Source organism: Bubalus kerabau, chromosome 15 (assembly GCF_029407905.1).
Source record: "Bubalus kerabau isolate K-KA32 ecotype Philippines breed swamp buffalo chromosome 15, PCC_UOA_SB_1v2, whole genome shotgun sequence".
In the NCBI taxonomy this organism is placed as follows: domain Eukaryota; kingdom Metazoa; phylum Chordata; class Mammalia; order Artiodactyla; family Bovidae; genus Bubalus; species Bubalus kerabau.
In genome coordinates this window covers 15,374,085-15,445,493 of record NC_073638.1, presented here as the reverse complement: position 1 = coordinate 15,445,493, position 71,409 = coordinate 15,374,085, and the positions used below count along the sequence as shown (strand labels likewise).

Sequence of the window (71,409 nt, the reverse complement as noted above, 5' to 3'; positions counted from 1 at the left end):
TGACCAAGCGCCCTGTTCATAGCTTTAGAGAACCACAGCTACAAGGAAGCTGAATGTGTGGTTTCTGCAAGTAGCTCAAGGGATACCACAGGGACGGAGGCAGAGGCCCTGGGCAGCCCGTCCCCTCGGCCCGAACTGCTCGGTCTGCCCTCTTGAACACAAATCCACATGCTGTTTCGTTGGAAAATCAGGATTGCTGTGGAGTCGGAGGGACTTTACAAGTCTCGCTGAAGTGAGCCCGCAGAGTGGCCACGTCCAAGCTGAGGGCTCCTCAAAAGCTTTACGGTCCGCTCCAGCCCGGCCCCTCCAGGCCTTCCCTTCCTCCTGCAGCCCTCAGCCCCTGCACTCCTCATGGTCCCCCAGGGCTTTACTTCGGGATCACCAGATAACCTCATGGCCTCACTTTCCACGCCCCTCCTCGCCGTTTCCGTGGCGCTCTTTAATACCTCGTTACCTGTGGTCTGGATCAGCCGTTCCCAAGCTTGAACAAGCATCAGAGTCACCTGAGGCCTTGCTCAAATACAGACTGCGGAGTCCACTCCTAGAGTTGCCGATTCCCAAGGTCTGAATCATAGAAGGGCATGAATCCTAAGGGACATCAGCTTAAGGATATCAAAATGGAAAAAGACTCCCTAGAGCTGATCATACTAAGTGAAGTAAGTCCGAGAGTAGAAGACAAATACCATATAATATCACTTGCATGTAGAATTTAAAATGTGGCACAAATGACTATACCTACGAAGCACTTGTAGACAGAGAAAAGATGTGGTTGCCAAGGGAGTAGGGGGTGGGGCTGGGGAGGGATGGAGTAGGAGCTTGGGATTAGCAGATGCAGACGATTATACATAGGATGGATAAACAACACGGCCCTACTATGTAGCACAGGGAACTATATTCAATATCCTGTGATAAACCATAATGGAAAAGAATATAAAAAAAGAATGTGTGTGTATATATATATATATATGTACAGCTGAAGCACTTTGCTGTACAAAAATTAATACAACCTTGTAAATCAACTGTCCTTCATTTTTTTTAATTCTAAAAAAAAAAAGATTACAGAGAGAAAGCATTTTTCTAAAAAGTGTATTCCTCGGGTAGATTTGCTAAAGCACTTCCATATGTATAAATAAAAACTCAGTTACTGAGGCAGACTAAGAAATCACTCCAACTTAGTGACAGAAAGCAACTGTGCTCACAGAATCTGAGGGTCAGGAATTTAAACAAGGCACAGCAGGAACGGCTGGTCGTTGCTCCTTGATGGCCTCAGCGGGATGACTCCAGGCTCAGGGCTTCAGTCATTTGAAGGTTTGTTCTCCTGCTTGTTGGGTGGTTGATGCCTGTTCACTTCTGGAAATGAGATCTCTGCTAGGTTGGTCTGGGCTTTTACTCACAGCCTGAGGGCTTGGTTCCGAGGAGAGAACCTGGGAGACAGGAGAGACCCACGTGGAAACCATATTGCTTTGCATGATTCAGTCGTGGAAGTCATATGTCCAAGTGTCTGCTGTGGAGCCAGCTACAAAGACCAGCCTGGGTTCCGGGTTCACTTAATACAACTGGCAATATCCTGGACACTCTGTGGGACTGGAAATATGACTTTGGTAATTTTTGGAAAACACAATCTGTCACAATGAACAGAAGAAGTAGACTCTACACAAAAACTCATCTATAAACATAATTTAATTCTCTCTCAGACATGCCCCAGCTGCTATAGACCATATATTCCAGTTTATTTAGACTGCACAGGAATCAAGTCTACAGATTATCTTGAAAAATCAAGATATTTTCAAGATATTATCTTGAAAAATTTCAGCAATATGAGCTGAAATTCTCATATGTCAACATTTGCCAGAAGAGTATCATCTGTTCCTTTTTATTTATTTATTTATTTATTTTTGGCTGTTCTGGGTCTCAGTTTGCAGCCGGTGGGATATTTGATCTTCTTTGCGGCACATGGGATCTTTGGCATGTGGGATCTAATTCCCTGAGCAGGGATGGAACCTGGGTCCCCTGCATTGGGAGCATGGTGTCTTGAAGCCCTCAGCTTCTCTTTTTTAAACCTACCATGTAGTCCCCACTTTCCCTGTTCACCATTGACCCTGTCACTTGGGTGTTTCCCATGCATTTTAGCTTATGTCATTATGTGCCCATTTCTCACAGATGTTGAGTTTATGATCCTCAGTGTAGAGGATGTGGCTGCCCCTAGCCGAACCACGTATGGAAACTACCAGAAGAAATCAGATCTAAAGCAGAGCTAAGATGCTATGAATATAGGTGAAATCATACCATTCAATACCTGCTTGACATGGTTACCATGTCTACTTGTGTTTGTCCTAAATTTGCCTCCCCAAGAGCTTGTAATAAAAACATTTGTTCTTAGCTCTCATTGTCTCCGATTTTAATAAAGATCTAAAGAAGGGTGTGGGCCTGGGATGGACAAATGGGTTTCAAGACCTCTGTGTCAGAGCTAAAGGAAACTCATTGGAAAAAAGTGAACGTGAAAATCACTTGGTCATGTCCAACTCTTTGCAACCCCGTGGACTGTAGCCTGCCAGGCTCCTCTGTTCTTGGGATTTTCCAGGCAAGAATATTGGAGTGGGTTGCCATGCCCTTCTCCAGGGGATCTTCCTGATCCAGGGATTGAACCTAGGTCTCCCACATTGTGGGCAGATTCTTTATCATCTGAGCCACCAGGGAAGTCCCAAAGGAAACTCATTAGAGTAACCTATCTTAAGTTGTTCTTACCCTGGGATCAGGGATTAGGGAGTCTGTGAACCCCTGAAATTATAATACATGATTATATGTGCATGTGGAAGAAGATCACATATTTAAATAGGTTTTTCACTGAGTTCCTAACCCTAAAAGGTGAAGAATCTCTGCAATGTCTGAAGACAGAAGATCAGGGCAGGGGCAAAGGACTTCACAGACACTTGAGGCTGAGAGTGAGGCTCAGGGAGAGAAAGCAGAGGGAAAATTGGCCCAGAAGTCAGAGCAAACTTGCCTGAAACTGCTCTCATCAAGGTCACCAATAACTTCTGTGTTGCTAAATCCAACGCTCAGTTCTCAGTACTCCCCTAACTTGACGTATCAGCCAGCTGGCCTGACTGATCATTCCTTTCACTTGAAATGCTTCCTTTAGTGATTTTCAGGACAAATTCTCCTAGATGGTTCCTGCCTCATTGGACTGCTCCTTCTTAAGCCTCCGCTGCTGAGTTCTCATCTTCTTCCTGACTTCTAACCTTTGGAAGTTTCTAGAGCTCTTCTTCTATTCTCTATAAACATTTACTTCCTTGGTGACAGTATTCAGTCCCACAGATTTAAATAACACCTACATTGTAAAGGTTCTCACATTTCTCTATATATATATACCTCTAAGCCCAACAGTGCTTCAGAATTCCACATTCAGATACAAACCTGTCTACCCTACAACTCCCCTTGGATGACTTAAAAGGGATCTCGGACTTTCCAAAACTGAACTTTCCTTTCCCCTGCCCTCCCGTTTCCCCATCAACTCCTCCCCTAGGCTCCCCATCTCAATGAAAGGGAGTTCCGGGCAAGAGTTGCCAGAAACCCAGAACCTTCTCTTGCCTCATGTGACACCACATGCTTCCCTGCATTTCTGCTGCTTTATTTTTTGTTTCTTTTGTTAACTTTTCATTTTATATTGAAGTATAGTTGATTTACAATGTTGTGCTCGTTTCAGGGGTACCACAGAGTGATTCACTTACACATACACACGGATCTATTCTTTTTCAAATTCTTCTCCCAATTACAGAATATTGAGCAGACTTCCCTGTGCTGTCTTTGTTGTTTATCCATTTTAAATCAGAAGACATACAGATGACAGAGTAGCATATGAAAAGATGTTCAACTAATTATTAGAGAACTGCGAATCACAACTACAGAGAGATATTGCCTCACTGGGGAGAAGGGAACCTTCTGTTGGTGGGAATGTAAATTGGTATAGTCATTACAGAGACTTTATGGAGGTTCCTTAGGAAACCAAAAATAGAGCTACCACATGACCTTGCAACCCCACTCCTGGGCATATACCTGGAGGGAAACAGAGTCCGAAAGGATTCATGCACCCAAGTGTTCGCTGCAGCACTGTTTACAAAAGCCAAGACACGGGGGCAATCTAAATGTCCATCTACAGAAGAATGTGGTCCATGTATATATATATATATATATATATATATATATATATATACACACATATAATAAATATATATGATGGAATATTACCCAACCATTAAAAAAGAATGAAGTAATGCCATTTGCAGCAACATGGATGGATCTAGAGATTGTCATGCTGAGTGAAGTAAGTCAGACAGAGAAAGAGAAGTATCATATGATATTGCTTATGTGGAGACTCTTAAAAAAAGGATACAAATGAACTTACTTACAAAACAGAAATAGACACACACACTTAGGGAGTTTGGGGGTTTTGTGTGTTTTTTGTTTTGGCCTCCCAATGCAGCTTGCTGCATCTTGGTTCCCCGATCCGGGATCAAACCTGTGCCCTCGGCAGTGGAAGCACAGAGTCCTAACCACTGGATTGCCAAGGAATTCTTTCTCCTACTTTAGAATCAGAATGGCCACTATCAATTTGGGAGCCTAAGTGAGATCACCTGGCCAGTCCCATGTCCTTCGTGGTTATTAAAGGTGGGGTGGAGAAACCAACCTGGAGTTTCCTATTGTTCCACAAAATGGACCCCAAATTGGGGCAGTTGAAATGTGACCAGCAACCAGCCCGTCTTATTGGAAATCTCAGCTGTGGCGGTCTCCCAGGGGAGGCCTGGAGGAACAGAAACGCAAGTGATGTGAGACCATGGGTTGCATTTGTCTTAGGAGAAGCCGAGTGGGGGACGTGCGTGAGATGGAGGTTGTGATGGTAGAATGTGAACCAATCAAAAGAGTAACATGGGGGACTTCCCTGGCAGTCCATTGGTTAAGACTCTGTGCTCCCAATGTGGGGGACGGGGGTTCATTCCCTGGTCAAGGAACTAAAATTCTGCATGCCACAAAGCACAGGCAAAATAATAACAATAATTTTTTTTAGAAAAGAGTAACACGGAATTCAGGCTGAACCGGAGACAGGTGACAATTCCCCTGCAGGGTGCAGTCACCATCCTCAACAGGGTGCTGGCGCCTGAGCCAACGACTCTGCTAAGGACCTGGAACAAAAGAAAGGAAAGGGCCTGGATGTGTCTTCCCAGAATCCCAGAAAGGCCCTGGGGTGAGCACTCATCATGGAACACTTAAAAGGAGCAGGTGACAGGCTTGAAGCTCTCATTGCTGTTATTTCTGCTCCGCTGTATAGCTCTGCCATTTATATTTCTAATACGATTTGAGAGGCAGCTGGTCCCTGTAAAGCAATATCTCCCTTCCCTGAAAACATCTATGGTCTCCCTAAGGATAGGCTACAGCAGACAGAAAGTACAAAGTTCATCATTTTCCTGCCCTTCAGCACATGTCCAGGCCCTGTGGGTCTAGGTCTTGGCATTTACAAACCAGGTGAAGGATCTACTTTTCCAGAATGTTTTTTCTGTGCCCAGGTAGAAGCAGTGTCCCTCTCTTTCTGCTCTTTATCCAGCTGTCTGCTAAAATTCTTTTTAGTAGAAAATTCTTTTCTATCCTTTATTCTAGTTACTTTTTGTGCCTCTAACTTCTCTTCACTTAGAGTTTGGTTTTGTGGAGGGCAAGATCTGTCTGGCTAATTTCTGATTCCCTGGTATTTGTCACCATGCCTGACACCCACAGATACTCAATAATTGCTGGGTAAAAGAAAAGAAAACTTAAGGCAGAGACTACCTTAAATGGTGCTCATGGTAGAAATAGCTCCCATTTCCAGTGCTTATTATGTGTTAAGCTTTAAGCTAACCACTTCATGTCTGATTCCAAAGTCAGACAGATAGATAGCAGCCTACATGGAATGATGTGAAGGGTTCCTGAAAGCCTTCTGCCAGTCTGTTTGAAATGCCTATGAGGAACTTTCAAATAGGACAAATTGAAAGACAAAACTGTTCATGAGACATAGGCCGTGTTAATGTTAATATATTAATTTTGATTGAGAATATATTTGTTTTTAATTAATGAGTGGTCTTAGTCCATTCGGACTGCTATAACAAAATACCACAGACTAAGTGGCTTATGGAGAAGGTAATGGCACCCCACTCCAGTACTCTTGCCTGGAAAATCCCATGGATGGAGGAGCCTGGTAGGCTGCAGTCCATGGGGTCGCTAAGAGTTGGGCACGACTGAGCGATTTCACTTTCACTTTTCACTTTCATGCATTGGAGAAGGAAATGGCAACCCACTCCAGTGTTCTTGCCTGGAGAATCCCAGGGACAGAGGAGCCTAGTGGGCTGCCGTTTACGGGGTCGCACAGAGTCAGACACGACTGAAGCGACTTAGCAGCAGCAGCAGCAGCAAGTGGCTTATAGATAAGAGAAATTTACTTCTCCCAGTTCTAGAGGCTAAACACCCCAAGATCAGGGTGCCAGCATGATCAGGTGAGGGCCCTCATCATGGTTGCAGACTTCTGGTTGTGTCCTCACATAACAAAAGGAAATCAACCCTGAATATTCATCGGAAGGACTGATGCGGAAGCTGAAGCTCCAGTACTTTGGCCACCTGATACGAAGAGCCATTGGAAAAGACCCTGATGGTGGGAAAGAGAAGGGGGCAACAGAGGATGACATGGTTGGGTAGCATCACCAATTCAATGGACATGAGTTTGAGCAAACTCCAGGAGACAGTGAAGGACAGGGAAGCCCCGTGTGCTGCAGTCCATGGGGTCACAAAGAGTTGGATATGACTTAGCAACTGAACAACAACCACCTCATGAACTAATGGCTTCCCAAAGGCCCCTCCTTCTAATATTGTCACTTTGCGGATTAGATTTCAGCATAAGAATTTGGGGGGACACATTTATATACTATTCACATTCATATGCAAATCATATTTTTGGTTGTTAATTAATATTGTTTGAGAACTTATTATTTCCAAAACTCTGTTTTAAGTGCTTCACAGGTAGCATTTTTCACAACCCCATGAGACAGGAATTATTCCTGTCATAATTCAGTAAATGAGGAAATTGAGGTAAAAAGTTTAGTCCTTTGTGCCAGTTCCCACAGCTAGTAGGTGATGGGTTCCCAAGCTATGGACCCAGGCAATCTGGCGCCAGAACATACACCCCTGACCACTCTCCTGTGAGAGTCATTTCCTGGAGAGGGCATCAAAGTCCTAAGAAAATGGGACATGATTTCTTAGATAGGAGTATGCAAAACAGCTGTGTATTGATGTGGAAAAGGAGCTGGAAGGTGTGAAACATGACCACAGCTCTAAGAAACTTCTGAGTTAGCACACTGAGCTCCTGGTGTGAGTCAGTTGGACACTGTGGGTGAGGCGGCCACTCAGTGGTGCAGCTCAGATCTCCTTTCAAGAGAACCCCCTTGGAACAGGGGAACAGCCTCCAGCTGCTACATAATTAGATCTCCCCAAGCATTCAGGCTGAGGCCATGCTCTCCCCAGGCTGTGGACAGCCAGTGACTAAGCACAATACCGCAGCCTGACATCCCTGGTCCGTGCCGATGCCCCTGGTGGAGAACATTTCAGTGGGGCTCCCTGTCGGCCTGGCTGAGACTCTCTGCTCTTACCCAGTGCTCCTGCCTTCCTGCTGTTGTTCCCCAGGTGTCAGACCAGCATCAGGGCTGACAGCCCACCCCTCTTACTCCTCCTCCTTTGCCCCTTTATCCTTCACACATTCTCCCCCCAATAAATCTCTTACCTGTCTGATTCTGTCTTGGCATTTACTTCTAAGAGGATCCAAGCTGACACAATGAGAGAAGTAAAAGAAGTTGGGGGAAAATGACTCTATTAGTCCGCTTGGGCGGCTATAACAAAATACTCTAAGTTATATGGCTTAAACAGCACAGATTTATTTCTCAAAGGCCTGGAAGCTGGGACGTCCAAGATCAAGATGCTGGCAGATTCAGTGAGAACCGTCGTCCTGGTTTGCAACAACAGCTGGCGAGAACCCTGTTCCTCACTTGCCACAGCGACCTTCTTGGTACACCCTCACATGGCCCTGAGATCATCTCTCTCATTCCTCTTCCTTTTTTTAAGAGTTGAGATTTTTACCTAGAAGATACAAAGTATATACAAAATTATGATGAATATATGCTGGAGAGGGTATGGAGAGAAGGAACCATCCTACGCTGTTGGTAGAAATGTAAATTGGTGCAGTCACTGTGGAGAACAGTACAGAGGCCCCTTAAGAAACAAAAAAATAAGAGTTACCATATGACCCTGCAATCCCACTCCTGGGCATATACCTGGAGAAAAATGCGTGGTCCGAAAGGATGCATGCACCCGCAATGTTCGCTTCAGCACTGTTTACAATAACCAAGACATGGAAGCAATCTAAATGTCCACTGATAGATGAATGGATAAAGAAGATGTGGTACATATATGCAATCTAATATTACTCAGCCATTAAAAAGAATGAAATAAGGCCATTTGCAGCAACATGGATGGACCTAGAGATTGTCACTCAGTGAAGACCGGCAAAGAAGGAGAAATAGCATATGCAATCCCTTACATATGGAACTTGAAAAGAAATGATACTAATGAACTTAATTAGAAAACTCACAGATCTAGAGAATGAACTTACGGTTGCCGTATGGAAAGAATAGGGGGAAGGGATAGTTATTGAGTTTGGTGTTGACATGTACAAACTACCATATTTAAAATGGATAACCCTATGGCTATTTCATGTTGATATATGACAGAAACCCACACAATATTGTAAAGCAATTATCCTCCAATTAAAAATAAATTTATAAAATCAGTTCTGCCAAATAAATAAATAAATGTTTAAAAAAATAAAAATAAAATAGATAACCAACAAGGTCCTACTGTACAGCATAGGGAACCCTGTTCAAAGTTATGTGGCAGCTGGATGGGAGGGGAATTTTGAGGAGAATGGATACATATATATGTAATGGTGAGTCCCTTTGCTATAAACCTGAAATTATTACAACATTGTTAATTATACTGTAATAGAAAATAAAAAGTTTTTAAAAAAGAATTGAGATTTTATTTAAGGGAGCCAAAGTATATACAAAATTATAAAGAATATTGTAATAATCATAACAACAATACAAATAATGTTTTGAAAAACTTTTTTCATGCTTACTTTTTTAAAAAACTTTTAAATTTAGATTGAAGGATAGACAATTAACAATGTTATGATAGTTTCAGATGGACAGCAAAGGGACTCAACCAAACATATGTGTATTCATTCTCACTCCTCTTCTTATAAGGGTGCGAATCCCATTCATGAAGGCTCTATCCTCATGATTTAATTACCTCCCAAAGGCCCCACCCCTAATACATCACATTGGGCATTAAGACATGTTGACAGTTATTTTGAAGGACCACGAATATTCAATCCATACCACCCTTCTCTTGTTTTGACTATAATCTACTTGTGTTTAAATGGATATACAAGAAACCATTAAGAAACAACCCAAGACATCCTATGATTTCTGAAATGTAAATATATATTTTGTTTGTTTGTTTTTATTTTTATTTTATTTTTTTAACTTTACAGTATTGTATTGGTTTTGCCATATATCAACATCAATCCGCCACAGGTATACACGTGTTCCCCATCCTGAACCCTCCTTCCTCCTCCCTCCCCATACCATCCCTCTGGGTCATCCCAGTGCACCAGCCCCAAGCATACAGTATCGTGCATCGAACCCGGACTGGCGACTCGTTTCATATATGATATTATACATATTTCAATGCCATTCTCCCAAATTATCCCACCCCCTCCCTCTCCCACAGAGTCCAAAAGACTGTTCTATACATCAGTGTCTTTTTTGCTGTCTCATATACAGGGTTATTGTTACCATCTTTCTAAATTCCATATATATGCGTTAGTATACTGTATTTGTGTTTTTCTTTATGGCTTACTTCACTCTGTATAATAGGCTCCAGTTTCATCTTTCATCCACCTCATTAGAACTGATTCAAATGTATTCTTTTTAATGGCTGCGTAATACTCCATTGTGTATATGTACCACAGCTTTCTTATCCATTCATCTGCTGATGGACATCTAGGTGAAATATAAATATATTTAGAATTTCCTCTTTTTCCTAGAAAAGCTGGATAGTGCTTACAAAAATACATATGACCCCCAAGGGGAAAAAAAGGGTAGAGGAACTCAGGCAAAGGAAAAATAGGGCTGGTGAGTGCCCAGCAGATGACAGGTGGAAGCAGGTGGAGCACAGATCGGCCTCGGAGCTCCCTAGTGACCCAGCAAAGAGCGGCTCCTGGCCTCTGCAGGACTCACGAAGACTGTCAGGTAAAACCAACCCATTTCTTTCAGAAGAGGCACTGCTTCTTCAGCTGCCAAGACCTACCTATGCTAAGAACTAGACAACCAAAGTCTCATTGCTACTCCCTGGTTCTAGGGGATGGCCCAGCATCACCTGGTGCCTTGCCTGGGCTCACCCAGCCAGGAAGGGGCAGAGACAATATTTAAGCCATTAATTCAAATAAGATCAGGCATACGGAAAGTTGTGGGTGTGCTGTGGGCTCAAATTTCAGGACTGGCTTAGTCATCACTAAAAATTTGGCTTGAGAAAAGCAAATTTGTGAGGGGCACCACTGTCCAAAACCACCCACCTGCACCAGGCATCGTAGTAACCACCTTCATGAGTCATCTTACAACAGGAGGTCCTGGTAAGAAACGCAGAGCTGACAAGCTACCGCCAACTGGAAGAATTCAGAAAGGTCAAAAGGAGACACCAGACACCGCATATCCTAGCAGCCTCCCAGGACCCTTCTCACTGGACTCCGTCTTGGCTGAGGGATGCATGCCACCAGGAAGGGCCCTGAGAGTGATTGGTTAGCGACGATCCTGAAACTGACACCATCACCGTAAAAGCGAGTCACGTGGCCACGCAGTCCTTCTGGGCTCCCTGACCCTGCTGCCCTCTGCCCAGGCTCCCCCTCCTAACAAAGTCTCCGGCTTTGTCAGTACGTGTGTGTCCTCAGATCATTCATTTCTAAGTGTTAGACAAGAGCCCACTCTCAGGCCCTGGAAGGGGTCCCCCTTCCTGCAACAAACAGTTTGATGGAGAACTCGAGGAAGGAAAGTGACAGCAATCTGGGGCCATTGAGTTATTTCTGTATCTCTCCAAGAATGCCATCGTCATATCCATTTCACTGCCTCTCAGGCCCCATCTCTCTGAACTGAAAGCCTTAGAACGGAGGGGTATTTTTCATGGAGCATTAGCTCCACATGAACTATTATTGTTATTAATCTCCCTTCAGGCTTCCGCAGTGGGGAACGGACAGTTCCTTCTTTTCGGTAAGGACTAAAGTAGATGAAAGAGGGAGTTTAAATGATGCTTTGGCTTTGCAGGACACAAGGCTTTTCTCTCTTTTTTCAGAACAAGACATCCCAGGAGAGGAAGCGAGCTTCCTATAAATAGCAGGCACAGGGTGTGGGGAGGGGGAGCAGCCCCAACATTCCTTTCTGAGCTCCTATTTAGGTGTCAAGGCCCATGGGCTGGATAGACCCCTGCCCTTATCCAAGCATTTGCTTGGCATGATGTGTTTGACACTAAAGCAAATCTGTACCCGATTTAAATCTCTGAGACAGAGTTTTGGGTGAAGTAGAAAAGAATAGCTTCATTGCTTTGCCAGGCAAAGGGGGTCACAGAGAGCTAAGGCCCTCCAAACTGTCCCCACCCCCGCCTTGGAGAAGTTTTATAGTAATGGTTCAAAGGAGGCTTGATCAGTTCAGGGACTTTCTTCTGATGGGTGGGTGGGGAGGTAAGTAGGAGTCCGCATTCATCAGTCTGTTTCCAACTGGTCTGGGGTCTCTTGTACTTGTGGGCAGCAAGCCCTTTTTAACAGATAAGTTCTCCCACCTGCTGGGGTTTCCATATTTGCTAAAAAAGCTGAAAGATACTATCCTGTGTATCCCTTGATGGGAAACCAGGACTTTGCCCCAAGGCGGCACCATTGTTTCCCTTGATTGTTTGTTTCTCCTTGGTCTTGCAGCCCCTCCCTTCCCTAATTAACAGCTGCTTGACTCTGCCAGTTGGAACTTGGAACCCTGGGGTGGTCAGAGAGGCTGAAAGAAGCCTGTTTCCTGTAATCAAAGAAATGGGGGACACAGAAAGTCTTTTGTGCCCAGGAGCCCGAGAAGGCTCTGCTTGGTATCAACACAGAAGGGATGATTGCACCAAATACTAAGGACACTAGCTCCCAACACTTATAAAGCACTTGGCATTTTATTGGATTCTCACCTCACCCTGAGAGCAAGCTTGTCATCGGCTCTGTGTGACAGCGGAGGAAACCTGGGCACAGTCCCCTCGGTCTATTCTCTTACTGAAGGTCACCCTGTTAGAATGTGCTGGGGCCAGAACTTGAACCCCAATACATAAAACTGTGTTCCTCACCGCTGGAGATTCGTCAGGGTTACCGTGAACAAATGAGTAAAGGTGATATTTGGGAACTTGAGACTAGGGAGTAATCGTGGTCTGGCAGTCAATCTAAGCAGTTAACAGTTGCATAGTGTGGGCAAAGCCTGTCACCTGCCATTTCAGAAAATATAGGATGTCTGGCCATCAGCCATTCGCCACTGCCGTGCCTGCCACCACCCCAAGGTGCGCCCTGAGGGATGGAATATAACAGGATACTGGCCCTAGCTAGTTATGATGCATATCAAAAGAATGATTTTTAAATGCCCAGACTCTTGCCCCTTCCCATACACAGAAGAGTCCTTGAGACGTCTGTCTTTTTGAGTATGTGTAATTAGCAGGAATCTTTTCTCGTTTTACTACCTGGGGTTTTGTTGTTGCTTTTTACTTTTGCAAAAGCTCCTATATATCCTTACCTCTTTGGAACAGTCCCTCAGAGTGATCTGAGAGGCTGACATCCCAGGCTACAGTCATCAGTAAGGCCACTGAACAAATTTTAATTTCTAACTTTTAGTCAGTACATTTTTTTTTTTTTTGGTCAGTAATAGCTCCTTCTCATCGACCCAGAATATGAAGAGGCTATAAAGTAGACAAACAGAAAGTCATGCAAGCCAGATTTTTGGTTTTGGTTTTTCATTTTCTTTTGTTTGATTGTATTTAAAGGGGAGAGGATAATGTGTAGTTACTTGCCCTGCAGGCAAGTAAAAGTCAAATATTGAGCATCCAGTAACTTTGAAGGGGTCAAGAAGTGAGAAGTAACACTAGGCTTCTGTGAGAGGCCCGAAGCTCCTAACCTAGGGTGGGAGGGAGTTATCCCTGGAGAGCTCTACTGCACCTAAAAAGAAAACGCTGTGGACAGAGGGTCAGGAACATGCCGATTGCCCCTGTGGGGTCTGGAAAGCTTCCTGATAGACGTAAGCTGGACCACAAGGGACGGCCATGACTTGGAAAGACAGTTTGGGAGGAGGGAGGTGGCCCTTGAGGGAAGAGGGACAGTGTGAGTGAGTGCTGGAAGCAGGGAGCCTGCTGGAGCCTTTGAGAAGCTACGAGCAGACCAACACAGGGGCCGAGTTAAACGGTGGTTATCATCGCCGTGAATGACAAAGTTGCTTTGGTGGCTCTAGTGGTAAAGAACCTGTCTGCCCCTCCCTGCAGGAGACACACGAGACACAGGTTCCATCCTTGGGTGGGGAAGATCCCCTGGAGGAGGGCCTGGCCACTTCTTGCCTGGAGAATCGCATCCCAAAGTAGTTTACAGGGTCGCAAAGAATCGGACATGATTGAAGCAACTTAGCACACACTAGATTCTTTTAGATTGTTTTACATTATAGGTTATTACAAGATATTGAGTAAGTGTTTCTAATAGAGTAGGATTTTCAGACTCGGAGTCTTCAGTGCTGAAAGGGGTAAAAGTTAAAGGTCGTTTCTCCTCTTTGCCAGCCTGCAGCACCTATATGGCCCCCCTCCTTATAACTCCACCCGCCACCCTCCAGCTCACCCCTTACCCCACTGGAGGGAGCATCGCTGCACCTTGACGGCTCTGGCACCATGCTGAAATCTGTGCCTTGGTCTGCAACCATCAAGGCTCCCTCCCCATCCACACAACAGCCATCTACATGAATGCATACAGGACTCCTGCCCTACGTCTTCCCTTCTCTTGACTGTGGGATTCTTTCAGCAGTTCCTGTTCCCCATTTTTCTACTTTTCTCTTGTTCTCCTCTGAACATGTTCATTTATTTCTCCCAAGGTGCAGCTTTGGACAACCCACCATGCCCACCTTCTCTGAGTGCCAGTAAGTACTCCTCTGGGTATTGGGAACACAGCAGTGAGGTAAGTAGACAATTTGTTGATGGAAAGGGAAGGGGGAGTTGGGGCGGGGCATGAGAAAACTGAGGTGTGTTGGTCATTTACCAGGTAGGGCAGGATGCAAAGAGATTTACACATGTTATGTCTTATTCTTCCCAAATGGAACCATTACTCCCATTTTGCAGATCAGCAAACTGAGACTCAGGGAAATGAAATTGCTCAATCAAAGTCAAGTAAGTAGTGGAGCTCTGATTGGAGCCTGCCTCTGTCTGACTGCAGACAGACAGACAGCTGTGTCAGAAGATCAGCCCTGGTCTTGAATACCTTTGAATCTCCAAATTTAGAACAGCGTCTTACATACAGTAGGTGCTCAGTTTTAAGCAGTTTTTAGACACACTCTGTAAAAGCATTGCCTCACTATTTATAGTAAGCAAAACATATTCTAGCTCTATTTCCTGCATATCTTTTTTTGTTTCTTCTCCACTTCAAAACCACAAACATCCCCCCTCCCACCTCCTCCTTCTCCCAGCCCTCCTTGAGGGATCTTCCAGCTTTCCTGCTGGGCCCTGGTGCTCTAGGGCTTCTGACAGCCTATTAAATAGTTTTATTCTGTCCTCACATGTTTTATGAGATTTTTTCCAATGACCCAGCTCAGGAGATAATGGGAGGACAGATGTGGTTCATCAGGGGCTGACAGATGGGCCTGCAGCCTTTGGTGATTTTCAAGTGGAAGAAAACTGAAACTCAAGAGAAGGAGTTTGATTTTTTTTTTCTCCCCTCTGATTTAAACGGCCTCAAACAACTCCACCTTCTGCAGCCTGACCAGTGTCCTGAGGGGCAGCATCAGTTCCAGCGGACTCTGGACTGGAGCCCCCTTGTAGCTAGTGATGGGACAGCCAGGATGAACCCAGTTCCTTCCTTCCTCACACCCAGTTCATCGCTCCTCTTCCTTGAGTCGTGGTCAACAAAAGGGCAGTAAAATGTATCAACTCTGAGTGTCACTTTCCTCTTGAGACTCTGGACCTTGGCTTTTCTGTCTACTTTTAAGGGCAAGTGCATTGTCTTTGGCAACTTTGTGAGAGTGTTCCCTCTAAACTGAAACTTCTCTTCCTCCAAAAAGAGAGAAGAAATCAAGGAAAGGAAGGAGGGAGAGAGAACTAATATTTAGTGAACATTTAGGCTTTTTACATGTATGTCATTTAAATGCCACAGAAATTAATGAAGAAATGGCAGAGCACTGCCCAAAGCCATGATGTTGGCGAAAGGCAGGGTAGGGTGCTGGGTTGGATATGTCTGTTGAATATGAGATTCTGATTGACTGCTCAGCAGATGACTGGAAACAAAGAACAGAAGCTTGGGAAATAGATGTAGATGGGGGGAAATAGAAATACATGAGCCAGAGTTGGAGTTGTGGGGATCAGCCGCATAAAGCCATACTGTGGCTTCCTAAAAGAGTGTAACCCAGTGGAGCAACTCTGTTCTACCTGTACCCAGCTCCACACCACCATGATCCACCAGCTGCAGAACTCGCAAAACTCAGGGGACTGTGCCTTTGCTATTCTGTGTGAGTTTTCCTCAGAATGTTAAGGGTGGAGGAGGTTGCTAAGGGCAATAGGCAGGAGAGGCTTAAATAGAGGTGACTACGAAATGAAAGGAAGGATGAGCGGTCAGCCCTCTGGGAGACCATACAAGAAGCACCCAAGTAGGGCATTCTCGGGAGAAGGCAATGGCACCCCACTCTAGTACTGTTGCCTGGAAAATCCCATGGATGGAGGAGCCTGGTAGGCTGCAGTCCATGGGGTCGCTAAAAGTCAGACACGACTGAGCGACTTCACTTTCACTTTCCACTTTCATGCACTGGAGAAGGAAATGGCAACCTACTCCAGTGTTCTTGCCTGGAGAATCCCATGGATGGAGAAGCCTGGTAGGCTGCAGTCCATGGGGTCGCACAGAGTCGGACACGACTGAAGCGACTTAGCAGCAGTAGCAGCAGCAGGGCATTCTCAAAAATGCAGCAGCCAGGGGACAATAAGGCAGCTTCAGTCAGGGTCTGATGCCCATACTCCCGTTATCCTGCCCTGTGTGGACTCATCATAACTTTGGAGCAACTGCCCGAATGTCTTCAGTAGAGCCCTGCTCAACTTCCCTGAATTTATTACAGCATTGTTCATAGAGGAAGCAGTTGATACAGTCATAACAGCATGCCCCCTCCTGGACCATGGAGAAGCAATTGGGATTGTTGTTTAGTCCCTCAGCTGTGACCGACTCTTGTGACCCCTTGGACTGTAGCCCGCCAGGCTCTTCTGTCCATGGGATTTCCCAGGCAAGAATACTGGAGTGGGTTGCCATTTCCTTCTTCAGGGGATCTTCCCGACCAAGGGATGGAACCTGAGTCTACTGCTTGGTAGGTGCATTCTTTACCACTGAGCCACCTGGGAAGGTTGTAGAAGCGTCACACACTAAGTTTGGAATTGGTTGGGGAAAAAAGATTGTGTGTGTGTGTGTGTGTGTGTGTGTGTGTGTGTCTGTGTTTATGAGAAAGTGTGTCTGGGGTGTGTGTGCTTGACTTTAAAAGCATTTTATTATAGCTACTTTGAGCACAGACTAGCTTATGAACATCCACACTGATACCTACACCAAATGTTACTGATCAGTGTTCTTTGCCTCCTTAATCAGTAGAAAGTAATCAGGGACCAGACAGGACATTCAGGCAAGGCTTTACTGGGGCGCCTGCTGCAGGAGGAGGGGAACAAAAACAAATGACAGGTTCCTTGTTAGCTTGCTCCCTGAGGAGGGCTGAGTTGGTTCCTTATTTAGAATGAAGGTAGGGATGTGGCCACGGGTCAGACTGGAGAGGTGGCTTAAGGGGTCTGCCCGCCACTTTAGGTGGTGTGTATGCAGGGGGCATGCACAGTACCCTGCTTTTGCTCCCTACTCTTCTGAAGTGGCAGCTGGACTTTTTGGTATCTTTATACCTTGTTGTCAGGTTCACCCCAACTGTGCATGCACACAATTAGTTTTTGTCCCTTACAGTTTGTTTGTATTTTGTTGCCCGAGGAGACATTTGTCCAGATTCAAGCATTGCAGCAGTTCAACAGAGGGTCCCAGGTCCTAGCCTGTCACAAAGACAGTATTCAATGTAGAAAAAATGATTGTTACATGTAACATATTATGCTGGAGACTTTAAATGCATAACATGAAGTTCCTCCTTTTTAGAGGAAAAAATCCAGTCTACCAAAGGGATAAGACAAAGGCACAAATGAACTTTTAAAAAAGACAGGATATATGTATTGATATATGTGTGTTATCTGAACCAATGACATCTATTTCTTAGCATAAAGAAGGCCGAGAGGAAAGGCAAAATATTGCTGACATCACTTCATTTTGACATCTAGTAATTTATTCAAGAGGTACCTTGGTTTAAAAAAAGTGACCAGACGCATTTCTTTCCTTTCCTTTATAAGTAACCCAAGGGAGATTCAATATATACTACATGTCTAAACCTGGAACTGAAATAAATTTAGTTCGTTCAGTTTGAGTTTCTTCAACCTGCCCAAGAGGCTGGAAATAGAAATTAAATTGAATTATGGCTATTTATATATTTGTATGCCTGAGACTATTGCCTGAGAGTTATACTTGTTAAATATAGGGCAAGGATTATCTATGAGTAGATAGTATAGAATAAATAGATAAATAGGTAATTAACTATGTAATATTTAATATTAATATGATATTGGTGAAAAAGATAGTTTAGGCCAAGACAGAAACAAGATAATGCAATGTTTCCCAAACTAAGACAAAAATCGATATCTACTGGAGAGCTTTGAAAAGTATGGCTGCCTGGGAGTTAGCCCCTAAGATTTTGATTTAACTGGATTGGGCATGGCCTTATCAGTGGTGTTCAAAGGTCCCAGGTAGTTCTAATGTGCAGCCAAGGATGAGAATCATGAGGATACAGAAGGAAAGTTCAGAGAATAAAAAGACACCTTGAAAATCTAGGACATGATTTCCAAAATTAAGCAAAAAAATAAAATTTTCAGTGAAATAATTGAAACAGAAATAGTAGAAAATGCCCTAGAAGGTATAACAAAAAGATAGAGACCAAATTATGAGAAAAAATGAAGGACAGAAGTGTTGGTTTACCAAGGAGTTGGAATTCTGGACAAGATGAACAGAGGAAGTGGAGAAAACAGATTTTTCAGAGGGATGAGAAATTTTACTAGAGCTGTAGGCTGTGAATCGCCAAAGGACTCACTGAGAATCAAACATAATAAGTGGTGATGGACACACAGCTAGATATATCACTGGGGGATTTTGGAACAGAAAAGAAAGACAGAATATCCCAAGAGACTGCAGAGATTCAAAACAAAACCCAAACTAGGACATATATAAAAGAACACAAAAATAATTGGCATCAGCATTTTCAAGAAGGCTGAAATTTAGAAGAAAATGGAACAAAGCATTTAAATTCTAAGACAAGTTTGTTTCAAACCACACTTCTCAATACTTTGGCTACCTGATGAGAAAAACCGACTCATTGGAAAAGACCCAGATGCTGGGAAAGATTGAAGGCAGGAGAAGGGAGCAACTGAGGATAAGATGGTTGGATGGCATCACCAACTCAATGGACATGAGTAAGCAAACTCTGGGAGATAGTGAAGGACAGCGAGGCCTGACCTGCTGCAGTCCATGGGGTTGCAAAGAATCGGATATAATTTAGTGACTGAACAACAACAGGAAAACTATCAATTGAGGGTTTGTGTGTGTGTGTGGCGGGGGGAGAGGGTGAGGTGGGTAGAATAAAGCTAGCTGTCTACATAAGGGACTCAGATATGTTACCCCTCACTCATCCTTTCCTAGGAAGTTATTTCAGAATGTACTCCATGAAAAAAAAAGGCGGCACAAATTAAGAAGGAAGTAGACGTGGGACACTGAAAATAGGGGACTCTATCTGGGAAAGAATGAAAAGCTGACCTATAACTACACTCATGGTGGGACTACTACTCCATCTGGAAGACTCTGGGAAAGAGAGAGAGAATTTGACCGCTTACCTTATATAATGAAATATTTTTTTAAATGAAGACAATAGAGAAGAAAAGAAAGTCACTATGAAACTCTTAAGAAAACAAAAATGCTAAGTAAGAAAATTCAATAATATTGGCATTTTAAGTTCTTTGAGCTATCAAATCTTTTGAAGTAATTAATTCAGCTTTTTACAAAATATTTCCTGCTTTCAATGTCATTCATAGAAAGTCCATCTCAACTCAAACACATTATTTTAGCCATATTTTTCACCCGTACATTTATTTAGTTTTTTCCTTTAAATCTTTAAACTGCATGAAATTTATCCTGGAGGACTGTGAAGCAGCTATTAGGGGAACAGCTCTGTGCTGGCCCCCAGGACAGCACACGTCTTCCCTCCATTAAGATGCCTGCTACTGCTAAGTCACTTCAGTCGTGTCCGACTCTGTGCGACCCCATAGACGGCAGCCCACCAGGCTCCACCATCCCTGGGATTCTCCAGGCAAGAACACTGGAGTGGGTTACCATTTCCTTCTCCAGTGCATGAAGTAAAAGTGAAAGTGAAGTCATGCAGTCGTGTCTGACTCTTAGTGACCCCATGGACTACAGCCTACCAGGCTCCTCCGTCTGTGGGATTTTCCAGGCAAGAGTACCGGAGTGGGTTGCCATTGCCTTCTCCACTGAAGGAATTGAGAACCTCTTAATTCAAAACCGTAGGAGAAGGAAATGGCAACCCACTCCAGTATTCTTGCCTGGAGAATCCCATGGACAAAGGAGCCTGGTGGGCTACAGTACATGAGGTTGCAAAGAGTCAGACATGAATGAGTGACTAACACAGACACACACACACACACACACACACACACACATTTTTATGATAGAACAAACAACAGGCATTCAAACTTATCGGCAGCCCATGCTATATGCTAGAAGAGGCGGGTAGAACCCTACTATATCTCTGCCAGGTACTCAACCTTAAATTGATTCCCATCAAACCCCCTTACTCATCACCCTGGTTACCGCTGTTTCATAGGTGAGAAATGTCAGAAGGGCTATTTCACACAAAAAGGAAGTCAAGCATAGCAGTTAAGAGGTGGTGGTGGTGGTTTAGTTGCTAAGTTGTGTCCAGCTCTTGCATCCCCATGGACTGTAGCCTGCCAGGCTCCTCTGTCCATGGGATTCTCCAGGCAAGAACACTGGAGTGGGTTTCCCTTTCCTTCTCCAAGCAGTTAAAAGGATGGGCTGCAAATAGACACTGCAAGGTTTGAATCTTGGCCTTATTCTCTTAAAAATTTATGACTTGGTTTGTTTTTAAATTTCTCTTATACACTTCAATTTCCTTGTTTATAAAACACAGAAAATAACGCCGCCTGCCTTACAGGGAGCAGTGTTGATTACATGCATGTAGCACATTTGGAAATGTTACCTAGTTCGCTTTAGTGGAACCCGAGGTGACAGAGCTGGGCTTCACATTCAGGCCCATCTTGCTTCCAAGTTCTGGCTCTTGGCGGGATTAGACGGTTTCCTCAGCCACACCTATGCAAGATGTGTTGCAAAGAGAATGTTAGGCATTTTTGCTAGGAAGGCTGATACTGGCTTTATAAATCTGAGAGCTGAAACTGTACCATTTATATGTGTCCTTGATCTATGACCAGTTACATAATGTTGTCTCACATTGGAAAATATTAGGAAAATGGAAAAAGAAATCATTGAAATTAGTTTTACTCTGATTCTTCCTGAATCTATTGGGCTCCAATAGGTTATCTGAAGTAACTGGATCTCAGAAGAAGGGTGTATGCACCTAAATTGGGCCCTTGGGTATGAGTTATAAGCCCTTTATATATTAAAAAGTTTTATTATGATTAATTGCTAATTCTTTTCCTCAAGACTTTACCCATTACCCCAAGAACTAGTTTTGGAAATCTAAATAATGCTTCTCACTTCTGTAAGCACATTTTCACGTAGTTTTAGGCACTCAAATGTGTCCCAGCATGTATTACTACTGATCCAATCACTCAGCCTGAATTTCCTTAGCTTTGAATAACCCAGTATTTCCTTCCTATGTAAATATTGCTATGAAGAAAATTGAAAAATGTGAAGGCACTTTAGAAATTGAAAGTTGGAGATAAAAACATTTCAGTATTATGAGAGGCTTTTAAAAAACACTAGTCAAGGGGCTTCCCTGATGGTTCAGTGGTTAAGACGCCATGTTCCCAATGCAGGGGGCCCAGGTTTGATCTCGTCAGGGAACTAGATCCCACAACTAGGACCCAGCACAGCCAAATTAAAACAAAAAAAACCCACTCGTCAAAGTATTCAAACATCAATGTAAATTGCTCAGTTGGGAAAAACTCAAAAACACAAGGCATAAACTTGGTCAAGACCTGGGCTGTAATTCCAGTTCTCCTCTGGACTCAGGTTAACCTGTGTCCAAGCTTCCACTGAGGATCCTAGAGAAGGGAGTTTAAATAAATGCCAGTGATAAAGAACAAGTTATTTTTGCTTTAAAGGTTTTACCTTTAACCCTACCAAGCTCAACATCATTTACAATAGAGGAATCCTATGAATGGGTCTCTATCTGTAAAAGATTCAATTCCCAGTCTTACATTTTCTATCAAAATGATAACCTTAAAAATCCTAGCCAAGGTTTAGGGAAACTTCATTTCCCAGCTGTGTAAACACTCCCACTTCCTGTATCCATATCCTCGTATTTCCAAAGGTTTTACTTCATATATTGCTTGACGTTAAACTCTCCCAGGCTTTGCATCTAGTGAGTGTCAGTGTGCCAACTCTCTCTCACTCAAGAGAAACATGGCAGCTGCGTACCCAGAGCACAGGTGAATGCCACATGCTTCCTGGGCACACTTAAGAAGCTCTTTCTTGTCTGGGGCTGAGAGAAAAGAAAGGGGCAATCCCAAAGTGAGAGGTACCCCATGCTCCCTCACACATGCACTCAGGGTGCTTTCTGCTTGACAACACTCCTCTGTACCAACACAGTGGTCCAAAATGGAATCCCTTTAATCTTTCATCACACTTTTCAAAAGATAGAGGAGATATCATGAATTAACTGACTTGAGATATGAGGAGAAAAAGTTTACAAAGAAATACAACACACAGAAGAAAATATGCAATGTTTTACTAGCTGCATACATTTCAACAAACAAGTTGGGGACACAGATTTGGCTATTTAGATTATTAAAAATATTTATTACAAGGTTTCTTTTCCTATATTTAAGAGAAAACACATGACTGGAAATATTGAGATGGAAACGGTTAAATCAATTCCCAAGTCCTTATTAAGTAATTAATCAATAAAGGAAAAGATACTTTAGAACTAAAAATTAGGGAAGCCTATACACAATTTAGATAAGGGTGGGAGAGAAAAATAAATCAAAATGAAGTCAGATCGTTTACATTTTATAGCCTTCAATTCAGCACATAAAACTGTACTATTTAATGTATTTCTCCATGAACTTTTTGTGAAATTCAGATCGAAGCGTATCATTGACAAATCTTTTGTCTTTCTTCTGATCATCTACACCTTTTGCACAGTTCTTGAAGACAACATCATCGTCCCACCTGAAAGAAGAAAAATAGAACAATCTTAAAATACCTGTATCAAGAGCTAAAAACATTATGTGAACTGCAACGCTTCCTCATGCTCAACATACACATCATTTGATGCTGCAATTATACCCAAAAGAATAAGTAATTTTTAAGAGGCAGTTGGCTTGCTTTTTTAACAGGAAGAGTAATCGCTATTTTAAAATACACACAATGTTCTTATTATTCTTCCAGTATAAGAAACTTTGAGTTAAAAAAGCAGAAGTTGCATAAATATTTAATGTTTTCAGGTCTAAAACAAAGAGGCAGCACCTGGTACTACCCTGATTAGTATGAATAGGTCTCAAGGATAACTGGGCAAGTCACTATAGTTAGATTATGTAGTTTTAAGGATTTTATATATACTCTGTAACCATTTAACAATGTAGGACAAAAGAAGAAACTATTAGGGTATAATAATTAAGGCTCATATGTTGGCCCACATCTACATTAACCACAAGGAAAAAGCAGCTGAAGAGCTTAGGGCAGAACTCTAGTTAAGACTCTCGTGGTTGGCTTTCATAATGTATAAACTTTAAAAAAAAACAACAAACGAACAGGCAGCCTGGGATGGGCTTAAAAACATGTTTTAGAGAAAATAAAGACTATTATTTCAAAATATCATCTAGCATATACAACACAAACTCATATATACAATATATGAGTTCTCATAAATACATATCAAATGAAAGGCTATACAATGTGAGTGAGTGTGGATGTATGCAAGTCAGAGGAAACCGCACGTGGAAAATCAGCAAAGAACACGGGCATCTTTGAAAAGTGTTTCAAGTCATCACTGGTGCAGCGCAGAGAAATGGGGAAAGCTGAGCAGAGCTAGGTCAAGCGTGATCTGCGTATTAAGGGATGTCTCAACCTCCAAACATTTCTATCTGTACCAAACAAGGTAGAACTACCATATAGTTTAATACAACCAAAAAACTACACATACAACTTGTATTTTATATACAATCTGTACTGTATACATATATATAAAATCTCCAACTTATTTACTGTACAATACCTTCTTTTAACTTTGAAGTTGGCCTGAGGCTGGGATGGGCCAGTGAGATTAAGAAGAGGATTTCCACTCAGAATGTTTTCCATACGAATCCTTTCTTCTTCAGCCTTTTGTTCTTGTTCCTGTCAACAATATGGGAAGATTCATAAGCAAAAGATTCATTTACTTATATTAACTCTGGCGTCAATCTTATTATCATAACTCATATTTTAAAAAACTGTTAGGATTTTTAGAGGGAGATGGGATAAGCATCAAGATAGCATTGTTTTTGTTTTTAAAGATATACCAAAAAAGTCCTACTGATATAATTTGGTACTTTCATTATAAATATTTCATGTTTGTTATCATTCATTAGTCTCTGACTTTGAAATTCTTGAGTTGCATATTTATTTAAACATATTTTCTTTCTTGAATTACATACAAAATTACACAATTCCTTAGAGAGTATATCAGTAAACATTCTAATTATTTAAGAACATGTTTAAACATCAAAAAGACACATTAGGCAAAGCAATTTATCTCAATTTCTAAAGAAGGGTTAATATCGCAGATAATAAATAATCTTTTGACTCAATAACAATGTAAACTAGCATCTCTAGGACTGGTGACAAGTTATTATTAACCAAGAACAGTTTCCTATTATTTCCTTTAGAGTTATTGGTTGACTCCCACACGTAGCACTGGGGAAAAAAGGGGCCAACTCTTTCCATACTCAAGTACCAGGTGCACTGTTTCATGACCACAGGTATATAGGATGGACAGCCTGTGGTTTACTCAAATCCAACCATCTTGTTTTGTAAATAAATTTTACTGGAACAGTCTCATTCATTTATGTTTCCTATGGCTGCTTATCCTCCAATCAGCTGAGTTGAAAAGTTGCGACAGAAGCTATGTGGTCTGCAAGCCTAATACAGTTATTATCTAGTCTCTTGCCTGAAAAATCCCATGGATGGAGGAGCCTGGTAGGCTGCATTCCATGGGGTCGTGAAGAGTCGGACATGACTGAGTGACTTCACTTTCACTTTCACGCACTGAAGAAGGAAATGGCACCCCACTCCAGTACTCTTGCCTGGAAAATCCCATGGACCGAGGAGCCTGGAAGGCTGCAGTCCATGGGGTCGCTAAGAGTCGGACACGACTGAGCGACTTCACTGTCACTTTTCACTTTCATGTATTGGAAAAGGAAATGGCAACCCACTCCAGTGTTCTTGCCTGGAGAATCCCAGGGACGGGGGAGCCTGGTGGGCTGCCATCTATGGGGTCGCACAGAGTCGGACACTGAAGCGACTTAGCAGTAGCAGCAGCAGTCCTTCATAGAAAGTTTCCCAGCCCCTAACATAGGCTGACTGGTTTGAAAATGTTTTGAAACACCTCAGCTACTAGAGGTGCCACTATAAGCAAGACAGGGAAATAGGTACAAAACTGTCATCTGACTCCAAAAAACACCAACACATGTTTGTACAAAGAAATCAGATGCATCTTGCAAAATTGCCAAGAATTTGTTTGAAATGTTTATGCTCCAAATGCATTTAATTGTCTCTTTCTATATCCACAGCTGTTACGAAGGCCAAAAGAATCTGGAATAGAATAAGTGCCCTCTTGTGGTGTGCAGATGTAGGTATGGTCTGATAGTTCTATTGGAGTTTTGCTATCCTATACCAAATTTTGACACGAATTGTATCTTTAATGTTTTTATTCTTAATCTGAATTCTAGCTGTCTTCAAAGCCTATCCCCAATTCTACCTCTTTTCTCAATTCTTCCCTGGCCCTTCTGATCCATATGAATTCTACCTCCCTAGGTTCCAAGCATTAACCTACATCAGTCTTTTTCCTTTTTTTAAACAGAGCAATTCTTGGTTCAAATAAAATCTTACACAGAAGCCCACTTAATAAAAAAAAAAAATTGCTCTATTCTGGTTGAAAGTGGAGGCAGATAGATCTACTTGAGGGTCTCACAGTGTGCCAAATTCAACATGTTCCAAATATAACTCATCATTTCTTTTCTCTCCACCGAAACATGCCCATCCTTCTGTGTTCCATGAATTAGTGCATGGCACTCACACAGACCCAGGAACTGTCATAGCTAACTGGTCACTCTTCTTTGGTCAATTTAATCTCCCTGACAGTTAATGTCTCTCAAATTCAACTCCTAACATGCAAGAGTCTCCTAACAGGATATGAGGATTGTTGAAACAGCCTCTAATCAGTTCTTTCTTGCATCCTCCACACTTTGGCCAGAGTAATCTTTCTAAAATGCAGCCCCAACCTCACCATCTCCTGCTGAAATCGACTAATTCTGCATATCCTTTGGAACAGAGTTCAAACTCCTTTAGCACTGCTCTAGAAATGGTCAGTGCACTCACTCACTCTTGCCTCCTAAGTTTTATCTCTTATTGTTACTACTATGGGTAATACTACTATTGTTACTACTATGGGTAATTATGTAATAAAGGTACATACCATGGATCCTATTTAATTTATCTGTCTTTGAGTTAGACATTCTTTCCTTCCAAATGGAGAGACTGGGGACTCAGAAAAGCTAGGTTACATAAAATTTATTGACAGATAGCCTCAGCAAGTACCTGGAAAGAAGGCTGGGGCAGAAGACAAGGACAGAGGTAAAGATGGCATCATTATATCTGTGGGTTCTTCCTAGGTAATAACTACATCTAATCATCTTTGATTCTTCTGACACTTAATAGACATTGACTAAATGTCTGTTGAACAAATAAATGAGTGAAGAATAATTTAATGATTAGGCCTAAAGCACGTCTGAACCATTTCAAAAGAATTTTTAATGTAACTAGGAGGCTTAGGATATCACTGAATTTACCAGATTTATAGACCTACAGGTGCTGTAATATCTAGACCTGGCAAGGATGATTTCTGATATAATTGCTACTACTTAAATTAAAAAACATTTCTACTATAGTTTATGGGCGAAGATGTAAAAAACATTTAATATGTTGGTTTTACCTTCCTGGCCTGCTCTTCAGCTCTTTCTTTTTTGATTTTTTCCAGCTCTGCAAGAAGAGCTGCAGTATCGTCATCATCACTCTCCTCTTCAAAATCTTCATCTTCATCTTCCTCCTAGAAAAGAATGGTGATGGCCCGGGAGGTTAGACATAAGGCATAAGTCATATGTTTTCCATAAAAATGGCACTTATCGAATCTTTGGAGCAGGAATTTTCCCTGGGAAAGGTAAATGTAGCTAAATACAATTAGAATCAGCAACCAAACAAAAAGTAAAATAAAACCTCAGAAGTAGCTTATGACTACTTACTAAAATGTATTTTAAAATGTATTTTAGACATTATAGCAGCAAATAGTATCTTTCAAATTTACATGAACAAGGATTTATTTATGAAAATATTTGTAAAACTAGAAAAAGAACATTTTATACTGATACACACTAACTACATACTTTGAGGGTCAAAATAGTTTTATATTGCTCAAAACAACAAGGAAATAAGGATAATTGAAAGTACAAAAAAGGGTGTTAAATTCTCAGAGTAAAATAATTTCAAATGAATAATCATTAAATCTCACTTAAAACTGAGTTCCTTATATGAATTACTATGTTAATTTTTAATTTAGTCTATCAATTCTAGAATTACTAACATATATGCTTAATTAGATGCTACCCTTGAAGACTTTTCCCTGTACATAGAAAACTGCAAACTTAGTGGGACCTAAATTTGAATGTTAATGAAAGTGCCAATCCTTAAAAGCCTTCCACTTAGATCACATGTCTCCCTAAACACAGAGGGAGCATCACTGAACATGTGGAAGGGGCATCACTGGTTGAGAATATGGAAAGGTCCCTATGTTCACTGGAGGGGATGCTACTGATGAAGAGCCCAGTCTAAAGAGGTAGAGCTAGCCAATTTCATGGTTTAATACCAGGAATTATTTTTTAGGGAAGCACACCTTTCTGGCTCTCCAGAGATCAAACTTGAAATCTGATTAACAAGATAATGCTTTCTTTGTTTTAAAATAGACTATAAGGTTTAGCACTGAAGTCAGAGCTGTAACTGAATAACAGTACGTAAATACAAATTGCTTCTTAAAGCTAAAAGAATAAAAAAGTATTTCAGAAAAATGGTAAGTAAATTACTTTACATGGAGATAAGAGGAAGAAGTAAACATACATCTGTTAGTGGATCATCTGCATCAAGGTTGGCAGCAGGAATCTGGTCCAATCGAGGCTTCTTTGACACTGAAGAGGAGGTTGTATGTTCTGGGAGAACACAAACATTAGTTAACTCACTGAATCAAATCCTGCATTTCCTGTAACATTTTAGGGACTTGCAGGCACAAAGAGCTTTTAGGTCTTAAACATGACAGTAAGGATTATAACAACAGTGGCAGGCAAATAAGTCCTTGACAAATATTTGCTGAATGAGTTAACAAATGTATTGATTTTAGTATGGGAACTGTAGCCTAAGGAAATTTAAGATACAGTTTACACATGCTAGGAATAAAAATGGAAGAATTTCAAAGACAGAAACCATGGGGCCTTAAGAACTCTGGCTGCTGTAAATAGTCAAAAACTCCTTAATCTGAATTGAAATAACAGTTGCTAAATATCCCCTAGCTCTTTCTAAAACAGAAACATAAAAAGATGACATTGGTATCAATTTCATTATCATCTCTAATCCAATCCAATCCAATCTAATCTTTAAAGAAACTGCTATAGCTCTCACCCCACATTTAAAAGCAAACAAACAAACAAAAATAATAATCCATTCCTATCACCACATGAAAAGAAAAACTACTGTCAACATAATGTTACGAAAGACATGTCTAAGATAATATTGGTACCTCGGGTTGGCCGATCTCTGTTTTTTTCTCTTGCAGCAGCTCTCTCTCTCTCCTCCAACTCTCTCCTGAAGTCACGGTTTCGAACCTCTTCAGGGGCATCCTGAGTGGTCTGTCTAAAGTAGTAACAAGACAAGGCAAAGTCACTTCTAAAAAACACACGGCTGTAGTAATGGAACACAATTCAAGAAACACAACTTCATCCTGAGTCCCTGAAGCAGAAAACTCCACTAGGGGAATCAACAAAATCATTATCCGAAGGTTACTAAGAGGCATCCCGTGATGTCAAAAACCTCAAACTAAATCAACAACCTTTAAGAACCTCAAACTAAATCAACATACTTTCCCATAGTAAGGCAGCGGGTTGATCAAAACACCTTTACTTTTTGTTAGTATGCTAACTCAGGGCTTGTTACAGCAACACTTTTAATCTCATACTGATCAGTATTGATAGTGCTTGTTCCTCCTGAGAGAATGTATTATTAGTCATTGTTCAATCGACATACAGAAATTCCTGGTTAACTGGAATTTCTACTTAAGGAATATCTGGTAGCATCTTAAAATCATGGAGCATAATTTTGGGTGTCAGAAACACTACTACATTCTACTCCTATGAAAATAGATAACTTGAGTGAGAATAACCCAAACACGCTATCTCATGACTATATCATTTAACAGATTTGGTCTTGCTTGTGAAAGAAAAAATCAAAGGCTTCATTACCTATATTTTATCTTTGTATGAGAGGGTAGGTCTCTGCTTGAATACTGCTTTGAGAGCTGGCTCAAATCACCCTCACCTTTTCCTCTTCCACCTCTTGCAGGTTCAAAAGTTGGCCGAGCTGCTGTTGTCATCTTTTATGCTTTGAAGAAAAACAGCGCCAAGTTATTTTCAATATGACAAACTCTCATTTTGAAAAGCATTAATCTATATCCATCCTTGTGAAATAATTTCCCTAGCTCATTCCCTCAAACATCTGTGACCCCTGGCAATCCACCAAGTTTAAGTTTCTGTCATCTGTGAAATGGGGATATTCCTCAAAAGGTTATTAAATCAGGAGACTTGACACATCAAAACCCTTGTAAAATACAGTACAGCCATGTCTGAGTTTTAAACATCTCCACTCAACCTCATGCCACCAGACTCCTTACTCTCATTTCAACTAAACCTCACACAGCAAAACAGGCTAACAACTACAAAAGCAAAGACATCTTAAAAAAAAAAAAAATCACCAACAAAGTTACTGAGTGTTCTAGGAAAAAAGTGTGTTAAACTTCAATGACAGTTACATAGGCAAATATCTCCAACAATCTTTTGTTGATCAAATTTCCTCCAGCAGCAGCCAACATAATATAAATCAGATCTTTTCCAAGTTACAATTTAAGAAATGCTGGAAACACAAGAGCCCACCCTCAAATGACTCTAATAACCAAAAATTAGGGACCCGTTTGTGGTTACTGAAACATCCTCAAGCGTCAGAAAAGCAAGTGTCAGGGGGAAACTGGGGGAAATGATATACTTCTCTAGATTTTCCGGGAAAAAAAAAAAGGGAGAGGGATGTATCCAGAGACAGAAACAGCGTTGCAGGCCGCTGGGGAGCACCGCCGCCTCCCCCCAAAGACAGTCATCCCTGGGGCGGGGAGTTCACCTCCGGGCTGTCACAGGGAACTCGCTGACTCTTCACCCCTATCCCAGGGGGCGAGGGGTGGCCCTCCGCAAAGATGCCTTGGCGCTGCGCTCTCGGCGGCCGGCCGGAGACCAGAGACACGCTCGCTAGGCGCGGAGCCCCACCACTAGAGCGCAGCTCCGCCGCCTCCTCCGCCTTTACGGGCTCTCTGACTCCGCCCCCAGCTGCCCCTTCCGGCCCCACTGACAGCCGGCTCTCCCCACCGGCAGCTCCTGGGCCTCCACGGCCTAAACCGGGTTAGCTGACTCCGCTCCCAGCTGCCCTTTCCGGCACCGCCCATAGGCCGCTTTCCCTGTCCGGCCCCTCTGGGGCCCGCTCGGTCTGCACTGGATTCTCTGCCTCCGCCCCCAACTGCCCCTTTCCGGTCCCACCCACACTCGACTTTCCTCGTCTGGAACTCTGGCGCCTCCAGGGCCCGCACCGGGCTCTCTGCCTCCGCCGCCAACTGCCCCTTACGGACCAACCCACAGTGTGCTTTCCTCTTGCCGCTCACTTTGGCCGAACTCCGATGCCGCTGCCTCCGGAGATCATACAGACGCCATCATGACTCTCCGCTCCCAGAAACCTCTGCACCCGCGGCCAAAAAAAAAAAAAATGCCCAAGACCCGGAAGCAAACCCCAAGCTCTTCAGCCGCCCCGCGGACACAAGGACCAATTAGCGGAGACCAAGGTGGAAGTCGAAGTGACGACGCAAGGGGTGGGGCTGAAACGGCCCAGGGGGCGGGCGTTTGAAATCAGTGCTTTAGAGTAGACCCTGAACGTCGTTTTGTAGCTTCGGGAGCCAATTAATGTCTCTTCCGTCTTTTCCTTTTCTGACCCCCTCCCAGATTCCTTCATTCCGGTACTGCGTGAACGGAGAGCCCCGGGTAGCCGACATCAAGTCCCCGGCTAGCGAGAGAGCATAGAAAAGGATTACACCAAACTGTTTAAATCCAACGGCTCCTGCTTCCTTTCTCCTGAGCTAGACCCAACAAGCCTAGAGAGTTGGGCTACGGAAAGTAGTATTTGCATTTAATTGGATATGAAGAAAGAACAAATATGTACGGGGGCAACCACGATCTTTATAAAGGTACCATTCCTGCAAAAATATTAGTCTTCACAACCAAGGTTGTATTCGTAACGTTCGTTAAAATTTTTACTTTTTAAAAAAGCCGAAGTTATAGTGGGAGGGGAGGTGTCACTATTTATCGAGATTCATTTGTATACTAACCGACATTGAACGTTTAGAACGGTGGCCCAACTGCCAGGAGCCCTAGACGCAGTTACTATTGTAAGATGGCTACTCATGAGTTAGGTGAAGTTTTCATAAGGTAACGAACAGGAAAATTAAAAAATCACCAATCGTCCTAACTCCTTCCTCCACCAAAAGCCCTCTGGGAGCATGGATTTTGTTTGCCTTTTTAGTTCAACTTGGTATCTAATCACATAATCCTTGGCCACAGTAGGTGCTCAGTAAATATTTGTTAAACAAATGAAAATTCAACTCCCCCGACCTTAGTTTCAAATGTAAAGAGCTCATAACATCGAACAGAAAAAAGCTTCCCCCCCCCCCACACGCCCCCAGAACTCTTTCTTTGAACTTTAAATGAAACAAAGCATTAGAAAAAGTCCCTTCCCTCATAAAATTCAAGTTGCTAATCTTGATTTTTCTTACTAAAGGTATTAAATTACTCTTCTAACCTGCCACATCTCGGTAAAGGACACTACTATCATCAGGCTAGATACTCAAACCGGAATCCCAGGGCTCCTGCTTAAATTCCTTTTCCTTCACTTTTCTCATCTCATTTACTTGCAAGTCTTCCCCATTCTACTTTCAGTATATCCCAAATTTCATTCCACTGCCTCAGTCCAAGCCACCATCATTTTCTACCTGGTTGTAATTGTCCCCTAATGATCTTCCTGCTCCCACTTTTCTCCCACAGTTAACTTTGCATATAAAAGTGAGAGTGATCTTTTAAAATCGTGAACCAGGTAGTGTTACTGTTCTGCATAAAAATTCACTGTACTTAGAATGAAAATCAAATTTCTTAATGTGACCTGACCCGAGAGTTCTTAGGGTTTGGTTCCTACCTACCTCCTGGCTTCTCTCCTGATCATCGTCCTACAGCTCTAGCCGCAGGCAACACTGCGTGTCTGTTTCACAAACAAGATTTCTTTGCACTAGCTTTTCTCTGTCGTATGTGCCTCAGTATTACCGTTCTTCAAGTTTCAACTCAAAGACGACCTCCTCGGGTTTCCCCTGACATCTACACCCCCATCCCGCCAGTACACAAATAGCATCACATCACCCTATGTTAACTAAACACTTCTGAATTTATTGTTTCATTGTTTATTTCCTTGTTTCTTGTCTGAGAGGCAGCATAGCAAAGTCATTAAGAGAAAGGAACCTATAGCCAGCCTGTTTTGGTTCTGAAATCTAGATCTGCCCTTTCCTAACTAACTTCAGGCAAGATATTTACCCTTTCTGTGCCCTCAGTTTCCTCATGTATTAAATGGGAATAATTCTAGTTTCCACCTCATAATGTTATAAGAATTAAGTGAATTAATACTAGTGCTTAAAATTCTCAGCAAACAATATTTGCTAAAGGTTTATTATTATTAATAATATTATTATTATTATTGTCTATCTTCCTGTATTAGAACATAAGTTCCAGGAAAGCAGAAACCTTGTCTCTCTTGTTCACTGGTGTATCCTCTGCATGTAGAACAGTGCTTGGCACATAATAGGTGCTGAGTAAGTATCTGTTGAATGAATGAATGAAGTGGAGGAATGACGTAAATGGCAAGGTGGTGACACAAATATAGAAAACACTCCTGGTTTTTTATTAATATATTCCAACTTATCAGCCCCAAGTCAGTCACCCGGATTCATTTGTCTCCCATTCAACCACATAATCTTTTGGTCGCCAACCATGATTGTATAACCACCCCTGTAGTTTCATTAACACCAACTTAAATATAATTAGCCCACAAAATTAAAAGCTTTAGCCTAAATGGTCTGAAAGTATTAATAAGGAAAAGAAACTAAAAAGTTTGCTTAAATAATTTTAAAATATTAGTGAAAATCCAAAACTCTAAAATTTTTTTATTTAAATGACTTGAAAATATTAGATAAAGTAAGATTAACTTAAAAACCTAATTCGCCCATTCAGCTGGCAAAAAGCATACATAACCAAGAATCCTCATTTTAAACCCATTTACACAAAAATTTAGGTGAGCCGTTTATTCTACCCAGCAATCCTCTTACACTCTCCTAATTGCTTGTTTTCCCACTCTGCAATATTATAATTTGCCACATTCCCCTTTCTTCAAATCTACACACCTATTCCATCCTTCTTTCCTTCATTTTGTTTCCCAGGAATGGATAATCATCTGACTTCCCTGAGAAAATAGAAGCTCTTTTTCTCAGAAGACTCCTCATCTCTCCCCAGCAGATGTACTGAGCTGCTTTTGACTGTGTCCTTACATTGAGCTTTCTGTGTATTGGAAGAGGTGAACACACTGTTGAAAGTGAAAGTGAAGTTGCTCAGTCGTGTCCGACTCTTTGCCACCCCATGGACTGCAGCCTGCCAGGCTCCTCTGTCCATGGGATTTTCCAGGCAATAGTCCTGGAGTGGATTGCCATTTCCTTCTCCAGGGGATCTTCCCAACCCAGGGTCTCCCGCACTGTAGACAGACGCTTTTACTGTCTGAGCCACCAGGGAATTCACTGTTAGGGAACGCTAATTCTCTCCCTTGTGCTCTGGGTCCAGATCCCTGCAGCCTTCCCTAAAACAGTGCCTGGCACCAATAGGTGCACATAAATGTTTTCCAAATGAATGAATGCATGAGAGAGTGAGTGAACGAGTTTTAACAGAAAAAAAAAAAACTCACATTTGCTGCAAAAAGTTATTACCTTAATCTTTATATGTCCTTATACTTTAAAGGAGAAAAAAGTAATTTTTATTCTGCTAGTCTGAAATCCAGATTTAAAGTGAAGATACACCAAGACCCAGAAAAACGTTGTTTTTAGGAAAGAATCTCTAAATGAAAAATCAAGTGATTAACAGGCTGTATAAGTACTATCAGAATTTTAATTCAATCAGCCCACCCCTAATTGGATCACAGATCTAATTCAATCAAACTTCCCTTCTCTTCCTCAATTCTAGTAAACCCTCTCATTTACAAAGTTACCAGCCCACAAAGTGTTAAACTTTTGCTTGAAAATGAAGGAAAAAACCTAGTGGTCAGAAGTTAGAAATCACATTTCAAAAATAAAAATATCAATGTAATAATATCAAAAATGTAAAAAATTACATTTAAAAAATAAAGTAATATAAATAATCTGAAAATGACTGGTTTTTATAAAAAGTTATTGCTCCAACCTGTTTTGAAAAGTGAAAGGAATAGAAAAATAAGCTTACTTTCTATCAACAAAATCCTGTTTTTAAATGCACATGCTTTGGATACCAGAGAGATGCTTTCCCAGCAGTAACCTCAAGATGAAATTTGCTGAGGGTCCAGACTAGATTACTGGACCATATTATAGCTGAATCACCTCTTACTTAATCTGAGCACTTTGCTGCTTCACTAGCTAGCCAGTCTGTTATTAATTAAACAATTAAAAACAAACATTAAGAAACAGTCAAACAACTAAAATATAGAAAATAAAGGCTAGAAAAAGATATGCCAGGCAAATTCTAAGCAACAACAATAAAGAACTTTATGTAGCAATATTAATTATAAAAAGTATTCTTTAGTGTAGCATTAACAAGGACACTTATATGGACATCATATTGCATCACAGATATCTAAGATATTAACAAATTAACATTGATACACAGAAGATTGTGCGTAGAATATATGCTTATTGCATTTATATATGCATATGTATTTATATATTGCATTTATATTTATCTAAGATTAACAACAAATTAACATTGATACACAGAAGATTGTGTGTAGAATATATGCTTATTGCATTTATATATGCATATATATTTATATATTGCATTTATATGTAATATAAATATAAATATATTTATATATTGCATTTATATTTATATGTAAAATCATTTAACCAAAAAAGAGAATACACATTCTTTTTGATAAACAATGAATATGTACAAAATTTAATCAAGTATAAAGTCCCTGAATAAATTTCAATAAATGCCTATGTATTATCTTTAAATGATAGTATTTAATCTTGCCAGTTTTTTAACTTTATATAAGTGAATCATATATGTTCTTTGGTGTTTTGTTCCTTAATGTCTATTATGTGTAACTGTGCTATATAGAATTTCACTGCATAAAAATGCATCCTATAACATTTTAATGGTTATGTTTTCAGTGTGTTATAAATAATGCCACCTTGAACATTCTTGGAAATGTGCAGAGCTGTATGTGTATACTTTTCATATATATATAATCCCGTCATCAAGATAAGAATTCTCCTTGTCCCATAATCCCACTTGATACTGTACACTTGATATTGTCCAACTTTTCAATTTTAGCTCATCTGGTGAGTGCATAGTGATAATCTTAGTGGGGTCTTAATTTGCATTTCCTTGAGTACTAATTACCTTTCATATGTTTATTGTTCATTTGGATTTCTTTTATGAGGTGTCTGTTCAGTCTGTCGAAATGTTTTTTTCTTATTGATTTCTGTGCGTTCTTAATACTTTGGGCAACAGTTCTCTGTCACTTATTTTACATAAATTGTAAAATAAGCAATGTAAAACTTTATGTAAAAATTTACATAAATTTTTCATTCTTTTTCACAAGGAGCTTTATGTAGCAATATTATCAAAAGCATTCTTTAAGTAGTGTATCATTAACAAGGACACAAAGATAGGCATCTTATTGCATCACAGAAATCCACTAGGAAATGAACTCCAAATTAACAACATTGATACACAGAAACAATATGTGTATAGACATTTATGCTTATTGCATTTGGCTTTTTGGTATATTTTAACATATAAAAATACCAGGGAATTTCAATTTATTAATTTTTTTTCCTTTTTGCTTAGTGCATGGTATTTCTTGGTTAAAAAATTCTTCCCTACTTTTAGATTACATTGATATTCTCGGATATTATCTTCTGAAAATTTTATACTTGGGCCTTTCACAGTTCTACCAGGAATTCATTTTTGTATATGGTATAATAGAAGAGTCTTAGAATCTGATAAAGCAAGTCTTCTCACCTTGTCCTTCTTTTATGAGTGCTTTGCTATTCTCTGCCTTTTGCACTTTAAAATTTAAGTTGTCTTATTCTATGAAATACTTCTGGGATTTTGATTGGGATAATGTTGAATCTGTAGATAAGTTTAAAACCTGATGTTTACAAAATTGAGTCTTCAAATCTATTATCAGGTTATGTCTTTTCCATTTATTTAAGTCTTCTTTAAGTTCTCTTAAGTAAATTTATATTATCTTCATAGAAGTCTTGCAAATTTTTGTTAGCTTTAGCCTTAGATACTGTTTAATTTTTAATGCTATTGTAAATGCCATCTTTCTTAAATTTTAGTTGTCTAATTGTTAGTTGCTGGTGTATATATAGAGATAATTGTTTTCATATATTGCTGTTTTAAGTTGAGACTGTTCTAAGCTCTTTTATTAACTAAGATAGTTCATTCATAGATCTTTTGGATTTTTTACATAAGTCATTTCTAGGAATGACAACAGCTTTGTTTCTCCCCCTCCTCCCTTCCCTTTTTTTTCCTGCTTTCTTTCATTGCATAAGACATCCAGGATATACTGAATAAAACAGCTGGTCACAGGCATCCTTGTCCTTTTCCTGCTTTGAAAGAGAAAACTTTGAACTTTTAATTACTAAGTGTGATGTTTACTGAAGGTTTGGGGTAGATGCACTTTATTCAATTAGAAATTTCCCGACAATTTATAGTTTGCTAAATGAATGGCAGATTTTATCAAATACTTCTTTGTATCTAATAAGATTATTTTTTAATCTTAGTGTGTGTTATTATATTTATTTATTTAAGTATCAACTAACCTTTCATTCCTGGAATCAACCCATCTTGGTCATGATGAATATATTGTAGGGATCAGTTTACTCAGTTTGTATTTAGGACTTTTGCATCTATGCCCATCAGTGAGATTAGCCTTTTATTTTCCTTTCTCATAATGTCCTTGTTGGAGACATGTACATACAGTTTGTATCATAAGATTTGTTGGGAAATAGTCTTTCTTTTTCTATTCCTCAGGAAAATTTGTCTAAGATTGGAATTACTTCTTTGAATATTTGGTAAAAGTTGCCAGTGTAGCCATTTAAGAGTATAGAGTTTTCTTTGGGAAAAGAGTTTTGATTACTGCTTCAGTTTCCTTGCTAGCTATGGATATACTCACCATTCTGTTGCTTTTTGTGTCAATTTTGCTATTTATATTTTTCTAGGAATTTTTTCATCTGAATTTTAAAATATGTTGTCTTAAAGTTGTTTTTACTGTCTTTATTTTCTTTTTTATGTCTGCAGCATCTATAGCGATGACTTCTTTGTCTTTCCTAATATTGATTATTTGTGCCTTCTGTTTCTGGTCTTTACCGTTTTCACCAGGGGTTTGTTGTTTTTATTAGACTTTTCACAAAAAAACTAGCATTGGTTTTGTTCATCTTCTTTATATTGGCTTTCTCGTTCATCAATTTCTGGTCTTATTTTTACTATTTCCTTTGTTCTACTTTCTTTGCTATACTTCTGACTTTCTGCAGTGGATGCTGAGTTGCTGAGTTCATTTAATTTTCCAGTCCTTTTTCTTTTCTTATAGTGAAGTCGCTCAGTCGTGTCGGACTCTTTGCGACCCCATGGACTGTAGCCTTACCAGGCTCCTCTGTCCATGGGATTTTCCAGGCAATAGTCCTGGAATGGATTGCCATTTCCTTCTCCAGGGGATCTTCCCAACCCAGGGATCGAACCCCGGTCTCCCGCATTGTAGACAGACGCTTTACCGTCTGAGCCACCGAGCCTATAAATCTTCCTTTTAATACTGTTCACTAGTACCCCCCTAGATTTGAAATGTAGGATATTCATTTCTTTAGGATTTCATTTACTTTAAAGTATTTTATTTCTTTATGATTACAAGTTTTATTTAGAAATGTATTTTTAATTTTACAAAATACAGAGCTTTTGCTATCGTTTTAATATTAATTTTTAACTTTATTGTTTTGTGGTTAGAGGACATGTTCTGCCTACTTTGACATTTGTTAAAACTTGTTTTATGGCCAGAGTTTTATAGTCAATTTTGCAAAATTTCCATAGTACTCAAAAAAATCGTATTCTGCAATTTGGAAGACAATATAGATCCCTACCTCCAACAAAAATGTTCTAAATGGTTGAAACAAATAAATATGAAAAAGAGAAACTAAAATAAAATCTTTGTTACTCCAAAATAGTGAATACTTTAACAAGATATAAGGGAACAAACCATAATGGAAAATAGGAATAAATTAGACTACATTTAAATTTTGAAAACACCTGAAAAATAAACGATAAACAGATTGAAACGGAGGTGGTGCCTAGGATAAGATATTTCAAATCATACAATAGACATAGAATTAGTATCTCAAACATTTAATACATTTAAAGAACTTTTACAAATCAATGAAGGAAAACACTGAAAAAATGGGCAAAGGATATAATGTAATTGTCAAAGCCCACAAAAAGCCAATAAATCAATGAAAAAGCATGAGTCACACAACATTAATATTAACAAAAATATAAAGGTGATAAATTACTTTGCCAATCCGATCACCAACAACTAAAAATTTGACATTATCAAATATATCTGGGGATACAGAGAAATAAACTCTCCTACTCTGCTAGTGACTGTGTTAATTAGGATAATCCACAGGTAAGCAACTTGACATTGCCTAATAAACTACAAAGTATAGTTTCTATATCATTAATAAATAAGACCAAAGTATCTAAACAATAAATTCTCACATATATTCTCACAAATAAGATTTTTAATGCAGCATTGTTTATAATAAAAAACAGTAATCTGAATATTCATCAATAGAGAAATGCATTAAAAATTTTTTTATGGCAGACTATATATGTACATAGATGAATGCATCTTGAAGCTGTTAATGTTGAATTTAAAAATTACAAAAATTAGTATATTTGGTATAAAATCATTTATCCAAAATAAAAATAGCAAACACACGAAACAATACTGTATATGTGGATACACAGCAGACACACACATGTGCATGTGTGCTCAGTTGCTCAGTCACGTCCTACTCTTTGTGATCCCACGGACTGTAGCCTGCCAGGCCATGGATTGTCCATGGGCAATCTCCCTTGTCCATGGGATTATTCCAGCAGGAATACTGAAGTGGGTAGCCATTTCCTACTTCAGGGAATCTTCCTGACCAAGGGATCATTACTGCATCTCCTGCATTGGCAGGTGGATTCTTTACCACTGAACCACCTGGACACACACACACAAAAGACATCCACAGATAGAAAATGCGCCAAATTCATGATAGCTGTTGTTTTGGGGTTGGGGAGGAGAAGGAGATTAGGATTTGGGATTTAAATCTGAAAGGGATTTCCTTCATCTGAAATATTTATTCTATTTAAAAATACTTGAACCAGGAAGAAGACCCTTTAGGATGTCTGTTCAACATTACACTGGAGATTCTAGTCAAGGCAGTTAGGTAAGAAAAATAAATAAAAAGGTATCCAAGTTGAAAAGAAAGAAATAAAACTATTGACAGATAGCTTGATTTTATATAGAGAGAATCTTAGGGAATGACTACTACAACAAATAAATTCAACAAGATTGCATGATACACAAGATGCTGCTGCTGCTGCTAAGTCACTCCAGTCGTGTCCAACTCTGTGCGACCCCATAGACGGCAGCCCACCAGGCTCCCCCATCCCTAGGATTCTCCAGGCAAGAACACTGGAGTGGGTTGCCATTTCCTTCTCCAGTGCATGAAAGTGAAAAGTCAAAGTGAAGTCGCTCAGTTGTGTCCGACTCTTAGCGACCCCAAGGACTGCAGCCCACCAGGCTCCTCCGTCCATGGGATTTTCCAGGCAAGAGTACTGGAGTGGGGTGCCATTGCCTTCTCTGGATACACAAGATAAGTATACATAAATCAGTTGATTTCTATACACCAGCAAGATCTGAAAATTTAAGAAAACATTCCATTAACAATATCATCAAAAAATAAAATGTTTAAGAATAAATTCAACAAAAATGATATGAGACTTCTACACTGGAAACTACAAAACATTGTTAAAGAAGATCTAAATAAATGGAAAAACATTCCATATTCATTGATCAGAAAATGCTGTTGTTAAGATGTCAATACTCCCCCAATTGTTCTATGGGTCCAGTGCATTCCCTATTGAAATTCCTACTGGCTTTTTTCCCCCAGGAAAAAAAGTTTATCCTGAAAAAGGTATATAAATATTAAAGACCTAAAATAGCCAAAACAGTCTTGAAAAATAATAAAAAATTTGGAGAACTCATACTTCCCCATTTCAAAACTTCATTGCAAAGTTTCAATTATCAAGGCATTGGTATAGGGACAGCTATATATAGTTTAATGACTAACTGTAAACTTTAATAGAATCAAAAAAACTTTCAAGACATTTTCAACAGTGAAAGAATAATCTTTTCAATGCATTTTGCTGGAATAATGGATATCCTTAAAAGTCTGAATCTGCATCCCTACCTCACACCATATTTGGAGAAGGAAATGGCGATCCTCTCCAGTATTCTTGCCTTGAAAATCCCATGGATGGAGGAACCTGGTAGGCTACAGTCCATGGAGTCGCAAAGAGTGAGAAACGACTAAGCAAGTTCACTTTCACTTTTTTCACCTCACACCATACACAAAAACTAAGTCAAAGTTAATCATAGACCTAAATGTAAGCTAAAACTATAAAACTCTTAAAACAGAAATGTATCTCCATGATCTTGAGCTAGGCAATAATTTCTTAGCTAAAACACCAAAGGCACAAGTGATAAAGAAAACTGATGACTTGGATTCATCAAAATTAAAAACTTATGCACTTCAAAAGATGCAGTTAAGAAAGTGAAAAGATAACCACAGACTGGGAGAAAATATTTGCAAATCATATATTTAAAAAAGAACTTATAATTAGGATATATAAAGATCTCTTGCAACTCAATTAATTATGCAAATATGAGCAAGGGATTTGAATAGAAATTTCTTCAAAAAAGATATGAGTGGCCAATAAGCATAGTGACAAATGCTCAGCATCATACATTGTTAAGGAAATGCAAATCAAAATGAGATACAATGTCATACTAAAGTGCTATAAAAAAAGACAATTAGAGATATTGGTGAGGATTTTGAAGAATTGGAACTGTCATATATGGTTGATGGAAACTGAAAATGTTGCAGGCACTTTGGGAAAATAGTATAGCAGTTTCTCAAAATGTTAAACATAGGGTTAGTATCATTGTTCAGTTGCTCAGTTGTGTCTCACTCTTTGTGACCCCATGGACTGCAGCACACCAGGCTTCCCTGTCCTTCATCATCTCCCAGAGCTTGCTCAAACTCATGTTCATTGAGTTGGTGATGCCATCCAACCATCTCATCTTCTGTCATGCCCTTCTCCTCCTGCCTTCAATCTTTCCCAGCATTAGAGTCTTTTCCAATGAGTTGGCTCTTTGCATCAGGTGGCCAAAGTATTGGAGCTTCATCAGTCCTTCCAATGAATATTCAGGATTGATGTCCTTTAGGATTGACTGGTTTGATCTCCTTGCTGTCCAAGGGATGCTCGTCTTCTCCAATACCACAGTTCAAAAGCATCAATTCTTCGGCGCTCAGCTTTATGGTGCAACTCTCACATCCATATATGACTACTGGAAAAACAATTGCTTTGACTATACAGACCTTTGTTGGCAAAGTAATGTCTCTGCATTTTAATATGCTGTCTGTGTTTTGTCATAGCTTTCCTTCCAAGGGGCAAATGTCTTTTAATTTCATGGCCGTATTCACCATCTGCTGTGATTTTGGAGCCCAAGAAAATTAAGTCTGTCACTGTTTCTATTGTTTCCCCATCTGTTTGCCATGAAGTGATGGGACCAGATGCCATGATCTTCATTTTCCCAGAGTTGAGTTTTAAGTCAGCTTTTTTACTCTCTTTCACTTTCATCAAGAGGCTCATTAGTTCCTCTTCACTTTCTGCCATGAGGGTGGTATTATCTGCATATCTAAGATTATTGATATTTCTCCTGGCAATCTTGATTCCAGCTTGTGCTCCATCCAGCCTGGAATTTTGTGTAATGGACTCTGCGTATAAGTTCAATAAGCTGGGTGACAATATACAGCGTTGACATACTCTTTTCCCAATTTGTAACCAGTCCGTTGTTCCATGTCCGGTTCTAACTGCTGCTTCTTGACCTGCATACAGGTTTCTCAGGAGACAGGTAAAGTGATCTGGTATTCCCATCTCTTGAAGAATTTTCCACAGTTTGTTGTGATTCACACCATCAAAGGCTTTAGTGTAATCAATGAAGCAAAAGTAGATGTTTTTCTGGAATTCTCTTACTTTTTCTATGATTCAGTGGATGTTGGCAATTTGATCTCTGGATCCTCTGCCTTTTCTAAACCCAGCTTGAACATCCAAATTCAGCTTGAATTGGAAGTTCTCAGTTCACGTACTGTTGAAGCCTAGCTTGGAGAATTTTGAGCATTACTTTGCTAGCATGTGCAATGAGTACAATTTTATGGTAGTTTGAACATTCTTTGGAGTTGGAATGAGAACTGACCTTTTCCAGTCCTGTGGCCACTGCTGAGTTTTCCAAATTTGCTGACATATTGAGTGCAGCACTTTGACAGCATCATGTTTTAGGATTTGAAAGAGCTCATCTGGAATTCCACCACCTCCACTACCTTTGTTACTGTATGACCCAGCAATTCCACTTCTAGGTATCTATATAAAGAAAAAATAAAAATGTGTCTACTCAATATGAATGTTCATAATTGCATTATTCATAACAGCCAAAAGAGTACAACCCAAATGTTATCAACTGATGGATGGATAAACAACATATGGTATATTCATAACAATGGAATATTATTCAACCATAAAAAGAAGAAACATGCCTACAACATGAATGAACCTCAAAAACATGCTGAATGAAACAAGCCAGACACAAAATATCACATGTTCCATTTATGTGAAATGTCCAGAATAGGTTAATCTACAAAGACAGAACGTTGATTAGTGGTTGCCTGGAGCTGAGAGTGGAAATAGGCTGTGACTGCAAATGGGCATGGGGTTTATATGCGGAATGGTGGGAATGTTCTAAAAGTACATTGTGATGATGGCTGCACAGCTCTGTAAATATCCCCAAAAAACCATTCAATTATACACTTAGAATGGGTGAAATATTTGTTATGTAAATTACATCACAATAAAGCTGTTTAAAAAAACCACTTGAAGCAAATACGGTAAAATATTAAGATGTCAATTCTGGCTGGTTGGAATGCAGGGTTTTGCTATATATTCTATTTTATCTATTTTTACTGTTTCTCAGAAGCAAAAAATTAAGACACCATAAATTCCTAGGCCCCAATTTCAAATGAGATAGATGCATTAATTTACAGTCTTTTGATTATACTCTCACCTTCAGACACTGTCAGTTGCCCCCATTCCCAGAGGAAATTACTTAGAACATTCTCAGCAAATCTTACCAGTCATATATAGCAAACCCAACTCTCTAGTGCCTAACTCTTATTTAAATATAAGCCAAGGGTAATTAGACTTAGGAGGAAAGCATTTAACCTGAAAAAATAGAAACCAAAGCATCCTGGAAGGGTAAATTCAGAGGGAAGCTGACATAATGTAGAGAATAAATGAAACTTAAAAAAAAAACAAAACCCTATTAATATTTCAAAAGAGAAAAATCTGCAGCCATGAAAAATATTGGATATATAAAAGGAATTCAGAGAACCAAAAGAATTTCTGAAAATTGAAAATAATTGCTAGAAGGCTTGGAAAATAAAAGAACAAAGATGGAAAACAAGAGAAAAATAAGAAAATTAGAGGATCAGCCCAGGAGGTCTCATATCCAACAAATTATATTTCCAGAGAGATAAAACTGAAAATATAGCAGAAGGAAACAAAGATGGAATAAGAAAATTCTCAGCAATGAAGAATTCACATCAGAAGATCTAACACAGTAACTGGCAAAAAAAAAAAAAAAAAAAAAGAACCATATTTTGATGAAATCTCAGAAAACAAGAAGCAAAGAAATAATCATCAAAGTGTTCAAGGAAGATAGGTTACACAAAAAGCATCAGAAAGTAGATTGGTTTTGGATTTCTAGAAGCTGCAATTCAATGGAACATTGTCTCCAGAATCTTGAAAGAAAAAGGTAGAGCACAGAAATTTTCAGACATGCGGATTCTGGTAGACAGTTACATTTGTGGCCAGTAACGTTAGAATTCTGTTTTGTATCTGAGGAAATTCGTACATTATAACCCCCGCCTTGCCAAGTGGTAAGTCACATATCCAGTATCTGTTATAGCAAAGACAGAAGCACATGACCTTAGCTCCTCCAATTAGACATTTCCGTGGAAGTGCTCAATTTGAAGAAATGTGTGGAAGTCAGTTTTGCACAAGATGTGTCCCTGGAGGAGGATGGTGAAGACTGAGCTTTCAGAGGCAGCAGTGGCATAGGTTTTAGCCAGTGATGTCCCTTGCTCAGGGTCTTTGACCAGAGAAGGTATAGAATACATAGATGGTTGGATAATTTGGGTGTTGTTCCTGGGTACACAGTCACCAAACCCTATTCTCTGGTCCTCCTGGAGATTCTGTGAGCTACTTCATAATGTCTAATGATGCTTCCAAGGATGCTCCTGATGGATACTCCACCAAGCCAAGAAAATAAACCAGGAAAGAAGATTGAGATGTGTGTTGGGGGTAGGGGCTAGATTAGAGGATCTAACATAATAGAGAAAAAGAATACCCAGAATTTCAGTGACTAGAAACCCCAGGGTATAGTCTGTGCGATAGCCTAAAGACTAACCAGTCCAGATTCAAGTAAGCATATGGAGGGCTCCAGGAAGAATATTTCTGAAAAGAGAAATTAGATTTGGTACCTGAAGTGTTTTATGTATTTAGAAGAGATTTACACTACTGGGAATTAATTTGGGGATGAATTAATATGTATAAAACTAGGCAAATGAAATAAAGCATTAATTAACTATAGGATAACATTTCGTACATGAAAGGCAGTGCAATCATGGTACACTACATGATTCAGCTGTATCGAAGATTGTGTGGCCAAACTTCAGACTTGACTTAACCAAAATATTGGTTAATAGTTATAACCAATTATATATGAGAGGATGGGGTAGGGGAAGTCTGTGTGTGGTGGGATGGAGCAAAAGAGAACTAGATCCATGTTTTTTATAGTTTATGTCCACAATATCTAAAACTGCAAAGTCTAGAAATACTGGATATACAAAACACCAGAAGCAGCTAAAATATGTAAGAGTAAGTCTTTGAGGAATGGGAATGAGGGATAGGAAGTGTATTTGTCAGGGTTCTTTAGTGCCTAGAGAATTTACCCTTAGGCAAAAGAGGTTGGTTCTGTTTGGGGTTTAGTTTGTTTTTCAATGTTTTTATGGAATCTCTGGGAGAATTGCAAGAATTAGGATTATATACTGCTCAAGAAATATATTAAAAATTTATCAACAATTCAAAGAGGCTTGTGTTAGAATTAGAATTTGAGTGGCTGCGTCATGAAGATACGAGTTCAAGAAGACTTCTGCCTGACTGCCAGATACTGCTGTGATTGCCACAACATCCATGTAAGAGCAAAGTAAAGAGAGAAGTTTCTGAGGTTAATATTCCCACGCTCAATTTATCACATGTCACAATGAAATCATTACAAGACATTTAAGTTGCTGATTTAAAGGCCAAGTCATTGTCTTTGTCATGATTTAATTTCTGCTGTTCCACTGGACCAGTATTTTAGCCACGCTGTTCATGCCTGACTTCCCATCATGTGTCATTCTCCTTTATGTCCACACTCCTGGATGTTCCTTACTAGGGAGCCCACATCAAATATTGGCATTTGAGATTAAAAGGGTCCAGTAAAAGGTACCTTTTCATCTTTTCTTTTCCACATAACTTCTCAAGAAGAGAATGTTGAAGCTTGTGAAGCAGAAACATGCAGGTATCTCAGAGAAAGAAGCAAGCACATCTCATAGAAGGGATTTATTACTTACGTGCCCATTGAAGGTACAAGCTAGCTTCAAGTAAAAACAGTCTGGAGAGTTCCCATGACAACAGTTTAAGCACCAAATAAATGGTGCAGGCAAACAGTGCTCATGGAGTGCAGAGGACAGTCTTTACCAACACCTAGGGTTTGCAGGTTTGGAGCGTCCCAGGTGGCACTAGTGGTTAAAGAACCCAACTGCCAATGCAGGAGACAAAAGACATCGGTTCAATCCCTGGGTCAGGAAGATCCCCTGGAGAAGGACATGGCAACCCACTCTAGTATTCTTGTTTGGAGAATCCCATGGACAGAGGAGCCTGGCAGTTGAAGTTATGAGCACACACTCAGAAGGATCCTTCAAGGAGGAGACTTGTCTGGAAGGCAGAGATCATAATTTAGATAACAGTGAGAGAAGAAAGTGGGGCTTCCCTGGTGGCTCAGACAGAATCCACTTACAATGTGGGAGACTTGCGTTTGATCCCTGGGTTGGGAAGATCCGCTGAAGGAAGGAATGGCAACCCCCTCCAGTATTCTTGCCTGGAGAATCCCATGGACAGAGGAGTCTGATGGGCCACAGTCCATAGGTTCGCAAAGAGTCAGACACGATTGAGTGACTTAAGCATTGCATCAAGAGAAGAAAGGCGAGAGCCAAAGTGCGTATATTTGAAGCTGGGAGTTAGTTTTAGGAACTATTGGGAGAGACAGTTGGGAAAACGAGATAAAGATGGTGCTTTAAAAACATTTACTTTGTTCCCTCCAAAACTCCACTGGAGTGACAATAACAGGATCTTTGTTTTAAGAAGTAATAAACAGGGCTTACCTGGTGGCTCAGTGGTAAGGAATCTGCCTGCCAATGCAGGAGACATGGGTTTATCCCTGGTCTGGGGAGATCCCGTATGGCCTCGGAGCAACGATAAGCCCTTACGCCACAATTACTGACAGCTGCTTACCCGAGAACCCACAACAAGAGAGGCCACTGCAGTAAGAAGCCTGCGCACCACAACTAGGAAGCAAGCCCCGCTTTCCGCAATGAAAGAGCCCATGCAGCACGGAAGACCTGGCGCAGCCCAACTAAAAACTAAAATTATATATATGTTTGTATACATAAATAATATACAAGGAAAATGGTAAAGGAGATAATACAGAAGCAAAATTTGAAAACGGAAGGACAAGTAGAAACTGATTTGTCAAACCCTGGAAAGCTGAATCCTAAATTGGCAGTGAAAGTCCAGAAGCAGCTCAGTTGTCTCGAAGAACCCCAAAGGCACCAGGTACCTCTGGATGTGACAGTTAAAATGGGGCTAAGGAGGATCTGTTGGAAGTCTGTCTCAGAAGCAGTTAAGATTCTGCAATTAACATTCCGCCCCTCCCCCTCTGGGCAGCAGAGTAAACTGCTATTTCACCCTGACAGAAAACTAAGCTTCATTGTCTAAAATGGCTGAAAAGGATGTTCTCTGGACTGGGGATTTGGGGGAACCACTGGGAGTATGGCTGTCAAAGGGGAAACAGGTTGATTTACTGAACCTCTGCAGTCGAATATTAGAAAATTCAGGACCCATTTTCTGTGTGGTGGGGAAACCAGGCCTGTCCCCTCAGGGGGAAGATTAGAAGATTCTTTACTGTTGAGTATCACCAGTTGTAGAGATACCAGCATCAGAGCTTCAGTCAGGAAACAGTCCAGCCAGATCGCCATATGGAGAAGTATAAGTCAACAAAACCATCCACACACCCAGAGCTTCTAATAAGTTCCTTGCGCCATACATACCTTTACATTTGAGCCTATTACTAAGGATCACTAGGCATTTGAGGAAAGCCTTGAACCTGAAAGAAGCCAAAACAAACAAAAAGAAAAAGAAGTTTCAAAGAACCAGACTATGCAGGAGGGAAAAGTACCTCCAAAAGTCAATGACATTTTAGTATTTTCTGAGAGATGAAGTAATGCTTAAAATTCTCCAAGTCAGGCTTAAACAGTACATGAACTGAAAACTTCCAGATGTTCAAGCTGGGTTTAGAAAGGGAGAGGAAGCAGAGATCAAATGGCCAACATCCATCGGATCATAGAAAAAACAACAGAATTCCAGAAAAACATCTACTTCTGCTTCATTCACTACTCTATAAAGCCTTTGATGGTATGGATCACAATGGGAATATCAAACCACCTTACCTGCCTCCTGAGAAACCTGTATGCAGGTCAAGAAGCAACAGAATGGGATATGGAACAACAGACTGGTTCAAAATTGGGAAAGCAGTATCTCAAGACTATATTGTCACCCTGCTTATTAAGCTTATATGCAGAGTACATCATGCGAAATGCCGGGCTGGATGAAGCACAAGCCAGAATCAAGATTACCAGGAGAAATATCAATAACTTCAGATATGCAGATGATACCACCATTATGGCAGAAATTGAGGAGGAAATAAAGATCCTTTTGATGAAAGTGAAAGAGTAGAGTGAAAAAGCTGGCTTAAACTCAACATTCAAAAAATGAAGATCATGGCATCCGGTCCCATCACTTCATGGCAAATAGTTGGGGCAAAAATGGAAACAGTGACAGACTTAACTTTCTTGGGCTAAAAAATCACAGCAGATGGTGAATGCAGTCATGAAATTAAAAGATGCTTGTTCCTTGGAAGAAAAGCTATGATAAACCTAGACAGCATATTAAAAAGTAGAGACATTGCTTTGCCAGCAAAGGTCTGTCTAATCAAAGCTATGGTTTTTTCCAGTAGTCTTGTATGGATATGAGAGCTGGACCATAAAGAAAGCTGAGTGCCGAAGAATTGATACTTTTGAACTTATTAGAGAAGAATTAGAGTGGTATTAGAGAAGAATCTTTATTAGAGAAGAATCTCGAGAGTCCCTTGGAAAGCAAGGAGATCAAACCAGTCAATCCTAAAGAAAATCAATCCTGAATATTCATTGGAAAGACTAATACTGAAGCTGAAACTCCAATATTTTGGCCAACTGATGCAAAGAACTGACTCATTTGAAATGACCCTGATGCTGGGAAAGATTGAGGGCAGGAGGAGAAGGGGATGACAGAGGATGAAATGGTTGGATGGCATCACCGACACAATGGATATGAGTCTGGGCAAACTCCAGGAGATGGTGAAGTACAGGGAAGCCTGGCATGCTGCGGTCCATGGGGTCACAAAGAGTTGTTCATGATTGAGCGACTGAACTGAACTGAGAGATTAAATAAGTGTACCCATGAAACAAGAATAGGATCATGGGGACAGTGGGGGTAAGGAAGCTATATACACAGAAAAGAGCTAAGGGAGCAGAAATGAACTGTTGAAAATTAAAAAATTGATAAAACATATGAAAAAGACAGTAGAAGTAGGTTTGGAAGATAAAGATGAGAAAAAATTTCAGAATATAGTGATAAAGAGAAAATTGAAAGAAGAAAAGACATAAGAATTAGAGGTTGAATCCATGAGGTCTGGTATCCAAATACAGGTGTTAATGTACGGAGGGAATAACTACAGGAAATTGTCAAAGAGGCAACTAAAAAGTTTTCCTAAAACTAAAGAACCTGAATTTTGAGATGGAAAAGATTTTAGAACACTGGAACAAATAAAAGATTCTGTAAACTAAGAGGGAAAAAGGAAAATACAGCGAACTAAGACAAGGAATCATATTTGCAACTCCCTTACTCCTCATGTCATACTCACAAAACGATAAAAAGTTAAAAAGAAAGAAACAAAAGCCGTTAGTATTAAAGGCATAGTTAAAATCAGAAATGGAGTAGCCCTCATAGTCAACGAAAGAGTCCAAAATGCAGTATTTAGATGCAATCTCAAAAATGACAGAATGATCTCTGTTGGTTTCCAAGGCAAACCAATCAATATCACAGTAATCCAAGTCTATGCCCTGATCAGTAATGCTGAAGAAGCTGAAGTTGAATCGTTCTATGAAGACCTACAAGACCTTCTAGAACTAACACCCAAAAAAGATGTCCTTTTCATTATAGGGGACTGGAATGCAAAAGTAGGAACTCAAGAGATACCTGGAGTAACAGGCAAATTTGGCCTTGGAGTACAGAATGAAGCAGGGCAAAGACTAATGGAGTTGTGCCAAGAGAACATACTGGTCATAGCAAACACCCTCTTCCAACAACACAAGAGAAGACTCTATACATGGACATCACCAGATGGTCAATACCGAAATCAGACTAATTATATTCTTTGCAGCCAAAGATGGAGAAGTTCTATACAATCAGCAAAAACAAGACTGGGAGCTGACTGTGGCACAGACCATGGACAATTTATTGCCAAATTCAGACTTAAATTGAAGAAAGTAGGGAAAACCATTAGACCATGCAAATATGACCTAAATCAAATCCCTTATTATTATACAGTGGAAGTGGGGAATAGATTTAAGGGACGAGATCTGATAGAGTGCCTGAAGAACTATGGACTGGGGTTCGTGACATTTTACAGGAGACAGGGATCAAGACTATCCCCAAGGAAAAGAAGTGGAAAAAGGCAAAATGGTTGTCTGAAGAGGCCTTACAAATAGCTGTGAATAGAAGAGAAGTGAAAGGCAAAGGAGAAAAGGAAAGATATACCCATTTGAATGCAGAGTTCCAAAGAATAGCAAGAAGAGATGAGAAAGCCTTCCTCAGTGATCAGTGCAAAGAAATAGAGGAAAACAACAGAATGGGAAAGTCTAGAGATCTCTTCAAGAAAATTAGAGATACTAAGGGAAGATTTCATGCAAAGATGAACACAATAAAGGACAGAAATGGTATGGACCTAACAGAAGCAGAAGATATTAAGAAGAGGTGGCAAGTATACACAGAAGAACCATACAAAAAAGATCTTCATGACCCAGATAATCATGATGGTGTGATCACCAGCCTAGAACAAGACATCCTGGAATGTGAAGTCAAGTGGGCCTTAGAAAGCATCACACTACGAACAAAGCTAGTGGAGGTGATGGCATTCCAGTTGAGCTATTTCAAATCCTAAAAGATGATGCTGTGAAAGTGCTGCACTCATTATGCCAGCAAATCTGGAAAACTCAGCAGTGGCCACAGGACTGGAAAAGGTCAGTTTTAATTCTAAGCCCAAAGAAAGGCAATGCCAAAGAATGTTCAAACTATTGCACAATTGCACTCATCTCACACAATAGTAAAGAAATGCTCAAAATTCTCCAAGCGAGGCTTCAACAGTACGTGAATCATGAACTTCCAGATGTTCAAGCTGGTTTTAGAAAAGGCAGAGGAACCAAAGATCAAATTGCCAACATCTGCTGGATTATTAAAAAAGCAAAAGAGTCCCAGAAAAACATCTACTTCAGCTTTATTGACTATGCCAAAGCCTTTGACTGTGTGGATCACAACAAACTCTAGAAAATTCTTTGAGATGGGAATTCCATACCACCTGACCTGCCTCTTGAGAAACCTGTATGCAGGTCAGGAAGCAAAAGTTAGAACTGGACATGGAACAACAGACTGGTTCCAAATAGGAAAAGGAGTATATTGTCACCCTGCTTATTTAACTTATATGCAGAGTACATCATGAGAAACGCTAGGCTGGAAGAAGCACAAGCTAGAATCAAGATTGCCGGGACAAATAGCAATAACATGATGACACCACCGTTATGGCAGAAAGTGAAGAGGAACTAAAAAGCCTCTTGATGAAAGTGAAAGAGGAGAGTGAAAAAGTTGGCTTAGAGTTCAACATTCAGAAAACGAAGATCATGGCATCTGGTCCCATCACTTCATGGGAAATAGATGGGGAAACAGTGTCAGACTTTATTTTTTGGGGGCTCCAAAATCACTGCAGATGGTGACTGCAGCCATGAAATTAAAAGATGTTTGCTTTTTGGAAGAAAAGTTATGACCAACATAGACAGTATATTAAAAAGCAGAGACATTACTTTGCCAACAAAGGTCCATCTAGTCAAAGCTATGGTTTTTCCAGTGGTCATGTGTGGATGTGAGAGTTGGACTATAAAGAAAGCTGAGCACTGAAGAATTGATGCTTTTGAACTGAGGTGTTGGAGAAGACTCTTGAGAGTCCCTTGGACTGCAAGGAAATCCAACCAGTCTATCCTAAAGGAAATCAGTCCTGAAAATTCATTGGAAGGACTAATGCTGAAGCTGAAACTCCAATAGTTTGGCCACCTGATGTGAAAAACTGACTCATTGGAAAAGACCTGATGCTGGGAAAGATTGAAGGTGAGAGTAGGGGTCGACAGAGGATGAGATAGTTGGATGGCATCACTGACTCAATGGACCTGAGTTTGAGCAAGTTCCAGGAGTTGGTGATGGACAGGGAGGCCTGGCATGCTGCAGTCCATGGGATTGCAAAGCGTTGGACATGACTGAGCGACTAAACTGAACTGAACTAACATACAAAAGGGAAAAAACTCATAAGGCAGTATTTATCTGCCTCTGGATGGGGAAATAACTTTCTAAACTTAAAAGCCATGAAAGGCATTACATAGGAAAAACAGACTCAACTTTTTAATAAGACCGAAATGAATGTCAAAAATCATTTAAAACTAAATATAAATTAAAGAAATGGCAAACTGGGAAAAAACTATAACTAGATTGAACAAGAGGTTTAATATGTAAAATATTCATATGAGCAGTTTGTAAAATATTCATATGAGCAGTTTGTAAAATATTCATATACTATGTAAAATATGTGAAATATTCACATAATATGTAAAATGTTCACATAAGTAGATGAGACAAAACACTAGAAGCATATTAGAGAAAAATGGGCAAAGGATATGAACCAGTGCATATGATAAAATCCAAATGGCTAACATTCACTGAAGAAAAAAATATCAATCTTAGTAGTAATCCAAGAAGTATAATTTAAAACTTGAACTACTCTTTTTCACTTACAAATTATTAAAAGATTTTTTTCAGAGCAAAGTTAATAGTAAGGATGTAAAGTGATATCTTTCTGGAAAATTTTGGCAATATGAGTTAAGGATCTTAAAATATTTAAACTTTGCAATGTGGTAATTCCATTTCTAAATATCTAATCCAAGGAATATTGTTTAACTGATATTTTACTTTATATATTGATCTAAGTACTTAAATATAGGATATTTATAAATGGGTAATAATTATGGAAAAGTAAAAAAAAATGTACAATAGGAGGAAAGTTGAGTCACTTATCTCCATCAAATAGAATTTATTGAGCTGTCAAATATTATGGTTATAATTATTTTCAATAAATGGTTAGCAGACATTATAACTTGAGAAGAAATTTATTAAACACATCATTTAGATATTGACTGTCAGCAGAAACAGTGGCTAATGCTTGAGGCATTTTGTCAACAGTCCCCATCTGGAATAATAACTTTGAAAATATGCATGCAACATGGAAGACAAGAAGGCTTTCCTGCTGTCCTCAAATTGTTGTGAGCAATCTAGACAGCGGCCACAGTGAGAGGGATTTTTAAACTTCACTTCATTTCTCACCTTCCCAGTTTAAAACACACACACACACACACACACACACATCCAGGAAATCTTGGAGAAATTAATTTTTAAAGACTTCCTACTTAATTTCCAGAAATCCATTAAGTCTAATTATTCTGATAAAAATATTCTTCCTCAATTGTCAGAATTGACAAGTTTCCTTAGATGAGGAATTTCTGTGTTACTTGGGAATACCATGAATTAAGGGTAAAATGGAAGAGTATCTGAAATGAAAAGATCTATATTCACCTAGTACTTGTGACTCCAACTCAAAGAAACACGGAGGCAGTCTCACAGTAAAAGCAGCCATCTGAGACCCATAGAGAAAGCGTATGTCTGGAGCACGGAAGGATCACTGTCATTGTACCTGCAAATTCTGAGTTTTGATTTGAGCACAGAGTTACACTTACAAAATCAGAGTGTTTCCTTTGGATGCTCAATATCTGAAGACTAATGTTTACATCAGTTCAGTTCAGTTCAGTTCAGTCACTCAGTCGTGTCCGACTCTTTGCGACCCCATGAATCGCAGCACGCCAGGCCTCCCTGTCCATCACCAACTCCCGGAGTTCACTCAGACTCACGTCCATCGAGTCAGTGATGCCATCCAGCCATCTCATCCTCTGTCGTCCCCTTCTCCTCCTGCCCCCAATCCCTCCCAGCATCAGAGTCTTTTCCAGTGAGTCAACTCTTCGCATGAGGTGGCCAAAGTACTGGAGTTGCAGCTTTAGCATCATTCCTTCCAAAGAAATCCCAGGGCTGATCTCCTGGGAGAAAGGGGTAAGGTCAGGAGGTGATGATGGGCCAGATCATATAGGGACTTTTAGGACATTCCAAGGATTCTAAGTGGAGTGGAGTAGGTATGCCTGAAGTTTGAGGACAGGGAAGGTGACATAGAATATTTAGAGGGTGGAAATTAGAGGAGTATAAGAGGATTAGGCATATTAAAAAGCAGAGACATTACTTTGCCAACAAAGGTCCATCTAGTCAAGGCTATGGTTTTTCCAGTAGTCATGTATGGATGTGAGAGTTGGACTATAATGAAAGCTGAGCACCGAAGAATTGATGCTTTTAAAGTGTGGTGTTGGAGAAGACTCTTGAGAGTCCTTTGGACTACAAGGAGATCCAACCAGTCCATCCTAAAGGAGATCAGTCCTGAGTGTTCATTGGAAGGACTGATGTTGAAGCTGAAAGTCCAAGACTTTGGCCACCTTATGTGAAGAACTGATTCATTTGAAAAGACCCTGATGCTGGGAGATATTGAGGGCAGGAGGAGAAGGGGACAACAGAAGATGAGATAGTTGGATGGCATCACCAACTCAATGGAGATGAGTTTGGGTAAACTCCAGGAGTTGGCGATGGACAGGGAAGCCTGGTATGCCGCAGTCCATGGGGTCACAAACAGTTGGATACCACTGAGCGACTGAACTGAACTGAACTGAAGAGGATTAGGAAACAGAGCACTTGAAATTGAGTTAATGAATAGTTTGCTGATTCTTTTTATTTTCTTCTAAATTTAATGAGACTATTACTTTTGTTTCACTGTGAAGAATGATCCTTGCTATTTTTTTACATTAAAATTCTTTATCTTGCAAAAGAAGTTTCCCTTGATGCTTTGCAAGTAAGAATTTTAAAATCATGAATGGATGTTGCATTTCATCAAATGCCTTTTTTTGGATACCTACAATATGATGATATGTTTAATTCCCTTTGTTAATATTCTGAATTATACCGTTAGATTTTCCAATGCTGAATCATTCTTGCATTCTATTTAGTCATGATGTATTATTATTTTACTGTATTGCTACAGCATTTCATTGAATAATATTCCATTTTATGCTTTTATCAGTGCTTAAACAAAGATAGCCCATAGCTTTATTTTCTATTGTCCTTTATTTAATTTTGCTCTCAGAGATAATAGTCTCATCTGAATAGCTTTCCACCTTTTTCTATACTCTGAAACAACTTGAATAATAAGAGTTAATTGTTTCTTTAAAATTTTCTAGATTCACATATAAAATGATGTGTCTCCTGGACTTTGAAGGGTCATACTTTGAGCCAGATCTTTATATTGGGATATTGAAGCTTTCTCGTTTTCCTTGGATCCATTTTGGATATGTTTCCTCCCTAGAAAATTATTTTTCTCTCTTATCTTTGGAAAGTTTTGCTGTCATGTTGCTCCTAATATTCTCTTTTGAGATTTAAAAAATTCTTTGCTGTTACTAGCTTTGGCCCCTATTTCATTCCTAGTAACTTATTTTTCCCTTCTTACTTTTAAAAAAAATTATTTTCTTTTTGGTGGCTCTGGGTCTTCGTTGCTGCATGCAGGCTTTCTCTAGGCTCAGAGAGCTGGGGCTCTCCAGCTGCGGCGCGCAGGCTTCTCTTTGCAGTGACTGCTCCTGTCGTGGAGTGCCAGCTCTAGGCACGTGGGCTTCGCTTGTTGAAGCGGGCAGGCTCACTAGCTGTGGTGCATGGGCTTAGTTGTTCTGAGGCATGTGCAGTCTTCCCAGACCAGGGATTGAACCTGTGTCCCCTGCATTTACAGGTGATTCTTATCCATTGTACCACCAAGGAAGTCCCCTTCTTCCTTTTCTCGTGCTCAGTTATTCCCATGATTTTTGGCTCTTATTAATTTCTTCAAAGGACATTTTTGGTCATCAGTTTTCTGTTTTGTATGTGTTATCACTTATTACTTTCATCTTTATTCTTTGTTATTTTTTCATTCTTCTTTCTCTTTTTAAAAATTTTTTAAATATACTTTTTTAGTTTTTTCTCTTTTTTAGCTTCTTCAGTTGAATGTTTATTAGTTCATTTACTTTCAATCACTCTTCCTTTTCCTTTTGTTATAATAATATATCTCTGACTCCTTTAATGCTTTTCACCCTAAACTCTATTTTTAAATATATGTATTTAACTAACTTAAGTAAATTTTTGAAAATTTAGTTCACAGAAATCTGTGAAAATTATGACAATGAACCATTCTGATGGCTGTGTTTACCTATGTTCCAAACAGAATATTTATATTACTCTAGAAACTTCCTCATAACTCCACTCATAACCTCTCTCGTTCACAAAGGTAGCCACTATTATGACTTCTAACATAGATTACTTTGCCTCCTTTTTATCTTTGTATAAATGGAAGCATAGAATAGATATTCTTTTAAGCCTAATTAGTTTTATGTTTATAGAATTATGCCTATATTTTCAAGTAATTCTTGTTTTATCTTCATTGCTGTATTGTATTACACTGTATGAATATACTACCATGTGTTTATCCATTCTACTGTTGATTGACATTTGGGATGTTTCCAGTGTTTCAGTTCAGTTCAGTTCAGTCGCTCAGTCATGTCCGACTCTTTGCAACCCCATGAATTGCAGCACGCCAGGCCTCCCTGTCCATCACCAACTCCCGGAGTTCACTCAAACTCATGTCCGTCGAGTCGGTGATGCCGTCCAGCCATCTCATCCTCTGTCGTCCCCTTCTCCTCCTGCCCCCAATCCCTCCCAACATCAGAGTCTTTTCCAATGAGGCAACTCTTCACATGAGGTGGCCAAAGTATTGGAGTTTCAGCTTTAGCATCCGTCCTTCCAATGAACACCCAGGACTGATCTCCTTTAGAATGGACTGGTTGGACCTCCTTGCAGTCCAAGGGACTCTCAAGAGTCTTCTCCAACACCACAGTTCAAAAGCATCAATTCTTCAGTGCTCAGCTTTCTTCAGTCCAACTCTCACATTCATACGTGACTACTGGAAAAACCATAGCCTTGACTAGATGGACCTTTGTTGGCAAAGTAATGTCTCTGCTTTTGAATATGCTGTCTAGGTTGGTCATAACTTTCCTTCCAAGGAGTAAGCGTCTTTTAATTTCATGGCTGCAGTCACCATCTGCAGTGATTTTGGAGCCCCCCAAAATAAAGTCTGACACTGTTTCCCCATCTATTTCCCATGAAGTGATGGGACCGAATGCCATGATCTTCATTTTCTGAATGTTGAGTTTTAAGCCAACTTTTGCACTCTCCACTTTCACTTTCATCAACAGGCTTTTTAGTTCTTCTTCACTTTCTGCCATAAGGGTGGTGTCATCTGCATATCTGAGGTTATTGCTATTTCTCCTGGCAATCTTGATTCTACCTTGTGCTTCTTCCAGCCCAGCGTTTCTCATGATGTACTCTGCATAGAAGTTAAATAAGCAGGGTGACAATATATACATCCTTGAAGTACTCCTTTCCCTATTTGGAACCAGTCTGTTGTTCCATGTCCAGTTCTAACTATTGCTTCTTGACCTGCATACAGATTTCTCAAGAGGCAGCTAACGTGGTCTGGTATTCCCATCTCTTTCAGAATTTTCCGCAGCTTATTGTGATCCACACAGTCAAAGGCTTTGGCATAGTCAATAAAGCAGAAATACATGTTTTTCTGGAACTCTCTTGCTTTTTCGATGATCCAGCTGATGTTGGCAATTTGGTCTCTGGTTCCTCTGCCTTTTTTAAAACCAGCTTGAACATCAGGAAGTTCACGGTTCACATTATTGCTGAAGCTTGGCTTGGAGAATTTTGAGCATTACTTTACTAGCATGTGAGATGAGTGCAACTGTGCGGTAGAGCATTCTTTGGCATTGCCTTTCTTTGGATTGGAATGAAAACTGACCTTTTCCAGTGTTTAGTTACTAGAATAATGTTTTGAACATTCTTGGACTTGACTTTCAGTGCATAGGCATACACATATCCTAGGCACGTGGTAACAGTTGAATCATAGCAAAGGGGTAAACTCAGTAACATAGTACTGTCCAAATTGTTTTTCAAAGTGAGTGTAATGATTTACATTCTCCTTACTAGAATATAAGAATTTCTGTTGTTCCAAATCAATACCATTTCTTGTATTGCCAGTTTTGTGAAATTTTAGCCTTTATTTGAGCTTGCAATTATATTCCATGATAGTTTATTTGTAGTTCTCTATTAACATTTTCCAAACATTAGTTTTCAACCTTTCTGTATTATATATATATATATATATATATTTTTTTAGGTTTTGTTTTCAATACCACCCTGAAGACACTACATTTGAGATATCTGCCCAAGACTGGGTAATTCAATATACCTCAAGAGGACAGAGCCAAAGGTCAACTGAGGAACATCATAGACTTGCAGGCTCAGCCATTAGTCCTGATCAAAGCTTCTGTCCAGACTGGATTCCCCTGGAGAAGCAGCAGGCCTGAGCAGTACCATCAGCTCATTGTATTAAAGTCCACTGGGCATTCCTTCTGACTCACAGATCTTCAAACCGTTTTTGAAAAAGTAACATTTCCCAGCATCCTCACATATCCAGAATATACAGAAAAACTTGGCAGTTTGTTTATTAATGGAAGCTATGAAGCCCAGTTGTGCTCAGAACCCAAGTTGTAGCATAATGATATTTCATCCAACCAAAGAAGAGTTTACTGATTTTGATAAATATATTGCTTACATAGAATCGCAAGGGGCCCACCGAGCAGGCTTGGCTAAGATAGTTCCACCCAAGGAGTGGAAAGCCAGACAGACCTACGACGATATCAATGACATCTTAATAACCGCTCCGCTCCAGCAGGTGGTCTCTGGGAGGGCAGGTGTGTTTACTCAATACCACAGAAAGAAGAAAGCCATGACCGTGGCAGAGTACCGCCACTTAGCAAATACTGAAAAATACCAGACTCCATTCTACTCCGATTTTGAAGAATTGGAGCGAAAATATTGGAAAACCCGCCTCTATGAGTCCCCAATATACGGCGCAGACATCAGTGGCTCTTTATTTGATGAAAACACGAAGCAGTGGAACCTGGGACACCTGGGGACCATCCAGGACCTGCTGGAGCAGGAGTGCGGGGTGGTCATCGAGGGCGTCAACACCCCCTACCTGTACTTCGGCATGTGGAAGACCGCCTTCGCCTGGCACACGGAGGACATGGACCTTTACAGCATCAACTTCCTGCACTTCGGGGAGCCCAAGACCTGGTACGCGGTGCCGCCCGAGCACGGCCGGCGCCTGGAACGCCTGGCCGGCGCGCTCTTCCCGGACAGCTTGAGGGGCTGCGAGGCCTTCCTGCGCCACAAGGCGGCGCTCATCTCGCCCACGGTGCTCCGGGACAACGGCATCCCCTTCGGTCGGATCACGCAGGAGGCGGGCGAGTTCATGGTGACCTTCCCCTACGGCTACCACTCGGGCTTCAACCACGGCTTCAACTGCGCCGAGGCCATCAATTTCGCCACCCCGCGCTGGATCGATTATGGCAAAGTGGCCTCGCAGTGCAGCTGCGGCAAGGCGCAGGTGGCCTTCTCCATGGACGCCTTCGTGCGCATCCTGCAGCCCGAGCGCTATGAGCTGTGGAAGCGCGGGCAGGACCGGGCAGTGGTGAACCACGCCGAGCCCGCGGCGCCGGGCGGCCAGGAGCTGAGAGCCTGGAAGGAGGTGCAAACGCTGGGCCCCAAGTACTTCCCGCCTCGCCGCACCGCCCGCCTGCGTCAGCCCGTGTCCTCAAGCGAGGGCACCGACCCCAGAGCCCCTGTGCGGGCCGTGTCCCTGCGCCCCTTGCCTGCCCGGGGTTCCTGCTCGGCCTCCCAGTTTGACGCTGTCGCCAGCAGCAGCTCACGGAAGCCCAGCCAGACCCCTCCGCTGTCGCCAGGTCCGTCGGTGGCCTTGTGCCTCCACCCAATTGGCAGATGTGGTTCTCGTCGTCGCCCTCAGGAAAAAGGCACTCAAGAGCTGACTGCCCCTATCGGAGCTAAGAGGGGCCTCGCCTTAGACCGCAAGGCTCAGGACCCCAAGGCTCAACCCCTGTCTGCAGAGGGACGGATGGACAATCCTGCCCCAACGAGCCCTGGACTCTAGCCTCCTGCTAAGGCCTCCAGGTATGACTGTGGCCCTGTCCCATAACCCAGCCTTTGTACCCCACTGCTCTTGGGTGTGGAGGATCCTCAAGAGTGGTCACATTGACATTTCAGAGGCTTGGGTATTTGCAGGTCATTAATCTTGCATGGGGGCTTTCCAGGTGGCTGGTGGAGAAGGCAATGGCACCCCACTCCAGTACTCTTGCCTGGAAAATCCCATGGATGGAGGAGCCTGGTAGGCTGCAGTCCATAGGGTCGCTAAGAGTAGGGCACGACTGAGAGACTTCACTTTCACTTTTCCTTTCATGCATTGGAGAAGGAAATGGCAACCCACTCCAGTGTTCTTGCCTGGAGAATCCCAGGGATGGGGGAGCCTGGTGGGCTACCATCTGTGGGATTGCACAGAGTCGGACACGACTGAAGTGACTTAGCAGCAGGAGCAGCAGTGACACAGAACCCACTTACCAACATAGGAGACCCTGGAGACATGGGTTAGATTCCTAGGTAGGGAAGATGCCTGGGGGAGGGCGTAGCAATCTACTCCAGTATTCTTGCCTGAAAAATCCCATGCATGGAGGAGCCTGGTGGGCTAGGATCCATAGGGTTGCAAAGAGTTGGACATGACCAAAGCAACTGAGCACATGTGTAGTCTGGCATGAGGGTCCCTCCTGTGTTGCCCCTGGAAGTGCTGGATCCATGGTGCTTACCCAATTCTCCAGTGTTTGTTCTTTCTCCCAGAACCTGGAATCTTCAGACACTGCTAACTCCTGTGTCACCAGCTGAAGCTTCATCCACTGGACACTCTAGTGACCCTGTGAACTAGGTCCTGCTGAGGTCACCAGAGCCGATCTACCTCAGATCCCATCCCGTGGGCCAACTCTGGATACTGCATAGCTTCTGAAGAATCCTGGGTTTTGAGTACTCTACAACTTTTCTCCTTTTCTTCTTCCTACTTCCTTTTCACCCATCCCTTGGTTCTGCCACACAAAGCTCTTTTGACCAATTAGGTCAGCAGAGGCTCAGATAATAATATATAATATTTCTGAGTCTTTAATGTATTGAAAAAGTGTTATTTTCCAGTGTTTGTTTGCAACTATATTAAAGGCAACCAGAAAGTTAACATCTGACTTGATTTCTGGGATTGTTCATTCAATCATTTGAGAGGTGGTAATGCTGGATGGCATCGCTGACTTGATGGATGTGAGTTTGAGTGAACTCCGGGAGTTGGTGATAGACAGGGAGGCCTGGCATGCTGCAATTCATGGGGTCGCAAAGAGTCGGACATGACTGAGTGACTGAACTGAACTGAACTGAGCTGAATGCTTTTATGCACTTTTCTGAATAGTTATATCAAAACATTTAAAGCAAAACTTATTTTTATGAGCTTGTTGCATTGTATGGTGTTGATGAATGAGTTGGGGGTTGATTGTTGGGTTCTGGCTGACTGGCTGGGTTGGGGGATTTGGTCTGCAGCCATATCTTAAGGATGACTTGGTGGAAATCACCTGGGAGATATGAGCCAACATGGGACAAAGAGTGCTGGCTCTCCACTGTCTTCTCGATGTTGTTAGTCTATTTCACATGGTTAAATCATGGATACATCCAAACAAATGAATCCACACATAAATGAACAAGAATTTCAAGTGGGCATATGTTCTATGAAGCAATGAAAGGGGGTGGGATGAGACAGCAGAATGGGTAGTCTGGTTCCAGTGGTCAGGAAATACTTCCTAGAGCAGGAGATCTTTCCCTGTCCCAAATGACAAGAAGGGATGTCCAGAGCTGATTTCCCCTTGGAAGAAACAGCAAGTGTAACAGATGTAACATAGAGCTTGGGGTTGTTGTTTTTGCAGAGATAGAAAGGAAGCTCCTTTGTGTCTGGGGCGTAGAAAGGAGAGAGACAGGGTGCAAGGTATATAGGACCTTGTAGCTCATGATGAGTATTTGAGTTTATTCAACTTGAAATGAGAAGGCTTTGGAAGTTTAAAACAGCACTTGAGGGCTAGAGCGGTTTTTAAAGGAGGGGCGAGAGGCGGGCAGGTTGGGACCGCCTCAGTACAGGCCGCCGGCGGTATCATGGTGACCCAGAACCCCCCTCCCCAAGAATATGAAAGTGATGATGATTCTTACGAAGTGTTGGATTTAACTGAGTATGCCAGACGACATCACTGGTGGAATCGAGTGTTTGGCCACAGTTCCGGACCTATGGTAGAAAAATACTTGGTAGCCACCCAGATTGTAATGGGTGGAGTGAGTGGCTGGTGTGCCGGATTTTTGTTCCAGAAAGTTGGAAAACTTGCAGCAACTGCAGTAGGTGGTGGCTTTCTTCTCCTTCAGATTGCCAGTCACAGTGGCTATGTGCAGATCGACTGGAAGAGAGTGGAAAAAGATGTAAACAAAGCAAAAAGACAGGTTAAAAAACGAGCAAATAAGGCAGCACCTGAAATCAATAACATAATAGAAGAAGCAACAGAATTTGTCAAGCAGAACATTGTGATATGCAGTGGATTTGTGGGAGGCTTTTTGCTAGGCCTTGCATCTTAAGAATATGAATGTTGTATCACAGTGAAGTCACCTCTGAGAAGAGAAGTGGTGGTGACAAGATGGTCTCATCATTACACATTGACAGATTCTCCAGGATGACAAGAAACCACTAGCTGGACAATACCCAACTCACTGCTTAGCATTTTGCCATCTGAAATTTAGCAGACTAGTATCTGCTATAAAATAACCTGTATGGTATGTGGATAATAGTATCCCTGAGCAAAATATGGCTTTCATTATTTTTTAAGAATTTGTGTTTGTTTAAAATTTGCCTATAAAACACTACTATTGGATGTAGATATGGAGGGAAAATGAATTGGTGGATGTATTCCCCAGTAAAATATTATCCTCATTTTATTTAAATAAAATGTTTTCCATTGTGCTTTTTTAGTATGGTGCCAATAATTAAAACTTTGCATTATGGCTTCAACTGTAGGGCTGACATTTTTTTAAAGATATGTTTGCAGTAAACTGAAGAACTGTAACACATTTTGTGGAAGGATTTACAGATAATAGAAAGTGCTGGGTTTTTTTTTTTTGCTTAATATCTTTCATAAGAATTATTAAAGATATTAAGCAAAAAAACCCAGCACTTGACATGATACAATTTGCATATTTAAATAACCACATCCGTTGTTCTGTGCACCACATGGGGACAAGAGAAATAGTTAAAACAGGTGAGAGTCGCTCAGTCGTGTCCAACTCTTTGCAACTGCATGGACTGGAGCCCACGAGGTTCTTCTGTCTATGGAATTCTCCAGGCAAGAATACTGGAGTGGGTTGCCATTCCCTTCTCCAGGGGATCTTCCTGACCCAGGGATCGAACTCATGTCTCCTGCATTGCAGGTGGATTCTTTACTGTCTGAGCCACCAGAGAAGTCCCCAAACAGGTGAGAGTTGATGGTTATTGACTCAGGCCTTAGTGTTGAAAATGCACAGAAGTGGCCAAACAGAATAAATTTTGAAAACTGGATGCAGAAGGAAACATTTCAGAGATACAAAGCACATCTCTCTTCCCTCCAGCTCTGCCCCCACAGAATTTCCAGAAGACTTTGGAATCTGAAGCACCATGTAAAACAAAAGGGAACAGTCATGAACAAGTAAGGCTTCTTTGAAGTTCTGATTGAGGAGTGGCAGAAGCTCACGTCTCATTCCTGTCACCGTGCAGCGAGGCAAATTTGTGGTAGCGTATTCTGTGGAAAATTGAGATTGAGAAACTGAACTTGGGGATTCCAGGCACAGTGGAGGATGGCAGTGAAATGCTTGGCTGAAAAGATGATTAAGTCCTGTACTGAGATGGTGGAACCACAGGATGGAAGCTGACGGGAATTACTGGGCAGGTAGCAGCCCTAGAGTTCCCTTGGACCATAATAGTAGATCTTATACGAGCAGGGGGTAACTTTTAGTGACTGAGATGTTGGGGGGTTTTGGTCCTTTAATATAGGTCAGTTGTGGGTATGGTAGTGCAGAGAAATAAAAGAACTCTGAAAAGTCTCTATGAAGACAGTAGCCTGGCTCATATTGCTCTTTTCCATTTTACAAACAGAAGTTCTCCTTGTTATAGTTCAGGAATATCACAGTCTCCTCTCTGGCATATAGATGTCCTGGAGAGCCTAGGATAACAAAATTGAGGGATTGGAAGAAAAAGAAACAAAAGCAGTTTTCAGAAAATATTGCTCCCATTGTACTCCTTATGTTTTCACTCGGTTACTTGCATACTTAAAATATTTCCCAGGCTTCCCTGATGACTCAGTGGTAGAGTCTGCTTGATAATGCAGGAGACTTGGGTTCGATTTCTGATCCCGGAAGATCCCACATGCCTTGGAGCAACCGAACCTGTGCCCCACAACTATTGAGTCTGTGCTCTAGAGCCCGGGAATGTCAACTACTGAAGCCCGTGAGCTCTAGATCCTGTACTTAGCAACAAGAGAAGTCAACCCGATGAGAAGCCTGGGCACCACGGCTAGAGAGTAGCCCCCATTTGCCGCAACTACCAGAAAAGCTTGTGTAGCAATGAAGACCCAGCACATGCAAAAATAAATAAGTAAAATAAATAAATCTTAAAAAAAGTGTTATGCTTTTTTAAAGAAAATGAAAAATTTTCCTTACCCAATCAGGACAAGCAGTGTTAAGTATACAGGTTAGCTGTACCAATAAACTGGTTTCTAAATTAGTCTTCTTGTCCTAAGTAGGCATTTCTCCAAAGAAAATATACAAATAGCCAATAGGCACATGAAGATTCTCAACACTGCTAATTATTAGAGAAATGCAAATCAAAACCACAATGACATCACCTCACACCTGTCAGAATGGCCATCTCAAAAAGTATACAAATAAATGCTGCAGTGGAGAAGGAAATAGCAACCCACTCCAGTGTTCTTGCCTGGAGAATCCCAGGGACGGGGGAGCCAGGTGGGCTGCCGTCTATGGGGTCGCACAGAGTCAGACACGACTGAAGCGACTTAGCAGCAGCATATGCTGCAGAGGGTATGGATAAAAGGGCACCTTTTTACACCTTGAGGGGGAAGGTAAATTGGTGCAGCCACTATGGAGAACAGTATGGAGGTATTTTTAAAAAAATAATAGAGCTACCATATGATCCAACATAAAATGGATGGGAATGTGCTAATTTAATTCAGATGACCATTATATCTACCACTGTGGGCAAGAATCCCTTAGAAAAAAATGGAGTAGTCCTCATAGTCAACAGAAGAGTCCAAAATGCAGTACTTGGGTGCAATCTCAGAAACGATAGAATGATCTCTGTTCGTTTCCAAGGCAAACCATTCAATATCATGGTAATCCAAGTCTATGTCCCAACCACTAATGCTAAAGAAGCTTCAGTTGACCAGATCTATGAAGACCTACAAGACCTTCTAGAACTAACACCAAAAATAGATGTCCTTTTTATCATAAGAGATTGGAATGCAGAAGCGGGAAGTTAAGAGATAGCTGGAATAATAGGCAAGTTTGGCCTTGGAGTACAAAATGAAGCAGGGCATTGGCTAACAGAGTTTTGTCAAGAGCACATGCTGGTCATAGCAAACATCCTTTTCAAACAATCCAAGAGATGACTCTACACACGGACATCATCAGATGGTCAATACCAAAATGAGATAATATTCTTTGCAGCCAAAGATGAAGAAGCCCTATATCATTAGTAAAAACAAGACCTGGATCTGACTGTAGCTCATATCATGAGCTCCTATTGCAAAATTCAGGGTTAAATTGAAGTAGGGAAAACCACTAGGCCATACACCTAAATATGACCTAAATCAATTTCCTTATGATTATACAGTGGAGGTGACAAATAGTTTTGAGGGATTAGATCTGGTAGACAGAGTACTTGAGGAACTACGGAAGAAGGTTCATAACATTGTACAAGAGGCAATGACCAAAACCATCCCAAAGAAAAAGAAATGCAAGAAGGCATAGTGGTTGTCTGAGGAGGCTTTACATATAGCTAGGAAAGAGAAGTGAAAGGCAAGGGAGAAAGGGGAAGATATACCCATCTGAATGCAGAGTTCCAGAGAATAGCATGGAGAGAGAGATAGGAAGTTCTTCCTAAATAAACAATGCAAAGAAACAGAGGAAAACAATAGAATCAGAAAAACTAGAGATCTCTTTAATAAAATTGGAGATAGAGAGGAAACATTTATTAATTTCTAGGATGGGCACAATAAAAGACAGAAATGGTAAGGACCTAATAGAAGCAGAAGAGATTAAGAAGTGGAAAGAATACACAGAAGAACATACAAGAAAGGTCTTAAAGGCCTGGATAACCATGATGGTATGGTGAGCTGATATGAATTTGTCGTGTTCACTCAGTCATGTCCAGCTCTTTGCGACCCTATGGACTGTAGCCCCCCAGGCTCCTCTGTCCATGGGATTTCCCAGGCAAGAATACTGGGGTGGGTTGCCATTGCCTTCTCCAAGGGATCTTCCCAACCCAGGGAATCAAACCCCAGTCTCCCGCACTGCAGTCAGATTCTTTACCATCCAAGCCACCAGGGAAGTGCCACTCTTGTAATTTTCAACCTCTCAGTTATCTGTTGATTGGTTTAAAAATCAAAAGGGCACAGACTACCTGGGCTGACCAATCAGAGCCCTCATCCCATGATTACTGTTGATTGGTCCTGATCAAATTATACCTTTGCCTAGGTATAAAGCCAGAGCCATCAGGACATTGGTCTGCATTTGGAGACCAGCTGCTGAGAGAACACTGTCTCTGTGAATCCTTGAATAGCTCCAGTTGGAATCAGGATTTTGTTGATCAGAGGTATGTCATTTTATTTCTATTTGTGCTTATAAGCAAAAGAGGTAATTTTTCTATTACAAGTTTTTTAAAGTTACTATATATATGTATATATACATATATAGAGAGAGTGAGAGAGAGAGAGATACACTGGGATATCATTTCCTTGTGTTTTTATTATTAAACTATTTTCTGACAAATGGAGCTAATTTTTTTCTTAATTTTTTTTTTTTTGGTAAAAATCACAAAAATTTTCGGGGAAAAGTACTTCATTTAGTTAACTGGGATCCAATGGAAATAAGATGGTTTCTAGAATTGGGTAAGGAGTAAGTCGATTAGAAGGAACTTGAAAAATGTGTGGGATCAAATTAAAGACTTTGATTGGATATGAGGATATTAGAATTAGGGTGGTGCTGACTGAGCTGAAACTGAGGTGGGACAGATAGAGCCAGGCTTTGAGCACAACCTTTTTTATTTAGACGCTGAATTCTTCAAGGAAACCATTTTCTGGGTTGTAGTGTTTCCTCATTTGGAATTAAGGTTTTAGATTAGCAGAAGGCAAGCACTTTTTTTTTGATGTTTGTCCTTTAAAATACAAAGATGAAAAAGACATTTTATATTAGAAAGCAACTTTTTCCCCTTGGTAAAATTCTCATTTTATGCATTTTAAGTACAAGGATTAAATGCATATGATTTTGACTTCTTCTTTGGAGGCATCTATTTGTTATTAAAGGAATTGAAACCTTTTTAATATTTCACTTCATAATTGATGTTAATTTGTATATGGGATCTATAGATATTGTATGCTAATCAGTGTTCAGAAACTTAGTTGATCCATATATTTCTAATAATCTGTTTGTGAATGCAATTTAATAATTGTACTTTAGTTGGAATGTTTCAGATGTTTACCCTTTAAGGATAATACTTGTTAGGAATGTGCACATTGGTATCTGTACTTTATTTCTTTCTCTGCCTTTTTTCACTTGGAATAATACCCTCCATGTCAACCAATGCTATTGCGAATGGAAAAATTTCATTCTTGTTTATCACTGAGTAGTATTCCACCAAATATCTATATCACATCTTCTGTATTCATTCAACCATGGATGGACACTATGGTTGTTTGCATATCTTGGCTATTGTGAGTAATGCCTCAAGGAACCTAGGAGGGCAGATATTATTTTGATATTCTGTTTTTATTTCATTTGGATATATACCCAGAAATGAGATTGCTGGATTATATAATAGTTCTATTTAAAATTTTAAAGAACCTCTCTACAGTTTTCCATAGTATGTACCATAACTGCACCAATTTACATTCCTGTTTACAAAGTATATTTTTGCCCTTAAATTCAAATTTTGAAATTAGGATTGCTATAAAATTTTGCTTTAAATCAGTTCCTTTTGTCATCTACTCATCTTCAGATATTCTGTATTTTCTTTAGGTTTGGCTTTGAAACTTCCATGAAGACACTTTTTGCCACAGTGAGCTGAGAAACTGCCAGGCACTCAAGCCTGTGAATCCAGGGAGGCCTCCGAGGCATTTACATCTCCAACCAAAGAAAGTAACAGAGCTGCAGACTGAGGCAGGACTTGGTTCAGGGAGCCTTCCTCTCTGGGAAACACCCTCTTTCCTTTGGCTATAGAATAAAGCATAGGGAAGAGGTTACTCCCTAATACTCTCAGGTACCCACAGCATACCCAAGACCCCGAGAGGCCACTGCTGATTATACTGCAGCCATGCAGGCTAAGCACTTTGGTTCCCAGAACCCAAGTTGTAAGATCATGACCTTCCACCCAACCATGGAAGAATATGCGGATTTCAACAAATACATTGCTTACATAGAATCGCAAGGGGCCCACCGAGCAGGCTTGGCTAAGATAGTTCCACCCAAGGAATGGAAAGCCAGACAGACCTACGACGATATTGATGATATCTTAATAGCCGCTCCGCTCCAGCAGGTGGTCTCTGGGAGGGCAGGTGTGTTTACTCAATACCACAGAAAGAAGAAAGCTATGACCGTGGCAGAGTACCGCCACTTAGCAAATACTGAAAAATACCAGACTCCGTTCTACTCCGATTTTGAGGAATTGGAGCGAAAATATTGGAAAACCCGCCTCTTTGAGTCCCCAATATACGGCGCAGACATCAGTGGCTCTTTATTTGATGAAAACACGAAGCAGTGGAACCTGGGACACCTGGGGACCATCCAGGACCTGCTGGAGCAGGAGTGTGGGGTGGTCATCGAGGGCGTCAACACCCCCTACCTGTACTTCGGCATGTGGAAGACCGCCTTCGCCTGGCACACGGAGGACATGGACCTTTACAGCATCAACTTCCTGCACTTCGGGGAGCCCAAGACCTGGTACGCGGTGCCGCCCGAGCACGGCCGGCGCCTGGAACGCCTGGCCGGCGCGCTCTTCCCGGACAGCTCGCGGGGCTGCGAGGCCTTCCTGCGCCACAAGGCGGCGCTCATCTCGCCCACGGTGCTCCGGGACAACGGCATCCCCTTCGGTCGGGTCACGCAGGAGGCGGGCGAGTTCATGGTGACCTTCCCCTACGGCTACCACTCGGGCTTCAACCACGGCTTCAACTGCGCCGAGGCCATCAATTTCGCCACCCCGCGCTGGATCGATTATGGCAAAGTGGCCTCGCAGTGCAGCTGCGGCGAGGCGCAGGTGGCCTTCTCCATGGACGCCTTCGTGCGCATCCTGCAGCCCGAGCGCTATGAGCTGTGGAAGCGCGGGCAGGACCGGGCAGTGATGAACCACGCCGAGCCCGCGGCGCCGGGCGGCCAGGAGCTGAGTGCCTGGAGGGAGGTGCACTCGCCCTGGGGAACCCGGCTCGCCTGCAACTCCCAGGAGCCGCGCCAGACCCCGCCGCGGAAGCCAGGTCCATCTCCAGATCACCACCCAACTGGCAGATGTGTTTCTCGTCGTCGTCCTCGGAAAAGGGGTACTCCAGAGCTGACTGTCCGACCCGGGCGAAGAGGAGCCTCTCCAAAGACTCAGATATGAGACGCAGCCCTGCCCTGCAGAGGGACCCTGGATGCAACAACCCAGCCGGTGGGCTCCAACGTCTTGCTAAGGCCTCCGAGTATGACTGCTCTTAGGAGAAGCCTTTGTACCCCACTGTTCTTGGGTGTGGAGATCCTCAAGACTGGTCAACACTTATATTTCAGAGCTTTGGGTATTAGCAGGTCATCAGTCTTGCAGGAGGGTCCCTGCTGTGTTGCTCCTGGAAGTATACTGGGTATTTTGAGTCTTTGATGTATTGGAAAAGTGTTCTCTGCCAGTATTTGTTCGCAACTATATTAAAGGTAACTAGGATGTTAACATCTGACTTGATTTCTGGTGTTGTTCAATCATTTGGGAGGTGTTTAGGCACTTTCTGAATTACTGTATCAAAACATTTTAAGTAAAAGTTATTTTTATGAGCTTGTTGCATTGTGTGGTGTTGATGAATAAGTTTGGGGTTGATTGTTGGGTTCAGGCTGACTGGATGGGTTGGGGGATTTGATTTGCAGCCATATATTAAGGATGAGGACTTGGTGGAAATCACCTGGTACTTGTCTGACCCAAGTTGCTAGGAGAGATGAACCAACATAGGATAAAAAACCATC

General features: G+C 41.0%; 4 protein-coding genes and 2 long non-coding RNA genes across 10 annotated transcripts; 4 read left to right on the top strand and 2 right to left on the bottom strand.

Annotated features, from left to right (window-relative positions):
* Positions 1-13,798: 13,798 nt before the first annotated feature.
* LOC129628334 (uncharacterized) lies at positions 13,799-25,705 on the top strand. The gene is made up of 3 exons (XR_008702780.1): positions 13,799-13,916; positions 14,259-14,341; positions 25,516-25,705. It is a non-coding gene; the product is annotated as an uncharacterized LOC129628334 (long non-coding RNA).
* On the bottom strand, positions 22,458-31,100 carry CWC15 (CWC15 spliceosome associated protein homolog). Of its 3 annotated transcripts, none has more exons than XM_055547749.1 (7): positions 30,960-31,100; positions 29,503-29,641; positions 28,785-28,897; positions 28,112-28,200; positions 26,937-27,050; positions 23,964-24,082; positions 22,458-22,918 (listed from the first exon to the last, which is right to left on the bottom strand). In XM_055547749.1, the coding sequence occupies exons 2-7, from the start codon at positions 29,631-29,633 to the stop codon at positions 22,789-22,791; spliced, it is 696 nt and encodes a 231-aa protein (XP_055403724.1). In that variant the 5' UTR covers positions 29,634-29,641; positions 30,960-31,100; the 3' UTR covers positions 22,458-22,788. The 3 variants fall into 3 exon arrangements, with proteins under 3 accessions (XP_055403724.1, XP_055403726.1, XP_055403725.1); XM_055547751.1 differs by lacking the exon at positions 30,960-31,100 and adding an exon at positions 30,927-30,950; XM_055547750.1 differs by lacking the exon at positions 30,960-31,100 and adding an exon at positions 30,428-30,657.
* Positions 31,003-62,106, top strand: LOC129628330 (lysine-specific demethylase 4D-like). Of its 3 annotated transcripts, none has more exons than XM_055547746.1 (4): positions 31,003-31,136; positions 31,294-31,535; positions 59,153-61,008; positions 61,726-62,106. In XM_055547746.1, exon 3 carries the CDS (start codon positions 59,486-59,488, stop codon positions 60,986-60,988), a length of 1,503 nt encoding a protein of 500 aa, XP_055403721.1. In that variant the 5' UTR covers positions 31,003-31,136; positions 31,294-31,535; positions 59,153-59,485; the 3' UTR covers positions 60,989-61,008; positions 61,726-62,106. The 3 variants fall into 3 exon arrangements, with proteins under 3 accessions (XP_055403721.1, XP_055403723.1, XP_055403722.1); XM_055547748.1 differs by having other exon boundaries at positions 61,707-62,106; XM_055547747.1 differs by having other exon boundaries at positions 31,023-31,163.
* On the bottom strand, positions 40,450-50,275 carry LOC129628333 (uncharacterized). Its single transcript, XR_008702779.1, has 3 exons — positions 47,499-50,275; positions 43,217-43,380; positions 40,450-40,593 (listed from the first exon to the last, which is right to left on the bottom strand). It is a non-coding gene; the product is annotated as an uncharacterized LOC129628333 (long non-coding RNA).
* Positions 62,107-62,915: 809 nt separating the features above from the next.
* On the top strand, positions 62,916-63,841 carry LOC129628007 (FUN14 domain-containing protein 1-like). The gene has a single exon (XM_055547421.1). It carries the CDS (start codon positions 63,064-63,066, stop codon positions 63,529-63,531), a length of 468 nt encoding a protein of 155 aa, XP_055403396.1. The 5' UTR covers positions 62,916-63,063; the 3' UTR covers positions 63,532-63,841.
* A 3,822-nt stretch (positions 63,842-67,663) lies between these two features.
* Positions 67,664-71,129, top strand: LOC129628327 (lysine-specific demethylase 4D-like). Its single transcript, XM_055547745.1, has 2 exons — positions 67,664-67,810; positions 69,232-71,129. The coding sequence occupies exon 2, from the start codon at positions 69,527-69,529 to the stop codon at positions 70,802-70,804; it is 1,278 nt and encodes a 425-aa protein (XP_055403720.1). The 5' UTR covers positions 67,664-67,810; positions 69,232-69,526; the 3' UTR covers positions 70,805-71,129.
* Positions 71,130-71,409: the final 280 nt, after the last annotated feature.

Coding starts and splice junctions, on each gene's coding strand:
- CWC15 (XM_055547749.1), bottom strand. CDS start 29,633: ATGACAACAGCAGCTCGGCCAACTTTTGAACCTGCAAGAGGTGGAAGA. Junction 28,898..29,502: donor CATACAAAGATAAAATATAG/GTAATGAAGCCT, acceptor TTACTACTTTAG/ACAGACCACTCAGGATGCCC. Junction 22,919..23,963: donor AACTTCAAAGTTAAAAGAAG/GTATTGTACAGT, acceptor TTCTTCTTTCAG/GTGGGACGATGATGTTGTCT.
- LOC129628330 (XM_055547746.1), top strand. CDS start 59,486: ATGGAAGCTATGAAGCCCAGTTGTGCTCAGAACCCAAGTTGTAGCATA.
- LOC129628007 (XM_055547421.1), top strand. CDS start 63,064: ATGGTGACCCAGAACCCCCCTCCCCAAGAATATGAAAGTGATGATGAT.
- LOC129628327 (XM_055547745.1), top strand. CDS start 69,527: ATGCAGGCTAAGCACTTTGGTTCCCAGAACCCAAGTTGTAAGATCATG.